At 43.1% G+C, this 71,940-nt stretch overlaps 2 protein-coding genes and 2 long non-coding RNA genes across 6 annotated transcripts; 3 read left to right on the plus strand and 1 right to left on the minus strand.

Moving 5' to 3' along the window:
- Window positions 1-2,396: 2,396 nt before the first annotated feature.
- On the minus strand, window positions 2,397-11,411 carry LOC115131632 (uncharacterized). Of its 2 annotated transcripts, none has more exons than XR_003863983.2 (6): window positions 10,440-11,411; window positions 3,993-4,099; window positions 3,809-3,862; window positions 3,531-3,672; window positions 3,338-3,381; window positions 2,397-2,515 (listed from the first exon to the last, which is right to left on the minus strand). It is a non-coding gene; the product is annotated as an uncharacterized LOC115131632 (long non-coding RNA). The 2 variants fall into 2 exon arrangements; XR_003863982.2 differs by having other exon boundaries at window positions 3,809-3,894.
- Window positions 10,061-11,941, plus strand: LOC115131631 (ladderlectin-like). The gene is made up of 6 exons (XM_065020494.1): window positions 10,061-10,300; window positions 10,398-10,445; window positions 10,667-10,779; window positions 11,009-11,143; window positions 11,318-11,415; window positions 11,635-11,941. The coding sequence occupies exons 1-5, from the start codon at window positions 10,240-10,242 to the stop codon at window positions 11,339-11,341; spliced, it is 381 nt and encodes a 126-aa protein (XP_064876566.1). The 5' UTR covers window positions 10,061-10,239; the 3' UTR covers window positions 11,342-11,415; window positions 11,635-11,941.
- Window positions 11,942-16,404: 4,463 nt separating this feature from the next.
- Window positions 16,405-35,607, plus strand: LOC115131633 (zinc finger protein 726-like). 2 transcript variants are annotated; one of them, XM_029663483.2, is made up of 7 exons: window positions 16,405-16,717; window positions 20,529-20,671; window positions 21,414-22,242; window positions 22,439-22,970; window positions 24,925-25,022; window positions 26,167-26,555; window positions 34,776-35,607. In XM_029663483.2, the coding sequence occupies exons 2-7, from the start codon at window positions 20,531-20,533 to the stop codon at window positions 35,274-35,276; spliced, it is 2,490 nt and encodes an 829-aa protein (XP_029519343.1). In that variant the 5' UTR covers window positions 16,405-16,717; window positions 20,529-20,530; the 3' UTR covers window positions 35,277-35,607. The 2 variants fall into 2 exon arrangements, with proteins under 2 accessions (XP_029519343.1, XP_029519344.1); XM_029663484.2 differs by lacking the exons at window positions 16,405-16,717; window positions 20,529-20,671 and adding an exon at window positions 20,678-20,786.
- Window positions 26,566-29,965, plus strand: LOC115131634 (uncharacterized). The gene is made up of 2 exons (XR_003863984.2): window positions 26,566-29,001; window positions 29,479-29,965. It is a non-coding gene; the product is annotated as an uncharacterized LOC115131634 (long non-coding RNA).
- Window positions 35,608-71,940: the final 36,333 nt, after the last annotated feature.

The raw sequence follows: 71,940 nt of genomic DNA on the forward strand, positions 1-71,940 counted from the left end.
TTATCACTGTTTCATTTGCTTCCGTTTAAGAAACATTTTTCAACAGAATCGGTGGAATGAATGCACCCCTGATCATAGCAGCCACGTTGTATTCATTCTAGCCTCTATGCACTCTCCTCCTCTCACCTTTTCCCTTCGTTTGTGGACTTCAATGAACAACACGTGACCAGGAGAAAAAACCTTTCCAAACCACATCATAACCGCCACACACAGCCTACATCGTTGTCACTATATTAGCTAAAGTAACGTCATAGTCAACATAGCTAATAGAAGTGTTAGTAAACACGCTACAATAATGCTGTAACGTTAAAGTGTATAGTCAGTAAGCAGTTACACCGGTGGCCATAAATGAATAAAACCAAAAGCTTACCTTGACTTGAAAGAGTTCCAGTGTTGTTGGTGTCACGCCCTGACCGTAGAGAGCCTTTTTATGTCTCTATTTGGTTTGGTCAGGGTGTGATTTGGGGTGGGCATTTTATGTTTAGTTTTCTATGATTTGGTGTTTCTATGTTTGGCCGGGTATGGTTCTCAATCAGGGACAGCTGTCTATCGTTGTCTCTGATTGGGAACCATACTTTTTCCCCTCTTTGTGGGAAGTTGACTTTGTTTAGGGCACATAGCCTTTGAGCTTCACGGTTTGTTTTTGTAGTGTTATTTGTTTTGTTCGGTGTCATTTTGATTAATAAACGAAAATGTACACTCACCACGCTGCACCTTGGTCCTTTCCTTTCAACAGCCGTGACAGTTGGAGAATCATAGCCAGCTAGCTAACATAGCATCCCTCTGTTGGAGTAGGCTAAACTAGCAAGATTCAATTGCTAGCTAAGTAAGTGGAACTGAAAAGAAATCACAATCTCTCTCTTGCTTCTCCTTCATTTTTTATATATTAATTTGTTGAAAACTATTGTCTTTCTCTCACTGAGTCAACTACTCACCACATTGCAGTGCTAGCTAGCTGTATATGCTTTAAGTACTAGATTCATTCTCTGATCCTTTGATTGGGTGGAAAACATGCCAGTTCATGCTGCAAGACCTCTGATAGGTTAGAGGATGTCCCCTGGAAGTTGTCATAATTACTGTGTAAGTCTATGGATGGGGGTGAGAACCATGAGCCTCCTAGGTGTTGTATTGAAGTCAATGTACCCAGAGGAGGACCGAAGCTAGCTGTCCTTCGGCTACACCATGGTGCTACCCTACAGAGTGTTGTTTAGGCTACTGTAGACCATTGCAAACAGTGTGTTTTAATCAATTATCTGGTGAGGTGAATATATTTAGTATCGTTTTTCAATGCTTTACAATTTTTATGAAATTCACTGAGGATGGTCCTCCCCTTCCTCCTTTGACGAGCCTCCACTGATAGGAATAACTTGGCAACAAATGCTACAGCAAGTGCTTTTAAATTATCCTTTCAATTAAATAGAGGGTGTCTTTTGTTAAAACTGACACTTGAATGTGCTACGAGATTTGATTACACAAAACCTTCAAAGGTAATAGGGTGTCATAATAGGGTGCCATAATACCTAGCTAGCTATTTACATGGGATTCTCTATCAACCGAATAAACCAATTTTAGATCCAATAAAGAAATAAGTACATATTTCAAGTGTGTAAATAGAGCTTATCAATTAAAATGGATTTCTCACCTAGTTTGCTGCGCTATTTTTGGAGAAGGGTCTATCTGCGGACAGCAGACTTTGGGTGTGTCGTGTAGTTTTTTTTTGTGTAATGACGATCGAGTGAGTATGTCATTGTCACGACTTCCACCGAAGTCGTTTCCTCTCCTTGTTCGGGCGGTGTTCGGCGGTCGGCGTCACCGGTCTTCTAGCCATCTTCGATCTACTTTTCATTTTCCATTTGTTTTGTCTTGTTTTCCTACACACCTGGTTTCCATTTCCCTCATTAAGTGTTGTGCATTTAACCCTCTGTTCCCCTTCTCCTTGTGTGGAATTGTTTGTTTGTAAGTGCTTGTGCACCATGTTACTGGTGAGCGCCGGGTTTTGTACCCATGTAGGTTTTTTATTTTTTATTGCCGTTGTTTTTTAAATTAAACTGCTCCAGCTATGACCTATTTCTGTTCTCCTGCGTCTGACTTCACTGCCACCAGTTCCGCAACCCTTACAGTCATGTAGTGACGTAATGCAACCGGTAAGTCCTCTCCTCAGTAAATAATCCATTTACTTTGCTGTTATTTTATTTTTTTTCACTGAATTCTGATTGTTTCTGCCATTATTTTCCCCTGACTGTCTATCTAGTATTTAGGACCCCATCATCCCCATGGCGATGTCAACCATTTCTCTTCTGCTCTCTGCTGCCTTTGGTCTGAGTGGTGCAGCAGGCAAGACACATAGCAAACCAAGAACATAGACTTGATGATTACTTTTTTGATGATGACATTTTTTGGATGTTTATTTTTGTTAGATCTTATCCTTTGCTGGAGAAAGCCACACCCCCTTGACTTGGTGTGTGCATTTACCAAGTCTGCACCTGTTTTGAATTTGGCCAATCCATAATTGTTGCTGGAAAAGACAATGTGAAAAGAAAATGTCAGAGCCAGTACAGCTCGGATCGGCAAATGGTATAGAACTAATGGAATTGTCCCATGAACATTGCAAAAGCAGCTTTCATTTATTGTGTTTTATTGTCTTTAACTGTACACTCCACAGTAGACTTTGAGCAGGCTTTGCATCTGGGGAAGTGTAACATATGATAAAATATTTGTCAGTAGATGAATCTGCAGTACGTCTGGGTAGACACCCCTCATAGGAAGAGGCTTCACTTATCGAAATAAGAAGTGTGTGTGGGGGCAGTTGATTGTGAACAATGTTGCTGCGACTGGTCCATTTGAATTCCTGTCTGCCTGTCCTTCCAGGAGCTAAGGGGGCAGAAAGCAGGAGCCAATGCCCCACAGGCTGGTTCCAATTTGGCTCGCGCTGCATCGTGTTTGTCGATAATACAAGGACATGGCTCCTAGCAGATGTATCATGCTTATCCTCTACTATGAATTAAAGGGGAAGTTCAATTGAAATCAACTTACTTGGTTTGACGTTACCTTATAAGTGGTTGGCCTTTTAACAGGCACTGCATGCCTCATGTAAAATATTAAACCTCCCCTTATTGTTTAATTTACATTTTCTATTAGCTTGGAATATTTATTTCATGTGTGGAGTCAGGCTTCCGGTATATTGGAACCCACAGGACATGGTTTAAGACAGAGATAAATGAATATCTCTAAGTGCATGTTTCAAATAGCAGTGACTGACTCACTGGTGGGGGTCACAAGCAAAACAAAACAACTATAGACATGTTTCACTGGCAAACATTAATATCCGCTAACGTACCAGAGGCAATGTCTGCTCAAAGTCCATCATCTCCTCAAGGCTTTCTACAGTGAAACACAAAGGGATGCATTCAATCATAGCTCTCAGTAGCAATATTTACACAGCATTTCTGTTTGATCGCTGCTCCTCTTTTAACACGAACACCTCTTACTGGAAGCATCTAGTGAAGGGATTGTTCCTGGTAAAGACTTACCAAGAGGTGGGTTCTGTTTAAAGGTGTTTCCCTCATCATCCATATCCTCACTGAAATGGAACCATATGGAGGGAAAGACATGGGAAGCTCATGTTGTCCATTCTGCCACTACTAGGTATTCCCTGATAAATAACACACTCACCTAGAGGAATATGTTCCATATTAGTCTCCAGAAAGGGTTCCGTAAAAGGATAGGTATGAATAAACATGCCAGTTATGTAAAAGATGACTTTCAATCATGTCTGCAGGGCAATCTTGACGTATGTACACACACTTACCAATAGGGGGGGTTTGCTCCATGTTTCCCTCCAATAAAGGTTCTGAAACAAGAACTGTCACAATAAAAGAGTGAAGGTAGGGCCTCCTGGATAACAGAAAACATCATCAATGGATCTGTCTGAAGTTAGAAAAGTGTCAATATTTTGTCAACTCTAGTGGTAAGCATGATACTGTGTGTCTTACTGTGTGTCTTACTGTGTCTTGCCTGCTGCGCTACTCAGAGCAACGGCCGCACAGAGCAGAAGAGATATGGTCAACATTGCCCTGCTGCCGCTGAGGACGATGGGCTTCTGAAAACAAGACATTAAAATACATTTCTGAGAAAGAACTCACTGAAAAGGAGATCAAAACAGCAACACAGAGTGTTGAAGGTGAGAAGAGGACTTAGCCACTAGAGTCAACCACAAGTTAGTTCTGCAGGTTCTGTTCAGATGGAGAAAGAAGAGCACTTTTGTGCTGTTAGCTCACATGGCCACAAGGAAACGGTCAGACTTTTCTTTTACTTGGTATTGTATATTTTTGGCATGTTTTTTCCCTGCACCATAGATTAAAATGAGAGCCCTTGATTTGTTATTTTGGAATTGTTCCTCGCTGTCTGCCAGATCAGGATGGAATATCAATAAAGATGAAAAAAAACAAGCACTTTATCTTTTAGTAATCTCTTTAATCTTTGTGAAATTAGGTTGAATTGCAATATCCAATCAAGAGCTGCCTAAATCATGTTACACAGTGTCGCGTTTGGGAGTTCTGAAACAAATGAATTAGCTTTAGGGATTAGAGGTGGGTTGAATGGGAATGCATACACCGATACATCATGTGCACAGTTTGTGTTGTTCGATTACAAGTCAGTTGAATGGAAATGTACACAGAGTCATGTGGATGTGTATGTGTGGGTGTTTTCAGGAATCCTGTCACCTGACTAAAGATACAGTGCTTGTTTTGATCTCTGTCAAGGGTTCACGTTTTAGCTACAATCTCAAGGTACACCAATAAACCCAACCTATGGTGCAAAAACAAAAACATGCCATACATACAGTGCATTCAGAATGTATTCAGACCCCTTGACTTTCTCCACACTTTGTTACGTTACAGCCTTACTCTAAAATTGATTAAATTGTTTGTTTTCCTCATCAATCTACACACAATACCTTTAAAAAGAAAATGTCAATGTATTTTTTGCAAATGTACAAAACAATTCAATATCACAATAACATAAGTATTCAGACCCTAAGGTAGAAAGGTACACGCTTATGTTTAAACACTGTTTATGCATCGAATAGCTTTGATTAGTACTCTCTCATCTGTGTCTGTGGGACTGAGTTGGACCTCTGCAGCTTAACGCTGGCAGTTGATTTATGATGGCTTTAGTGATAAAACCGACAGCCTGCATTCCATTGAATGATTCCTGTCTGAAATGCTGGCCTGTCTGCCAGGGCCAGGTGAACCTTCCCTCCAGTTTCTCTCCCACATGCAGATGAACACTGGACTTCAGAAATTGTGAGGAGGACCCAGTGTTCCATGTTGCGTTAGTATCTGTGTGTTAAGGGGGGCCATTGGGGGGCCAGAGCAGCGAACAGTTTTGACTGGGCTGAGCGGGAACTGTACTTCCTCAGTGGTACAGTTCCCGCTCAGCCCAGTCAAAACTGTTCGCTGCTCTGGCCCCCCAATGGTGGAACAAACTCCCTCACGACGCCAGGACAGCGGAGTCAATCACCACCTTCCGGAGACACCTGAAACCCCACCTCTTTAAGGAATACCTAGGATAGGATAAAGTAATCCCTCTCACCCCCCCCCCCCCCCCCCCCCCCTTAAAATATTTAGATGCACTACTGTTCCACTGGATGTCATAAGGTGAATGCACCAATTTGTAAGTCGCTCTGGATAAGAGCGTCTGCTAAATGACTTAAATGTAAATGTAAATGTAATAACCCTGTATCAACAAACAGTAAATGACCTACAGACAGAAACCTGGCGCAATGTAAATCTTGCTGTCTGCTGCTTGATAGCACAATGTACCTTTGTGTAATTCTACACATCTGTTGTTTGTCATGAACATTCAGAAGGATATACTTTGCTATAAAGAGCTGCGACCCAAATCTGCTCGTGGGTTCTCAGCAACCAGCTCCATTATTGCAATAATTAATAATGACGTTTGAAATCTAAAAGTCTCTATCCTTTGGTTAGAAATAGTCCACGACAACTCTTTAGTCAGTACTTTGTTGAAGCACTTTTGGCCGCGATATCAGCCTCGAGTCGTCTTGGGTATGACGCTACAATCTTAGCACACTTGTATTTGGGGAGTTTCTCCCATTCTTCTCTGCAGATCCTCAACCCTCCTCTCCTCCCTTTCTGCATCCCTTGATTCTCTATGTCCCCTATCCTCCAGGCCGGCTCGGTCCTCCCCTCCTGCTCCGTGGCTCGACGACTCATTGCGAGCTCACAGAACAGGGCTCCGGGCAGCCGAGCGGAAATGGAGGAAAACTCGCCTCCCTGCGGACCTGGCATCCTTTCACTCCCTCCTCTCTACATTTTCCTCTTCTGTCTCTGCTGCTAAAGCCACTTTCTACCACTCTAAATTCCAAGCATCTGCCTCTAACCCTAGGAAGCTCTTTGCCACCTTCTCCTCCCTCCTGAATCCTCCTCCCCCTCCACCCCCCTCCTCCCTCTCTGCAGATGACTTCGTCAACCATTTTGAAAAGAAGGTCGACGACATCCGATCCTCGTTTGCTAAGTCAAACGACACCGCTGGTTCTGCTCACACTGCCCTACCCTGTGCTCTGACCTCTTTCTCCCCTCTCTCTCCAGATGAAATCTCGCGTCTTGTGACGGCCGGCCGCCCAACAACCTGCCCGCTTGACCCTATTCCCTCCTCTCTTCTCCAGACCATTTCCGGAGACCTTCTCCCTTACCTCACCTCGCTCATCAACTCATCCCTGACCGCTGGCTACGTCCCTTCTGTCTTCAAGAGAGCGAGAGTTGCACCCCTTCTGAAAAAACCTACACTCGATCCCTCCGATGTCAACAACTACAGACCAGTATCCCTTCTTTCTTTTCTCTCCAAAACTCTTGAACGTGCCGTCCTTGGCCAGCTCTCCCGCTATCTCTCTCAGAATGACCTTCTTGATCCAAATCAGTCAGGTTTCAAGACTAGTCATTCAACTGAGACTGCTCTTCTCTGTATCACGGAGGCCCTCCGCACTGCTAAAGCTAACTCTCTCTCCTCTGCTCTCATCCTTCTAGACCTATCGGCTGCCTTCGATACTGTGAACCATCAGATCCTCCTCTCCACCCTCTCCGAGTTGGGCATCTCCGGCGCGGCCCACGCTTGGATTGCGTCCTACCTGACAGGTCGCTCCTACCAGGTGGCGTGGCGAGAATCTGTCTCCTCACCACGCGCTCTCACCACTGGCGTCCCCCAGGGCTCTGTTCTAGGCCCTCTCCTATTCTCGCTATACACCAAGTCACTTGGCTCTGTCATAACCTCACATGGTCTCTCCTATCATTGCTATGCAGACGACACACAATTAATCTTCTCCTTTCCCCCTTCTGATGACCAGGTGGCGAATCGCATCTCTGCATGTCTGGCAGACATATCAGTGTGGATGACGGATCACCACCTCAAGCTGAACCTCGGCAAGACGGAGCTGCTCTTCCTCCCGGGGAAGGACTGCCCATTCCATGATCTCGCCATCACGGTTGACAACTCCATTGTGTCCTCCTCCCAGAGCGCTAAGAACCTTGGCGTGATCCTGGACAACACCCTGTCGTTCTCAACTAACATCAAGGCGGTGGCCCGTTCTTGTAGGTTCATGCTCTACAACATCCGCAGAGTACGACCCTGCCTCACACAGGAAGCAGCGCAGGTCCTAATCCAGGCACTTGTCATCTCCCGTCTGGATTACTGCAACTCGCTGTTGGCTGGGCTCCCTGCCTGTGCCATTAAACCCCTACAACTCATCCAGAACGCCGCAGCCCGTCTGGTGTTCAACCTTCCCAAGTTCTCTCACGTCACCCCGCTCCTCCGCTCTCTCCACTGGCTTCCAGTTGAAGCTCGCATCCGCTACAAGACCATGGTGCTTGCCTACGGAGCTGTGAGGGGAACGGCACCTCAGTACCTCCAGGCTCTGATCAGGCCCTACACCCAAACAAGGGCACTGCGTTCATCCACCTCTGGCCTGCTCGCCTCCCTACCACTGAGGAAGTACAGTTCCTGCGCAGCCCAGTCAAAACTGTTCGCTGCTCTGGCCCCCCAATGGTGGAACAAACTCCCTCACGACGCCAGGACAGCGGAGTCAATCACCACCTTCCGGAGACACCTGAAACCCCACCTCTTTCAGGAATACCTAGGATAGGATAAAGTAATCCTTCTCACCCCCCTTAAAATATTTAGATGCACTATTGTAAAGTGGCTGTTCCACTGGATGTCTTAAGGTGAACGCACCAATTTGTAAGTCGCTCTGGATAAGAGCGTCTGCTAAATGACTTAAATGTAAATGTAGATCCTCTCAAGCTCTGTCAGGTCTCTGTACTTTGCTCTGTTAATCTTTCCCTCAATCCTGACTAGTCTCCCAGTCCCTTCCGCTGAAAACATCCCCACAGCATGATGCTGCCACTACCATGCATCACCGTAGGGATGTTGCCAGGTTTCCTCCAATATTGGTTTCATCAGACCCGAGAATCTTGTTTCTCATGGTCTGAGAGTCCATTAGGTGCCTTTTGGCAAACTCAAAGCGGGCTGTGATGTGCATTTGACTGAGGAGTGGCTTCCATCTGGCCACTGTACCATAAAGGCCTGATTGGTGGAGTTCTGCAGAGATGGTTGTCCTTCTGGAAGTTTCTCCCATCTCCACAGACGAATTATGGAGCTCTGTCAGAGTGGTCATCGGGTTATTGGTCACATTCTCCCCCCGATTGCTCAGTTTGGCCAGCTCTAGGAAGAGTCTTGGTTCTCCCATATAAGAATGATGGAGGCCACTGTGTTCTTGGGGACCTTCAATGCTGCAGACATTTTTTGGTACCCTTCCCCAGATCTGTGCCTCAACACAACCCTGTCTCAGAGTTCTACAGACAAGTCCTCTTACCTTTTTGCTCTGACATGCACTGCCAACTGTGGGACCTTATATGGACTGGTTTGTGCCTTTCCAAATCATGTCCAATCAATTGAATTTACCACAGGTGGACTACAATCAAGTTGTAGAAACATCTCAAGGATGATCAATGGAAACAGGATGCACCTCAGCTCAATTTTGAGTCTCATAGCAAAGGGTCTGAATAAGTATGTAAATAAGGTATTTCTGTTTTTTATTTTGAATAAATTAGCAAAGAAAAATCAAAAATGTTTTCACTTTGTCATTATGGAGTATTGTGTGTCGATTGATGAGGATTTTTATTTGATTTATTACCCATTTTAGAATAAGTCTGTAACGTAACAAAATGTGGAAAAAGTCCAGGGGTCTGAATACTTTCCGAAAGCACTGTATATTTATACTCCGTACACCGACATTGCTCATCCTAATATTGATATATTTCTTGATTCCATTCTTTTACTTTTAGATTTGTGTGTATTGTTGTGAATTGTTTGATACTACTGCACTGTTGGAGCTAGGAACACAAGCATTTCGCTACACCCGCAATACCAACTGCTAAATATGTCTATGCGGCCAATAAAATGTGATTTGATTTTGATTTGAAAAATAAATATTCATATTATTAAATACAACATGTAAAGTGATGGATCCCATGTTTCATGAGCTGAAATAAAAGATCCCAGAAATGTTCCATACAAAAACCTTATTTCTCTCAAATTTTGTGCACAAATTTGTTTACTTCCTTGTTAGTGAGCATTTCTCCTTTGCCAAGATAATCCATCCACCTGACAGGTATGGCATATCAAGAAGCTGGTTAAACAGCATGATCATTACACAGGTGCACCTTGTGCTGGGGACAATAAAAAGCCACTCTAAAATGTGCAGTTTTGTCACACAACACAATGCCACAGATGTCTGGGTTTTCTGCATGTTTTTTTTTTTTTGCCTGTGCGGGAGAGCAGGGCAACTTTTTAATCAGTCCGCTGTACTTGCTCAATAAATGCTGCATGTGTATTTTCTTCCTATTGTTGAATCTCTGCCCCAATATAGTAGGCAATCACATTTAACAACTCTCACAAACATGATACTTTGTACCGTGTTCAACTGATATGGAGTTACAGGAAATGTGTTTCCTTGTGGCCATATGAGCCAACAGTATAAAAGTGCTCCCTGTTGCTTGACTAAAGAGAAGCGACAGAGATAACCTGGTATTCACTTTGACACTTTCTGACAGGAAACATTAGTGTAACCGATTAGTCCACCTATTCTACTCCATTAAACTTTGAGGGAATCATCAGTTCATCACTAAGTGCTGTTTTTAACAACAAAGGGATCTCGTCACCATGGCAATGTTTACAATGTCCCTGCTTCTCTGTGCTGCATTTGCTCTGAGCGGTGCAACAGGTAAGACACACAGTAAACCAAGAAAATACACGTCATCCTCATACGGAAATGATAGAGCTCACATGATTTACTTGAAAATGGAATCTCTTTTCTTCAGAGGTTACAACTGTCACGGAAAACCACATGGAACAGAGCTCACCTGCTGGTAAGTGCTTGATGATGTTACGCCGTCTTCAATGAATGAGCAACTTGTAATAGCTTTTGAAAGTGTGGAACTACAACACTGATTGTTGAAACCTGGTGCAAGAAGAAATCCGATTTCCTTCCTCTACATAAGCCAGTTGATCAACACAGTGCTTTCAGTTTTGTAAGTTGGTAATGTTAGGCTTCAATGAGTTTGTTCTGATCATATCTTGTCTCATTCAGAGGTGGTGAAGGCAGAGAGGTGGAGCAGGGACTCTTGCCCACCTGGCTGGCTCAAGTACGGGGCACGGTGTTTCATGTTTGTGCGTTCCGGCAAGACGTGGATGAATGCTGAGGTGCATTTGAACCTGTTGCATCCTTTACATTTGTTGGCTTTAGACACATTAGACTGATAATATAGGTATACACCAGGTATCACCGATCACAGTGCTGCAGTTCCACACTGGATTATACATTGAAAAGCATCCATGTGGCAAGAACACAAGTATGTTAAAAAAAAACATCCATTATAGAATCTAAGTGATATTATATTCTGTCCTCCGTTCCTATCCTCTCTCTCTCTAGCGGTACTGTGTGCACTTCGGAGCAAACCTTGCCTCCATCCACAGCTCTGAAGAGTATCATTTCGTGCAAGAGTTGATCATACTACAGACAGAAGACTTTACCCCTGCCTGGATTGGAGGATTTGACGCTGTTCAGGTAGAGTGATCATCAACGATGTCAGATCTAAGTTTGGGAAATATTAAAAACAGTATTCTACTGTAGGCCTACATTAGAGCATGTTTACCTATGTATTATCTACTGGCAACAATTTGATTGTTTTGTATTCTATGGTTATGTTTATTTGACACTGAGCCCACTTCTTCCCCACAGAACCGAGTGTGGCTCCAGATTTGACTACAGGAACTGGCTCACAGGAGAACCCAATAATGTCGGTGGCAGAGAGCCATGCATGATGATGAACTATGGAGGTACAGTAATCAAACTCTTATCCCAATATCCTTAAATGACATTGAGCTTAATTTATAGAGTGTGTTTAGAAAAACATGTCTGACAAGGAAATGTAAATGTCTGTTTTGAGTCCGTTTCCGTGCAGCAGCAGTACAAACTTTAGGATGTTTTCTGCCAGTCTAGCTCATGCACTCGCAATCAAGTGGAGAGCTAATTGGCATTCCTTGTTTCCTCTTTAGGTGAAAAACGCTGGAATGATATTCAATGTGGATCTATATTTCCATCTGTGTGCTCCAAAAGGTTGTGTTAAATCTGCCATCATATCTTCAACTGAACCACTTTTTTGTAATTAAAACTGTACAGTATTATTGAAGAATGTAAATATATGGTAGGCCTATAGATTTTGTGAATCATAGTCGAGCATGAGATTTAACTGAAGGGGGATTTTCTATCATGTAAATAGGCTGTCGTCAAATTTTTTCAATGATGCCAATCATGTAAAATGCCATAGTGAAGTTTTGCTACTAATAAATAATATCCCTAATATTTTGTGTAGATGTTGTCAGTGCATTGCATCACCAATGATTTACCGTTCCTAGGCTTAGCTTGATGTGCAACAATAAACACAGCATTTACACACTTAAAGATAAATTATACAGAAACCACTCTGCCTTAATATCAGTTTGTGACAAAACAAGCAGGTACAGTGTAGTGCAGTGGTCACCAACCTTATCTGAGTCAAGATCCCTTTCGGAGTCAAAATGCAAGCTGAGATCTACCGCTCAGATGACTTAAAAAACATAAGCCTATGCAACATTAACATATTAAAAACAGTTCTGTAACAATGAGGTTTGTGCAGCAGGCTATAGGCCCAATACATTATCACTGCATATTGGCTATGCTTGAATTGCCCTGCCAATCTTGTTCTTCTCAGACCATTTTTAGACCACATTTTAGGTATATGATCACACTGGTAATAGATCATTCGTTGTATTCCTTGTGAGGCACAGCTAAGTGAGCAATTTTCTTTTTTTACTGTACTGATGGCCTGCATCTGATGATCAGTGAGGGCAGGGAGGGAGGCTACCTCTCACCCGACTCATCATCCCTCCTCTCTACACTAAGAAAAGGGGACAGTCTTCCAGCTGATGGAGAAACTTAAGTCGCTCTGCATTATTTCTGCCTCATGCACCAATTCATGTTACTCCTATGTAGGGCTGTTGCGGTGACTGTATTACCACCACACCCGCTGTCACAAGTCATGAAGGCAGTCAAATTCCATGTGACCGTTTAGTCAAGGTAATTAGGCTTCTTCAAGCTCTGATGCTGCTGCTGGTCATTAGTTGCCTACCAAACTTGCAAACTGCCTGGTACTCAGCACTATATTGTCCCTATAATCCCTCTGACATCAATGCAAATGTAATCGGAAAAAATCTAATCAAACACTTCATGAGAGCCCATGAGCTCAGGTTGCGCAATATTTCTATAGGCTATGCAATTGTGCGAGAAAACAGTGATGGGATCCTCCTCCTTTTAGTAGAGGCCATCAGCTTTCTATAGGCTAGGCCTACTATATTTATTTCTGAACTTTTTTAGTATTAAGCATATTGCTTACATTTACAACAGGAGTATAGCCTACCTTGCTGGCATGAAAATGAACCACTGGAAAAGCGTCCTCCATTCGCTATTTAAGTGCTTATATTACATGTATTTTCCCCCTTGCCCCTGTTTCGATACAGGTAAATGATAATGGTCCATTCTAAATGTAAAACAAATTTCACACATATATTATTTAGTATATGTAAAGACAAGATGAAATTAAGAATAGTCTGATGGATGACAATATTAGACTATCATTTGTGAATGATGCCCAGCATAAGAAACAATGCCTTTTTTTGCAACTTTTTCAAAATCATAGTCGCACACTTAATGTAGCCTAGCCCATACGTCTATATGTTTTGCTAAGGTTTGTATCACAACTAAAGTGGCCATGTTAAAATTGAGCACATTAATCTGCTTTACAACGGATGTAGAGCCTAACTGGCATACATAAGCAGCACATGAGTTTCAAGTTTGGGGAAGATCATTTTTACCATAAAAATGCACCTTTATAATAAAAGCATTACATGCATAATTGCATTTGCAGTCACTTTTGATAATGGTGTTTTCCCGCTAATGGAACATTTGCACTTATAGGTTACTGCCATGTGCGCATTGCTGCGCTTCTAATGTGAAGAAATAACCTAATAGTCAATCAACATTTTAAGCTAATCCTTTCGATCTGTTGCGTCAGCCACAATGCTTGAAAAAGTTTTTTTGATGCTAGTGGTTATATTAATTTGGGATCTATTGCATCCCACAACGGTCCCAGACTATGTTTGGAATATTTATTTCACGCACAGATTAGAATAGGTTGACGTTTGTACTATAGGGGATAGTAGATTGACATAGGCTAGTGCTTTTGCTGTTCGTTAGACCTTTTCATCTTGTTGGCGGACGAAAAGTAAATGTGGACAGTTCTCAAAAGCAGAGCTCATGCCTTTTAAGCAACTTTTTTTTCAAATCATCATTAGCGTCGCATCATGAGGCCTTACAATGTATTAAAGATTTACACGTATAGCCCAACGTTTGTAGAACAACTAAAGTTACATTAATAACTCTAAATTAAGCATATAGGAATACCTATTTATTTGTTAACCGCTCAACACAAATAGCCTCATGTGCGCGCTCCCTCAAATCGTTTGGAGAAAATATCCTTTCTATTTTATTCAGCTTTGTTCAATTGTATTCTTCATACTATAAAATAATGCCACGGAATTCTAAGCAAATCTTGCCTGCTAGCCAGATCAGGACCTAACATAAGGAAAACTCAGAGTATGCTATTCTGTTCTTCTGAAATAGACTACATTTCCTTCATATTATGCTTCTTTAGACCTGTCTAAAATAAATAATGAATTTATTGTGACGTTGTAGGCTATATTACATGGATTAATTAGCAAGGAAACTGTGCAGGTGCAAGGTAACTGTGCAGACACAGTTATCTGAGCTATCTGATTGGCCAGCGGTAGGCCTATAAGTGCACTTGATTTGCTCTCTGGGTGTTAATGTATACATTATATTATTCAATAGAATAAATGGTTCAGTAGTGAAATTACCATTATTCCCAGATCCCTGACTGTAGTCTAACCATCAACTCAAGATGGAACTTTGTATCCATTCACTGATTGTTATAATATACTGGAAAATTCACCTGAGCTGAGCTCCGTAGACTGGTCTTTCCTGGCTGTCTGACCCTGCTGGGACACCTGTCCCCATCTGATCCCGTTAAAACTTCTTTGGGATTGGTGTCCCATCCACGGGGCGGTTGCGCTAACGTAGGCTAATGCGATTAACATGAGGTTGTAAATAACAAGAACTTTTCCCAGTACATAGACATATCTGATTTTGGCAGAAAGCTTAAATTCTTGTTAATCTACTGCACTGTCAAATTTACAGTAGCTGTTACAGTGAAAGAATACCATGCTATTGTTTGAGGAGAGTGCACAGTTTTGAACATGAAAAGTTATTAATAAACAAATGAGGCACATTTGGGAAGTCTTGACAAAAATAAATGACAGAAATGCAATGGTTAATTGGATCAGTCTAAAACTTTGCACATCTAGTGCCAAAATCTAAATTGGCACCTGGGCTAGAATAATTTATTATGGCCTTTCTCTTGCATTTCAAAAATGATGGTACCATTTTTTTTTATACAAAAGAACATTTTTTTTCTTTCTTTGTATTGTCTTTTACCATTTCTTTGTATTATCTTTTACCATATCTATTGTGTTATATTCTCCTACATTCCTTTCATATTTCCACAAATTCAAAGTGTTTCATTTCAAATGGTACCAAGAATATGTATATCCTTGCTTGAGGGCCTGAGCTACAGGCAGTTAGATTTGGGTATGTCATTTTAGGCAAAAAAATGAAAAAAGGGGCGGATCCTTAAGTGGTTTTAAGACATGATGAGCATAGTGCTGTGTACTGACTGTGCACCATGACAGTGAAGCCTGTAGAGCTGTTTATACCGTGTCAATTAGTAGGGAATTAGATAGGGAAACTGGCAGACCAATAAAGTTATATCGCTATACTGACTGATTGTGGCCAAAATAACATTAATATTAGCCAACTTTTGGTAACTCCAATGGTACATCAACTGGCGAAAACAAGCCAAGTTAATTTACTTCTGTTGAAACTGGACAAAATGAAGGCTACAAAACATTTCCATACAGACAACAGATGTCAGATACTGCTACCTGACAGATAGCCGGAGGCTAGAGCTGAACTGGCTGTGGTAGTTAGCTAGTTCATTCACCTCAGACAGAACTTCATTCGAGAGGGGACGAAACATTAGCTAACGTTACATGTCAGTTGCACTACTAGCTCAGCACGGGAATAATATATATTTTTTAATAAGTCAAACAGCAGTTCCTTGCCAGCTACATCAGTCAAATAAAGAGTAGCCTGTTTCTGCTCTGCTTACTTTTACAACTCAGAGAAAAAGCATAACACACAGGAAATAGCTGTTTCTGTTCGCACACTCTGTGGTGTCCTTGCGGTCCTAAATCCAGCTGGCTTAAACCACCAAACAGCCTACCAGACCGCTCTGAGCCTTCTGCATTGTCCTAAACTAGTGTACAAAACTGAAAGTAAAAGATTCAAAAACTACATTTAAGAACGGGAAGCATAGAAATTACACACAGAGAACAGATATACCGCTTCTTAGACTTGCTTTCAACGAGAATAACATGTCTATGACACATTTCTATGTGCATTTGGTCGGGTCCCCAAAAAGTTACATATTGCAGCTTTAATATAAAACAGCACGAGTGTTACAATGTACTGTACCTACTCTTCAAATGCTACCACACTAGCCAGCCAGTGCCACTTGCTTGCTAATTTGAAGAGCAAGTAGAGAATTATCCAAAGGCGTTACCTGATTGGTGAATATTCCGCGCCAAAGTAACCAATCGAGTAGCGTTTTACTAGGAGGACGTCAACGAATGTTTTGGCAAACATTTTGGTAGCGTCGATTTGCAGTTAGTATCAATACATGTATGTAATATCATGAAAGGCCGTTTACTTTTGAGCTTATTCGAGAAGCAGACGATCATTTGTATTCAAGCAACCAAGCATTCGTGAGAGGATAATGTATTCTGAAAGAGGGAGTATTTAGACGATCGACCTACAGAGGTGCGGCCATTGTACCATAGAAAGCACGCGCAATAGTGTTTCTCAGCTCGATGGGATAGCAACCAACGCCACTTGTCTGGCTTGCAGGTACAGTTAGCCCACTTTGATACAAGAACGCAAACAATGCAGCTACTAACAACACCTGGAAATGTTTTAGGACCATTTAAATATTGTAAATATGTATGCATAAAGAATAATGCTTGACAAGACAAAAACAATATAAATGTATGTCACTTGCATCAATATCTCAAACAAGATCGGGCTAACCATCTGCTCAAAATAATATTTGAACATAAATATCTACCTACACTTAGGCCTGCAACTTTCTTTACACACTCATCTTTCCACAAGTTGTGAAGTTGTATATAGCTCGCCAGGGGGCGACATTGCATACGGTTTAAATCAGACTAAAAATATATATATATATGCACCAATACTTAACTGAAATCCCAATACTATATTGAACAGTACCACTTGTTAGGCTTGGATGGATTTCACAGTGAATTTATTTCTGAGAAGTTTATCAAAGGTTAGGCCACTGATTTTACAAGAGACTTTATGTACAATAGAATGCGGTGAAGTGTTTAGGCCTGTAATATATAATGGTTTATTGGTTCATTGCATCTAGTAGATGACTTATTTTATAGCTAGGGGCAGAATTGCCACATACAGTGCATTCGGAAAGTATTCAGACCCCCTGAGTTTTCCCACATTTTGTTACGTTACAGCCTTATTCTGAAATGGATTACATTGTTTTTCTGAATCTACACACAATACCCCATAATGACAAAGCAAAAATAGGTTTAGAAATGTTTGCAAATGTATAAAAAAAGCAACTAAAATATCACATTTACATAAGTATTCAGACTCTTTACTCAGTGCTTTGTTGAAGCACTATTTGCAGTGATTACAGCCTCGAGTCGTTGGTATGATGCTACAAGCTCGGCACACCTGTCTTTATGGAGTTTCTTCCATTCTTCTCTGCAGATCCTCTCACGTTCTGTCAGGTTGGATGGGGAGTGTCGCTGCACAGCTATTTTCAGGTCTCTCCAGAGATGTTAGATCGGTTTCAAGTCCAGGCTCTTGCTGGGACATTCAAGAACAGTCAGAGACCTGTCCCGAAGCAACTCCTGCATTGTCTTGGTTGTGTAGTTAGGGTTGTTATCCTGTTGGAAGGTGAACCTTCACCCCAGTCTGAGCTCCTGAGGGTTCTGGAGCAGGTTTGCATCAAAGATCTCTCTGTACTTTGCTCCGTTCATATTTCCCTCGATCCTGACTAGTTTCCCTGCCACTGAAAAACATCCCCACAGCATGAGGGTGGCACGTGACGCTGCCACCACCATGCTTCACTGTAGGGATGGTGCCAGGTTTCCTCCAGACGTGACGCTAGGCATTCAGGCAAAATAGTTCAATCGTGGTTTCATCAGACCAGAGTCTTGTTTCTCATGGTCATAGTCCTTTATGTGCCTTTTGGCAAACTCCAAGCGGGTTGTCATGTGCCTTTTACTGAGGAGTGGCTTCTGTCTGGCCAATCTACCATAAAGGCCTGATTGGTGGAGTGCTGAAGAGATGGTTGTCCTTCTGGAAGGTTCTCCCATCTCCACAGAGGAACTCTGGAGCTCTGTCAGACTGACCATTTGGGTTCTTGGTCACCTCCCTGACCAAGCCCCTTCTCCCCTGATTGCTCAGTTTGGCCGAGCGGCCAGCTCTAGGAAGAGTCTTGGTGGTTCCAAACTTCTTCCATTTAAGACTGATGGAGGCCACTGTGTTCTTGGGGACCTTCAATGCTGCAGAATTGTTTTGTTACCCTTCCACAGATCTGTGCCTCGACACAATCCTGTCTCCGAGCTCATTGAAAATATATAGGTAGGTGTGTGCCTTTCCAAATCATGTCCAATCAATTAAATTTACCACAGGTGAACTCCAAGTTGTGGAAACATCTCAAGGATGATCAATGGAAACAGAATGCACCTGAGCTCAATTTCTAGTCTCATAGCAAATTTCAAAAAACCTGTTTTCGACTTGTCATTATGGGGTATTGTGTGTAGATTGACGAGGACATGTTTAACTTTTTTCTTCTTTAAAAAAAAATCTATTTTAGGCTGTACCGTAGCAAAATGTATAAAAGGGGCAGGGGTCTGAATACTTTCCGAATGCACTTGTAGGCCTACAGACGAACAAAAGAAACCATTGGAGAATCGAGGCTTGAATACGCCTATAGGCCTAGGTCAGAACATGGTCTGTAATGTTCTAAAAGGTGTTTGCCTTTGTCATACACACAGTAACACCATTCAAGAAGCCCCTATAGGCTAGTTCTTTTTCAATGACTTTCAGATCCTTACAGTCCTGCAGGCCAGTTCAGTGTTTTTCCACTTGGTATGTAAAGATGTGTTGCCTGGTTATTACCTGTGCACGTGATTAACTGCCAATGTTTTCCTTTAACAACATATATATATATATATTTTTAAATATCTAACCTTAAGTACAGTGTTAGAGAGGCAAGCTCGAGTGCCAAAGCTTTTAAGGGATTTAAAATAAAATGGTTTCGTCTCCTTGGAAATTCCTCGCCGTTTGCACATTATGCGCTGTTAAGCTTGGGGGCTTCATTGCACAGTCCATCAGTATTTGCTTTTGCACTGAAGGCTGCTGTCAGCAATGGTGCCAACTGTTTGGCATTCTATAACTATCAGCCCAACAGTCTCCCATATTTCACAGTTTCTCTGTAGTTTTATATAACCTTCTACAAACACATTTTTTGCAAAGATGCAAAATAAAAGGGCTTATATTCACCAAAACCCACCGCCTCAGTTTACAAACAAGTGCAATGGGCAGCACTTTTGACTGGAAATTGAAGATTAATACGGTGAGTGATTTACTATTCATTGACTAAATAGATGAAACATTGTTGACAGACATGATTTACTCTCACACTGCCACACCATATTATAATTCACCCAACCAAGGTGATTGATTATTTCATTTAGTCTTTTAGATGTTTAGTAGAAGTCCACATCGTTAGAATGGCGCAACCCCCTGGGATCAACACAGGCTCCGAGGTTTTAAGGTGCCGTTGTCAGGATCGGCACAGTCAAAGAGTTTGGAATTGGGAAACACATCTAAGATCTCCCATATCTCCTTAGAGTTGTGTTGGATATTTCACTCTCCTGTTACATCATGCCAACTCAGTAAATTAACCCTGTTCCACGCGTTTAAAACATATTTAGCTTCAAGCGCCTATCGAGGTCAAAATCGAATTGCGATTGTTATTAAACGGCACCAGACGCGGATAGACACTCGGTTGCGTGTGACAATCCAAGGGAAACCAAATGGTGCAGCATGTGTCTGTGTAATCTGCTCTGATGCGAGGGTCATAGTTTGTGTATTGTGTGTGTGTGTGTGCGTGCGTGCGTGTGTGCGTGCGCAGTGTGTGGGCTTTCTGAGGCTGAGGCAGAAAGGGTCCCTAGCCAAACAGTTGAACAGCCATCTGTTTTACCCTCAGAAAGCCCACACACTGTCCAATGGAAGACAGTGATGAGGAGGAGAGAGAGAGACAATAGATAGAGAAATTCACACTGACTGTTTCACACCCATCGAACCCCCCCCCCCACCCCCCCAGGGAACAGCTAATGTGCAGCCAGCCTCCGTATGTCAGCCGACCAGCATTATCCATCACTAAGCATTCAATGTGATAGGGACGGCTGACAGCTGTATGTGAGCCATTGTGACTGTGTTTGTGTCTCTCTGTCCTGGTGTGTGTGCGTGTTTTAATTGGATTGCAGTCTTGTTGAGTATTTGTGTGTTTGCTTAAATCATGGGTTCATTGGGTTGCAATCGTGTGTGTGTGTGCCCTTTTACTGTATTACTTTGTGTATAATGTGTGCATTCCTCTCATCTGTAGGTATGGACTCCTCCCTCTACTTGTGCTCTACCTGCTACCAGATATTCAACTCTCTGGAGGTGGTGATCTCTCATCAGCTCACCTGCCAACCTGTCAACACAGAGGAGACAGTCCCTGCAGCGCCACCTCCAGCACAGACCGAGGTACTGCAGCCTCGGGCGAAGTCGCTAGATGGCCATGTTTGAAAGGACCGAAATGGCAAGACTTTCTGATCGAGATGATGAACATGAGCTATTTGTTCTTTATGTTGGATTAAGAGTAAGGATAAATTGGGGTTAAAGTCATGGAAACTAGTTAAAATAGTTTTTTGGGTTAGAAAGTCTGATAACTTTGTCCTTTTCTAGCCTGGGCAGATAGTGATGACTAAGAAATCTTTACAAGGAAGAATGTTTGGTATCAACCACTTATGAAGCTCCAGACAGTCCTTGTGGGCTGCAGGTTGTCTGCCTCTATTCATCATAGCCTTCTTTCATCAGATTAGAGACCTTAGATGTGTCCCAAATGGGAGACTATTCCCTTTATTGAGCACTATTTAGACCCTCTGGGCCCCAGGGTGCCATTTGAGACATGTCATATCGATCACATAAGTGTCAGGGAGGGAGAAATGTGAAAAGTAGACCCGGTGGCCCTTGAGGACCTTGGTGCGTGACACTCCCTGAGCTAATGCATTATGTTGCTATGAAAATGAGTCACTAGCTCCCTATTATCCTTAGCAACAAACTAATCAGCTTGCAACAGGTTTGCACTCATGACAAGCATTCAGAAAATGCATCGAAAAATGAATTAAGTGATCAGAAAAATAACAATGGTTTTTGTATAACTCTTAATTTTTTTCTGTGTTTCAAGTATTTCCTTCATTTCTCTATGTGTGTGGTGATGTCCTAGAGCTCCAGAGTGGTGCTTCAGTCTCAGAATGGACCATCCCAGCACCAAGAGAGAAACCAAAAGAGAACCTTCATGACGAACCCAAACCTGCACTCCCTCATAGAGAAGAGAGCTACTGGAAGTCCGACCGGTTCCAACATCCCTCAGAACCAGACCCAAACGCAAAACCTGACTAGCCCGGCCCTGCTCATCCACTATCAGTGTAGGGAATGTGAGGCGTTGTTTGAGTCCCTGGAGCTGTGGCAGAAGCACAGCAAGCTGGGTGACTGTTCTGCACCAACTGGGTCAGAACCAAGGGACCAGGAAATGGACACAGAGTGTCAGCCTGCGATAGGAGATGAAAAGGGGGTAGAGGGACATAGTGATGGAGGGATGGATGTGAATATAGAGGAGGATGGTGACAAAGAGAGGGAGGAAGAGGTAGACTATGGAGGAGGGATGGAACAAGAACATAGCATTGAGAATGAATTGGAATCAGAAACAAACTCCAACTCCCAGCATTCCTTCCCCAACACTCCCATGTTTACAAACCCTGCTGCCTGTAGTTCCAATCCAACGGCTTCCTCCTCGAGCCAGACCTCCTTCTGTGCGGCCTGTGGCTCGGGCTTCAACACTGAGTCGGCGCTAAAGCTGCACCGTGTGGCCATCCACGGCTTGCCGGGGGCGCTACATCACTGTGACGTGTGTGGAGAGAGCTTTATGAACACTACTAAGTACCTCTACCACCGCAGGCAGCATCGAGACAGAGGGGAAAAGGACTCGGAGGGCTGCACACCCCGGGTGGACCACATTTTACCTACGCCTCTGTTCCAGTGGAAAAGCAACAGTGGTAGGTACTAGGTAGGCTTACTAAAGGAACATGGAAGACTGGGCTGTGTTCAGTAGAGTACAATGTAGCAAAACATCTTGAAAAGGAGAATGCTCATCTTGTTTTTTCATTGAATAATATCCAGGGGCAGCTCTTACGTTTTCTCACATTTTGTGCCTACTTTAGTGTTCATTATTGACTTCTGTAATTCTTTCAGCTGTGGTGAGTGGCGGAGAAGAGACCCCGACCCATCCACCTCTCACTACCACCACCCTCCCCGACTCTTCCACCCCCCTACCGGCCCTGGAAACAACACCTGGGGACCACTTCGGACCGTGCCCCCACTGCGGGCGTTTCTTCAAGAGCTGCAGCCGCATGCGCACCCACATCCAGGCCCACTCAGGCCTCAAACCGTTTAAGTGTGACCTCTGCCCCATGACGTTTGCCTACAACAGATGCGTGACGCGCCACCGTATCACCCACAGCGCCCGCAAGCCTTACAACTGCCTGCGCTGCGGCAAGAACTACACGCTGTTGGGCACGCTCCAGACCCACCACCTACTACACGAACGCCAGGATGCCTTGAACAAAGATGGTGTTGTGGTGAAGGAGGGCACAGTCAAGGAGGAGGGTCGCGGTGTGGTCAATGATGTAGAGTCAAAGAACTCAAAGTACCCAACATTTTTTCGATACAAATGCCCTGATTATCCACGCTGCTTCCGAATGTCATCTCAGGTGCCAGTTCACAGGTATGTCTGGCCATCAATTCAGTTTGGCCTGAATTCAATTCAACTTTATCGCCTTAGGGGCAATTATGCCTCTCTCTATGCCTGCTTAGATGTGGCCTCTTAGTTGAGGTGTTTAAAAAACACTGGTAATTACATTGTGTAACAGCACAATACTAAGTTGATTACCGATTGCTCTTCATTCAGACCAGTACAATACTTTGGGGCAATTGAGAAGGCGTTATAATGGGAAGCACGAGCATAATTAAATACATTCTGCTCCGTGCTCATACAATACAATTGAACATATGAAGGCAAGGCCTGCGTTCGTACATACAGAACCATCAGACTGTACATTTGACATTCTGTATTAATTAATGTGCACAGAGATACAAAGTAGTTTATACCAATAAAAACAAATCAAATGTTCATTGTTACATGCACGGAATACATCAGGTGTGGACTTTACCGCGAAATGCTTACTTACGAGCCCTTTCCCAACTTAAAAAGGAAGAAAAAATTAGCTAATTTAAAAAATAAAAAAAATTAATAGTAACAATAAAATAATGAGGCTACATACAAGGAGTAGTTGAGGTAATATGTAGGTAGAGGTTAAAGTGACTAGGCAATAAACCAGAGTAGCAGCAGCATGTGTGAAGATTGTGTGGCATCAATATGTGTGTGTGTGTGTTGGAGTCTTATGTCTTGGGGGTGGAAGCTGTTCAGAAGCCTTTTGGTCTCCGACTTGGCGCTCCGGGTACCGCTTGCCGTGCGGGAGCAGAGAGAAAAGTCTATGATTTGGGTGACTGGACTATTTGACCATTTGAAGCGGGAAAGTGTTCAGTCAATGATGGAATTATAATAGTGATATTTGTATTGTTAATAGACGGATGCTTCAATCGTTAATCAACAATAGTTCCCGACCATCATGGACATAACACATTCCAGTATAATAACACAAGTATAAGGAATCGATTTATAAGTCGCTTGTGGTCAATCTTATTTCGTTAGTGATGGGTATACTCCATTGCAATTTTTTTTTAAATTCTTGCCCGAGGATATGTATTGACAGTGTAATCACATTGAGAGATCTGTCTGGTGGGACCCACCATTATGTGGCTACACAAGACTCCCCCCCCCCACACACACACACACACACACGGACGTGCCATTATGTGACTAGCCCATTAGCAACATGGCTGAAGGCCGGAGTTCTCTTTTTGCTCTTCACCACCCATCATAGACACCAGTATTCATTATGGCACATCGTAGCAAAATGTTTTTTTTTTTGCTAAAAAATTCTATGTTCTTATTAGACTACTCCATGTAGTCCCTCCCTGTTTCAGCCTGTTTTCTTCCATTTGGTGCCTAATGAACACAATCCAGCACAGTGCCAACCAACCTGCTCTCACTCACAATTTACTGTTTGTGGTGGGGGTGGGGGGTGGAAGTAATGACACTGCGCCACGACTCATTAGCTTTCATTCAGATGATTTCTGATTGCATCATCCACTAGGACAGTTTACCACACACACAACACAGCTTTTATTATATGTGAGAGGGAATGTGATAAACACAGGGCCAGAAGTGTTATACGTGTCATGTCTATTGCAGAAGGATTGTGTTGATCAACAGTCATGACTTGTGGCGCAAAGCTTTAAACAGTCTACAATATATTAGCACCACTCTGTTTGAATACACATGTAAAAGGCTGTCCTATGTTGAATTTGTATGAGGTGGTGTAGATGTTGTCTTATTGTGAATTGCATATAGGACCATGATTAGGGCCAGAAGTCTTTCCTGGACTGGTCACGCGGTAAGGAAATGGTCTGGTCACATGGTAAGGAAGGAATCCTGGCCTTATGGTGAATGTTGGAAATAAGGGCTTTTCGCTTCAAATGTTATCTCTATATTTTCAGAAAAACACATCTAATTGTCTCTTTTTTCCCCCTCTCTTTTCCCTTGAAATGGCCGTCAGATACTCTCGCACAGGGAAGTATCCTTTCACCTGCTCCATCTGTGGTGAACACTTCTTCCACAAGAGCAGGCTGAAGCTTCATGCTCTCACACACGACGGTCAGAGTAATACTAATAGTGTGTGCATGCGTTCGTGTGTGGATTTCTTTACCCGTCTGTGCCCTCAAATCTTTCATCTTTTACCCGCATGGTTTAGATGGCCCTGCGTGATGTTATTCTGTGGGTTTCTCGGTGTGTGTTTGACTGTGTGGGTGGCTCTTCGAGCACCTGCTTGCCTGTATTACTACACTTGGCCGTCTGCCTGTTGCTTTGCATATACACGCTTATCTACACCAGTCTCTGTGCCATATGCTCTTCCCTACATCAAGTCTGCCCTCGGCTAAGCGATGGATCGCGCCCGTACTCTGCGGGTGAGTGCGCCGGCGTAATATCATTTAAATGACATTTAATAAAGTCAGCGGGCTTTCATATCCATATGAACTACTAACCGCTAACTAAACGTATAAGAGAAAGGACTTGGCGGAGAGGGAAATCCCCCCGCTTTCCCACAATGCCGTACAACTGCCAGCCCTGCCGCCCCTGTCAGAACACATGATCTATTTTAATACGCTGCGTTGTGCGTTTCACAGGCCATTACCTGCTGATTTATGTTGTTGCTTTTGTTCTTTGTTATCATTATTAAATCACGCTGGCTCGGGCCCAGTTACCGAGGTCGTCAAGGGCAGTGTTGCAACACAACTTACAAGGCCTCGCGCAGTCATCTCCGCCTTGTGAATACTCCCCCTTTCACTTTGACTAATGAATTTCCCCCGCCACTTCATTTACCCCTTAATAATTTTAGCGTATCTGTTAGAAGTTGTTGCCTACAAAGATGGAAGATGTTCTACACTACCATTCATAAGATTTGGGTCACTTAAGATATGTCCTTGTTTTTGAAAGAAAGCACATTTGTTGTCCATCAATTTGATGTTATTTTAATGGTCAACAAAATGTTCTTTCAAGAACAAGGACATTTCTAAGTGACCCCAGACTTTTGAACGGTAGTGTATTTCAACTGAAGTATTTTTGTTTGGTTAAATTAGGACTTTGGTCATTTTCCTTGTTATTGTATGGTTCTTTTGATATATTCACTGATATTATCAACCATGTAAATTTCTATGTTTCTAACCCTCTGCTTTTATGCATATGCTCACTTAACATGGCTGCTTCTGTGCCATGTAATCAGACTTTCTTCTCTGTACAGGAGTGGTGGACATAGGCCTGGTTAAGGGAACAGGACAGGGTAGAGGCCGTGGCCAAGGCGGAAGGCGGGACAAGACCACAGGGCTTCTGGACTGTGAGTTCTGCCGCCATCGCTGTGTCACCAAGGAAGGCCTGGACCTCCACAGATTGTCCCACGCCGGCCAGACCCCCTTGCGCTGCCCGATGACCCCCTGCAGACGGCGCTATGCAACGGCCGCCTCCCTGGAAGAGCACCTCCTTACCCACTGCCCGGCGCCCGGGGACACGGTGGCTGCCGCCGACCTCCCCAAGCCCCGTCCCTTCCACTGCCATCATTGTGGGAAGGACTTCACCACCGGCTCATCACTCAGCGTCCACCTTCGAGTCCACACGGGGGAGAAGCCCTTTCAGGTCAGAGGTGATAGACGTCAATGCAGGTCTAGGGTTGCAAAATTTCAAAACTTTCCCCAAATTCCCTGCTTTTTCAGATTTCTAAGGTAGAGGGTTCCCTCTCAGCTCATTCCCTGCTTATTCCAGAAATACTCTTTGAAAAACAAGGGAATTTTGTGACACAGTTTCATGATTTTTGCAGCCCTACATAGACCAAAGGTTGTATTAGGGCAACCCTGTGTTAATTGTTACTCCAACTTGTCAACCGAAATACCAGTTCTAGATAGTCCCCTTCAACAGGTTGTTGTATAGAGGGTTTTCAGTTGCGTCACAAATCACCTAGCAACCACACCGGGCACCATGTTGGAAGACCAGAGTCAGTCTGGTGGAAACCAGACCATCACAGTAACAGTAGGAATGAACCATATACAGTGTATTTGAAAAGTATTCAGACCCCTTGACCTTTTCTGCTTTGTTATGTTACAGCCTTATTCTAAAATGGATTAAATACACTTTTTTTCTCATCAATCTACACACAATACCCCAGAATGACAAAGCAAAAACAGGTTTTTAGAAATTTTTAGCAACTTTTTCAAACAACGGATACCTTATTTACATAAGTATTCAGACCCTTTCCTTGATGTTTCTACAACTTGATTGGTGTCCACCTGTGGTATATTCAATTGATTGGACATGGTTTAGAAGGGCACACACCTGTCTATATTAGGTCCCACAGTTGACAGTGCATGTCAGAGCAAAAACCTAGTCATGAGGTCGAAGGAATTGTCCGTAGAGCTCCGAGAACAAGATTGTGTCGAGGCACAGATCTGGGGAAGGGTACCAAAAAATTGCTGTTGCATTGAAGGTCCCTAAGAACACAGTGGCCTCCATCAGTCTTAAATGAAAGCCGTTTGGAACTACGAAGGCTCTTCCTAGAGCTAGCCACCCAGCCAATCTGAGCAATCGGGGGAGAAGGGCTTTGGTCAAGGAGGTGACCAAGAACCCGATGGTCCCTCTGACAGAGCTCCAGAGTTACTCTGTGGAGATGGGAGAACCTTCCAGAAGGACAACCATCTCTGCAGCACTCAACCAATCAGGCCTTTATGGTAGAGTGGCCAAACGGAAGCCACTCTCCCCTAAAAGGCACATGCAACCCGCTTGAGGTTTGCCAAAAGGCAATGAAAGGACTCTCAGACCATGAGAAACCAAGATTGAACTCTTTGGCCTGAGTGCCAAGTGTCACCTCTAGAGGAAATGTGGCACCATCCCTACGGTGAAGCATGGTAGTGGCAGCATCATGCTGTGGGGGATGTTTTTCAGCAGCAGGAACTAGGAGACTAGTCAGGATTGAGGGAAAGATGTACAGAGAGATCCTAGATGAAAACCTGCTCCAGAGCACTCAGGACCTCAGACTAGGGCGAAAGTTCACCTTCCAACAGGACAACACTCCTAAGCACACAGCCAAGTCGCTGAATGTCCTTGAGTGGCCCAGCCAGACCTCGGACTTGAACATTATCGAACATCTCTGGAGAGACCTGAAAATGGCTGTGCAGCGACGCTCCCCATCCAACCCGACAGAGCTTGAGAGGGTCTGCAGAGAAGAATGGGAGAAACTCCCCAAATACAGGTGTGCCAAGCTTGTAACGTCATACCCAAGAAGACTCGAGGCTGTAATCACTGCCAACGGTGCTTCAACAAAATACTGAGTAAAAGGGTTTGAACACTTATGTAAATGTGATATTTATGTTTTTTTTAACATTTTATTTAAATGTGCAAAAAGCCTGTTTTTGCTTTGTCATTATGGGGTATTGTGTGTAGATTGATGGGGGGGGGGGACTATTTCATCCATTTTAGAATAATGCCGTAACAAAATGTGGGAGTTGGAATACTTTCCGAATTCACTGTACAATGTATCTCCACCCTAACAATGGGAGTTGTTGCCCATCTATCCTTTCTTTTTGGATTGGTGGATACATCAAATTATTGTAATCCTTTTCTGAGTATTTGATGCGCCTGTATTCAATGGAGAGCGATGCTATGTTACTAGCCTCATACCATGAATATGCATAGCCATCTCAAGATCTAAAGTGTTTTTGCTCAAAGTTGCCAGGATGTCACGTCTCCTACTTAGATCAGTACACTCGTAACAACTTAAGCATTACAAAAACTTTTATTAGGTTAAATAAACCTTACGTAGCAAATAAGCCATTTTTTTGTTGACCAAAATCGACACTCATTGACCTCCATACAAAAACTCCTTGCTTGGTAGTCAAAACATCGAAAAATAGCCAACTGCTGGAGGGAGACAGATTTTCTGCCAAGTTTGGCCTCTCTCTACCTCTTCCTCCCTGGACGTCCTCTAATCGTCCACATGGTTGGCTGCGTATTGCTACCATCGGGAAGATTGCCCATGATTTAGTTTTCTGTAAGGACCCAGAAAACTGATTCAGTGGGAGAACCTATTTAAGTAAGTGAAAAATGTTCTTTGACTATGTAATATTAGCTAGCTAGCTTACTACAGGAACTAATGTGCAGGCTAACTCAAATGAGCTGCTAACGTAATGTTAGCTAGCTAACTTTACACACTGTATAGCTAGCTAAATGAATAAATTGTTACCAGCTAGCTAACTTCATATTAGATAGTTAGCTACCATGATGTATTTATCATTGTAAATTAAAAAACACAAACTCCATGCATTCATAGCTAGGTAGCTAGCAAACAGTCATGGAAGAGGGTGAAAGGATTCATGTTAGCAGCTCCAACTGTCAGAGAAGGGAGAGTAGGCTACTTTGGATAGGGCAGGTATCTTTTGTGGGAGGACATTGTGAAAATATTCTCCAGTTCTAGTACCTAGCGAGAGAAACTGAGGACAGAGATATTGCATAATATTCCGTGCTGTCTAATTTGAGTATAATGAAGCCTGTTTATGTCTTCGGTCCTCAGATACAGAGAGCTGTGGAACCCTGTCTGCAGATAAGGTCTCAGTGAATGTCCCAGAGAATAAGGGTATACACCCTTGTATACCATGGGTTATATGTGTACCTAATGTTAGCAAATGTAAACAAAAAATAATAATTAAGTCACGCACAATGTATAATCCTATTACAACTCGAGCAGGTCAACCCTGCTGGGTATGCAGGCTTCTGTTCCAGCCCAGCACTAACACACCTGATTCGCCTTATCAAACCTAATTAGTTGATAACTAAAGTGTGCTATTGCTGGGCTGGAATAGAAGTCTGCTCAGCAAGTAGAACAGTGATCAGTGGAGCAACGTTGACAGTCACTGCTATCGCTTTTTTTTTAACTGAAATGATGCTTTAGTAATAATAGCCTACATGTTACTAAAATGTCTAACCTTTACGGTTATATCTTATGAGTTAGCCCACTTGTACACTGAAATTGTATGAAATAAAGTGTTGGTTCTTTTGAAGTGAAGTGTTTTAATTAACTTTTATAGTAGAGGTAAGTCAAATCTTGACGTCAGTGATCTTCAGGTAGAAAAGTTGGCGCTCTAGAAAAATGCCTGAGTTTCCGATTTGGCATTCCGAGTTGGATGACCGTTCAAAACATTGTCTGAGATTTTGTACAATTTGTGTCTCCCCTTTTCGCCGGCCTAGATGAGATGGTTGCATTCAATACAAGGTTGTTTTTATTGTTCCGTTTGTCAGTCTCAGCAAGGAAGGCCTAGGCTACCCTGTGATTTGTCGTATTAAAAAAAGATTGCTTATGTCTCCAGTCATATAAAGTGTAGTAGAGTTGCATGAAATGTGTTTATCGAAAGCCAAATATTTCCTGTGCAAAGAAAAAAAAAGTATCTGATATGGCCTTAAAGGCTTATTCCACTATGCGCTCAGCTATGCACAGTGAGGGGGAGAAAGTGTACATTTGCCCACTGACAAAGAAATGTTCCGTCTATAACTTTAATGGTAGGTTTATTTGAACAGTAAGAGACAGAATAACGTCCCAAAAAATCCAGAAAAACGCATGTCAAAAATGTTATCAATTGGTTTGCATTTTATTGTGGGAAATAAGTATTTGACCTCTCTGCAAAACATGACTTAGTACTTGGTGGCAAATCCCTTGTTGGCAATCACAGAGGTCAGACGTTTCTTGTAGTTGGCCACCAGGTTTGCACACATCTCAGGATGGATTTTGTCTCACTTCTCTTTGCAGATCTTCTCCGGGTCATTAAGGTTTCGAGGCTGACGTTTGGCAAATCGAACCTTCAGCTCCGTCCACAGATTTTCTATGGGATTAAGGTCTGGAGACTGGCTCGGCCACTCCAGGACCTTAATGTGCTTCTTCTTGAGCCACTCCTTTGTTGTCTTGGCCGTGTGTTTTGGGTCATTGTCATGCTGGAATACCCATCCATGACCCATTTTCAATGCCCAGGCTGAGGGAAGGCTGTTCTCACCCAAGATTTGACTGTACATGGCCCCGTCCATCGTCCCTTTTATGCGGTGAAGTTGTCCTGTCCCCTTAGCAGAAAAACACCCCCAAAGCATAATGTTTCCACCTCCATGTTTGATGGTGGGGATGGCGTTCTTGGGGTCATAGGCAGCATTCCTCCTCCAAACACGGCGAGTTGAGTTGATGCCAAAGAGCTCCATTTTGGTCTCATCTGACCATAACACTGTCACCCAGTTGTCCTCTGAATCATTCAGATGTTCATTGGCAAACTTCAGACGGGCATGTATATGTGCTTTCTTGAGCAGGGGGACCTTGCAGGCACTGCAGGATTTCAGTCCTTCACGGTGTAGTGTGTTACCAATTGTTTTCTTGGTGACTGGTCCCAGCTGCCTTGAGATCATTGACAAGATCCTCCCATGTAGTTCTGGGCTGATTCCTCACCGTTCTCATATCATTGCAACTCCACGAGGTGAGATCTTGCATGGAGCCCCAGGCAGAGGGAGATTGACATTTATTTTGTGTTTCTTCCATTTGCGAATAATCGCACCAACTGTTGTCACCTTCTCACCAAGCTGCTTGGCGATGGTCTTGTAGCCCTTGTCTACAATCTTGTCCCTGACATCCTTGGAGAGCTCTTTGGTCTTGGCCATGGTGGAGAGTTTGGAGTCTGATTGATTGATTGCTTCTGTGGACAGGTGTCATTTATACAGGTAACAAACTGAGATTAGGAGCACTCCCTTTAAGAGTGTGCTCCTAATCTCAGCTCGTTACCTGTATAAAAGACACCTGGGAGCCAGAAATCTTTCTGATTGAGAGGGGGTCAAATACTTATTTCCCTCATTAAAATGCAAATCAATTTATAACATTTTTGCCGTGTTTTTCTGGATTTTTGTGTTGTTAATCTGTCTCTCACTGTTCAAATAAACCTACCATTAAAATGATAGACTGATCATTTCTTTGTCAGTGGGCAAATGTACAAAATCAGCAGGGGATGAAATACTTTTTTCCCTCACTGTAGATTTGATAGTCAATTTATTAGGCTATTAATATAACTCAATCTACTCACCACATTAGGAATAGGTTTTCATTAGTCTGCAAATGTGATGATCGATGCATGCAATGTTTTATTATGATTTTATTATAAAGGTGCATTTTTGTAGTGAAAAATAGCTTCCTCAAAAACGTGAAACTCACGCACTGCCTATAAGAGATGCATGCTAACAGCTAGATTACAAGCTAATTAGCTAGCTAGCTAATATTGGCTAACATAGAATTGTCAGCGCCTAGTTAGCGTAACAGCTAAACTAAACTTGAAATTCATCAGACTTATCAGTGATGAAATGATCGGAGCAGACCCTGTACTGACAGCTGTCTGGGTTCAGGTCTTGATGGGCAAAAAGGTTTCTTCGCTTTTCTGACAGTTCTTGAGGCAAATTAAACTTTATTTGTCACATGCGCCGAATACAACAAGTGTAGACCTTACCGTGAAATGCTTACTTACCTTTACCAACAGGGCAGTTCAAGAATAGTTAAGAAAATATTTACCAAAAAACTCAAGTACATTCTTTAAATAACAAGTAACACAATAAGATAACAATAACAAGGCTACATACAGGTTAGAGGTCATTTGTACATGTAGGTAGGGGTGACGTGACTATGCATAGATAATAAACAAACTGAGTAGCAGCATTGTACAAAAAGATGGGGGGGGGTGTCAATGTAATAGTCAGTTGGCCATTTTGAGCAATTGTTCGGCGGTCTTATGGCTTGGAGGTAGAAGCTGTTAAGGAGCATTTTGGTCCCAGACTTGGTGCTCCGGTACTGCTTGCCATGCGGTAGCAGAGTGAACAGTCTGACTTGGGTGACTGAAGTGTCTGACAATTTTATGGGCTTTGCTCTGACACCGCCTATTATATAGGTCCTGGATTGCAGGAAGCTTGGCCCCAGTGATGTACTGGGCTGTACGCACTACCGTCTGTAGAGCCTTAGTCAGCCATATCTCCTTTTAGTGTTTCATGATTGCGAGTAATCTGGAAAAACATGATTTCCTGCCTTAGAGCAGCCAATTACTGCACAGAAATTGACTGTGGTGATGAATCAACTAGTTTTTAGGCATTGTTATCATGAACTTTGGGGTAGCCACTCAGCTGTTGTCTTCGGAAGAATTGATATGGTGGTCTTCCAACATGGCTGATAGGAGGCGTTGTACAGTGGCTTGCGGAAGTATTCACCCCATTGGTATTTTTTTCTATTTTGTTGCCTTGGAATTCAAATGTATTTTTGGGGGGGGTGTATCATTTGATTTACACAACATGCCTACCATTTTGAAGATGCAAAATATGTTTTATTGTAAAACAAACAAGAAATAAGACAAAATAACAGAACTTTAGCGTACATAACTATTCATCCCCTTATCTATAAGCTTGGCATATCTAGCCACTGGGATTTTTGCCCATTCTTCAAGTTGGATGGGTTCTGCTGGTGTACAGCAATCTTTAAATCATACCAATTGGATTGAGGTCTGGGTTTTAACTAGGCCATTCCAAGAAATGTTAAATGTTTCCCCTTAAACCACTTGACTATTGCTTTAGCAGTATGCTTACGGTCATTGTCCTGCTGGAAGGGGAACCTCTGTCCCAGTCTCAAATCTCTGGAAGACTGAAACAGGTTTCACTCAATAATTTCCCTGTATTTAGCACCATCCATCATTCCTTCAATTCTGACCAGTTTCCCAGTCCCTGTCAATGAAAAACATACCCACAGTATGATGCTGCCACCATGCTTCACTGTGGGGATGGTATTCTCGGGGTGATGAGAGGTTTTGGGTTTGCGCCAGACATTTTCCTTGATGGCCAAAAAGCTACATTTTAGTCTCATCTGACCAGAGTACCTTCTTCCATATGTTTGGGGAGTCTCCCACATGCCTTTTGGCAAACACCAAACGTGTTAGCCTATTCTTTTCTTTAAGTAATGGCTTTTTTTCTGGCCACTCTTCCGTAAAGCCCAGCTCTGGAGTGTACGGCTTAAAGTAGTCCTATGGACAGATACTCCAATCTCCGCTGTGGAGCTTTGCAGCTCCTTCAGGGTTATCTTTGGTCTCTTTGCTGCCTCTCTGATTAATGCCCTCCTCCCTGGTCCATGAGTTTTGGTGGGCGGCCCTCTCTTGGCAGATTTGTTGTGAGGCCATATTCTTTCCATTTTTTTAAAACAGATTTAATCGTGTTCATTGGGATGTTCAAAGTTTCTGATTATTTTTTTAACCCAACTCTGATCTGTACTTCTCCACAACTTTGTCCCTGACCTGTTTGGGGAACTCCTTGAAGAGGGTGAATACATATGCACGCACCACTTTTACGTTTTGTATTTTTTCTTTACATTTTTGGAACAAGTTATTTTTGTCATTTCACTAAACCAATTGGGACAATTTTGTGCATGTCCATTACATGAAACCCCCCCCCAAATCTATTTAAATGACATGTTGTAATGCACCAAAATAGGAAAAACGCCAAGGGAATGAATACTTTTGCAAGGCACTGTACGTCACCTAGCAACCGTCTATTGGGTAACACTCCAGGCTCAGGGTGTTGAGTATAAAGCTCTTAGCAGCTCATTAGACCCCTATTAATCTTTGAACACTCTGGGCCAGTATCTAAAGGCCATCGTAAGGTAGCCTTTTCAAAGTATTTTCACTTAAACGCTGTTTCCCTCTACCTGATAATGTTTTTGAGTGCTCACATTAGCAATAACTGTCTTTCTGTATCTTTCCCTCCCTCCTACTCCAACCTTGCCTCCCTCTTCCTGCCCTACCCTCCTCCTTTTCCTCTCCGCAGTGCTCCCAATGTTGGAAGAGCTTCCGACAGATCCCTCACCTGCGCGACCACGAGCGTCTGCACACCGGCGAGCGTCCCTTCGTCTGCGGTGTCTGTGGCAAGAGCTTCGTCCTGGCCGCCCGCCTCACCGAGCACGCCCGCACTCACAGCGGCGAGAAACCATTCTCCTGCCCCGTGTGCCACCGGGCCTTCCGCTCCCTCTCCAACCTGGGAAAGCACCGCAAGACCCACCGCTGCTGCCCCCCCACACAGCCACAAGAGGGCATCAGCGAGCAGACCGCTGTCCTAGGACTCAAAATACAGGGGAATATGGACAATATGGAGGGTCAGGCGGCTGTGCGTACAATCTTACTTGTTCAGCCCCAAGTGGTCTCTCAGGGAGGGTCTTCTTCCGTATCTGCTCCCCTTGTCCTCCTGCACCCCTCAGTTGCTGTGGGCAACGGGCAGGCCGGGACTGTGGTCATCGAGGTCATCGTGGAGCAGCCTGGTGAGCAGCGGTGAAAAGTTGATGCAACTTCAGACATTTCACAAGAGGCTGCCAAGGACACCTGGATGAAAATCATTTCTGAGAAGAACTGTCACAATCTAAAAGGAGGATAAGAAGTGGGTGGAGAGCAGGGAGTGAGGTGGGACTTGAATAAATAAAATGTGAAGGGTTGGTGCGGTGTTAGGATTACGAGGATCAGTTCTCAATTTAAGTACAGATGTATAGAATGGCTTTGAAGAAAGTTATTTCTAGTAGAATGTTTGAGCCTGTGTTCAATCTCAATTTGACACAGAGTGCCTTCACAATCTGTTCTATTTCTTTGAATAAAATGCTCTTTCCATTTAATTTGCATCCTTTTGCAGGGAGACAGCATGGGGGTTCTCTCAAACGATTCAATGGGTTTTATTGGAAAGACAATAAATGTAAGCCCTTCACTAAAGTGCTTGCTTGACAAAATGTTTCTGCTTCTAAATAGTTTTACTCACTGTTACTAGTCAACAATGACCTGTTCTCCCTTGCTCAGAGTGAGAATTAAGAACGAGGTGAACTGAAGGATCTGTGAATCACAAAACCCACTCACGAAAAGGGTCCCCAAAGCTAGGTAAACTAGGCTTTGATTCAGATAGAGATTGTTTGGCATGGGAAAGCTATTTAGTGGTATATTTGTGGTAACAAATCCCTTGACAGCAGTTGATGCGGTGGGGAGGGAGGTCTAAAGATGCCGACTGTTGGCAGCTGTCTGGGTTAGAGGCATCCAAGTGCTAATGGTGTCAGTCCCAGCCAGGCTTGTTTAGAATGCCAGCAAATTTTGACACCAGGTCAGACTGGAACTGAAATTGATCTGTTTTTCCAGGAGCATGTCTGCAATGCGGGCAGATGGGCATGTAGGCAGTTAAGTCAATGAGACACTTGTGCTGTCAAATGAAGCATCAAGCTTGAAGTGCCCTCACTTCCTATGGTGTGTATGCATCGCAGGGGGTGTCGTTAAAACGGAATGGCTGCACGTTGATCTGATATAAACCTTGAAATGAAGGATAAGTGTCGGTCATTTGCTTTGTCGTATTATTCCGATTTAGTCAGATCAAGAATGAACGAGGCTAATGTCTTCACGTTTTTACCTGTTTCAGACTAAAGTGCTTATCCGAACCAAATTGCTGGCTTGGATATTCTCTTTTCACGTTCTCCTTTTAAGCACAGTTCAAGCAATTACGGCAGATGCGTAACCAGGCCAGCTCAGTACAGCTTGGTTTGGGTCAGTACAGATGCGTAACCAGGCCAGCTCAGTACAGCTTGGTTTGGGTCAGTAGTGTGCAAAGCCCTAAAGAGCATTACATTTTTTATTTTGCTGTGTGTGCATGCATGCTCTGAAATCCAGCTAATGTCTAGAAGATCCAACAAATGTCAGCAATTCTTGGACACAAGCATCGGTGCCTTGAGACGGACCATGGTGCACTTGCCTCGTGTGTCTACTACATTAAGCAGTAAAGCCTCTAACAACTCTTGCCACTGATGTGATTCCTGTGACAGACATCGGAGAGGCTGGAGCCCAACAAGTTCGAGCTTGGTTTGTTTTTCGACACTCCTGAGGTAAGAATCCAGAGGGTAGTGAGACGGAGCGTTTAACCTTCCAACAGTTTTGTGTAAAGTCTTGTCACACGTCACATAAGCACTTTGTCCATGTCAACTTCAATGGTGTAACTCCCTTTTGACATTTCGGAGCTTCATTGGAGCAAAATTCAGAGTCTATTTCTGCTCAATCGTGATTTCAGAATGGCTATTCATCATTGTTACTTCATTTTGTCTTCTTCGCACTTCAAATTTGGACGAGGCGCTAGAGTAGCCACGCAAACCAGATAGATCATCTTATCTAGGCATTACGCTAGTGAAATCTCAGCAATTCATTTTCTCTGCCAGATCATATTTCTCAATTTGCGTCATGCAAAATAAGCCAAATCATGACGCTTATGTCAGGTGTTGCCTGTCTGGAATGGGAAAACGGGGGAGGCTTTAACATGTGACACTGATTAGGCCCCCTACTACCTAGCAACCACAGCTGAGACCTAAAATGGCCCCTGTTTGATGGGTGACTAGCCCATCCACATAAACAACGACGGAAATGTGTCCACTGCTGGAAAAGGGCAAGTGTGGAAACAGCTAGTCCCTTTAATCAGTAAATGTGTCCCTTTAGTGTTGTGTGTGGAACCTGGTATAAGAGGATATGTCCTTCCTATTTTGAGAGGATGTATTCTTCCTAGTTTGAGGGGACATTCTCTTCCTGTTTATCTTTAGTCCAGAATCATATCCTCACATTTACAGTCATACAGTGTTATTTTCTGCACATAATTCAAGTCCTGTGCACCATCTTGTTGACCTATGATTATCCTTGCCACGCCGCCTCCCCACAGCATCACTCATACACGTGGCATCTGGCGTTGCTGAGAACGGGTGCTACCTGCAGTGATTTGCTGTGTGTGTGCATGTGTGTGAGTCCGGGCCAGATTAAGAAATCATAGGCCCCAGGGCTCTTTTTTTTTTACTAGCCCCCCCCCGCTCAATCCCCCTTTCACTCCACCCTCTCTCTTATTCACCTTGTTTCTCCCCCAATGCATTGCTTTCCTTCTCCTGCTCTCCCCTCCTCTACTCTCTCTTGCTCATTCACTCATTGATAGTGACTGGCATGCTGAGAGCCTAATCATTATTCCACAGGCGAGGTATGGCGCCGGGGCTGAATGTCAGTTCTCTGCTTCTTCTTTTTTTCCCCCCGCTCTCCCTCACCCTCTAACGCTCTCTGGCTTTCCCCTTCGTAATCTTCCTAGCACACCTCTCTGACACTCTCTCACTCTCTCTGGCTTTCCCCTCCATAGTGTTCTCAGGCTGTGGTGAACAGTGGGACCACGCAGACGGGCCCTGAAAGGAGAGGACCGGAAGGGTGAACGAGGACGATAAAACACCACAATTTATACATGCAGATAAAGAGACGTGGGGACCACACTGCCCTTAAGCAGGGGACACTAATGTCAAGGTGTGCTTGTGTGTGAATGCATTAGCGTGTGCTGGTGTGTGTGTGTGTCTGTGTAGATGTGCGTTCATTTTTAGTATGTGTGACTTGCAGGCCAAAGAATGTAGCTTGACATTTGCATGTGGCTCATGTACTTGTTTTCCAATACATCTAGGCTGGTTCTGATTCGTTTTATAGTTTCTATTCTGATGTACTAGACATTCCCGGTCATGTTTCATCCTTCTGAATATCTAGGCAGTATTGATTTCGTGATCGGTCGTGACTCAATTTGCGTCACTTCACATTCAATTTTCCGCCATTTTATTTCCTCAGTCTTTCAGTTTTTCTTGCTTTTATCTCTCCCTGTCATTTGTCCTAATCTCATATAAAGATCTGAAGCCATGTTCTCTATGTCAATAACGTCCCAGTGAGTGCTTCTCATTTCCTGCTGTGTCTTAAGCACCCAGTGGCAGCCACACGCCGTGACTAGTTCCAGACCAAATAAAAATGGATATCGAGATGTGTGTACCATTGATTTAGGGAGCTCTCCGTATCGAATGCTTTATTGTGATTCCTATAGCCTATGTGACTGTGTTTGTGTAGTGTAGGCTGTGTGTGTGTGTGTGTGTAAGAGGATGACAAAGAGGGGAGGAGAGTACCTATACACCATGACCCAGGGGGCTCTGCATTGAGAGAGGACAAAAAAAGGAAAAGTCTCATTAATTATGAGGGACGACGGTACGTAACACTTCAGTGGGGCAGGTTTATGAGCCCTGTCTCCCCCTGTGATCAGGCATTCCTTTTCACTCTATTCTACCCTCACTGGATGCTACTGCTGAACACAGACACACACACACACACGTGTCCTCAGCGATGAATTCTCTCCTGTAGCCATTCATCTGCCTTATGTTGTTTAACCACATAGCTTGTGTGTTTTGTGTATTCATGTGTGTACAGTATGTGTGTTTTGTTCCTGTGACTCATAAACCGAATATGGTGAGCTTTGTAGTGTGTGGATAGACATTGATATGCCGGTGTGTTTGTTTGTGCATGGAATTTCAGTGTAGTTCTACAGATGTAGGATCGTAATTTGAGCCAGTTTTCTACAGCAGGAAAATAATCCTGCAGCAACAGGAAATGTGAATTATTATGTGGATTATAATGAATGTACATTTTTGTAGGGGTTGATACACTTTTCGTAAGGGAAAATCAAGTCAGAAATTTCAAAGTTTCAAAGAAATTTGAAACCTTTTTTAAACCTCATACACGACAAGTTTTAAATTTCCTGCGTTGTAGAAACGTTCTCCTGCAACAGGATGATCAAATTAAGATCCTACATCTGTATGTCAGTGTGTTACTGTGTGAGTATGTTACAATATGCCTGCCTGTGTGTGACACAAACAAATGTGGTTAAACAACATCAGGAAGATGAATGGCCATGTGAGAGAATCCATCACAGGCACGTGTGTGTGAGAGCGAGCGAGAGAGACTGGCTGATGTTTATTTTATGTATCCTTGATTGACAGAAGGGGATGAAAGGGTGGCAGCCAGTTGATATTTGACAGAGAGAGAGAGAGCTGGTTGAATTGGAGAGAGCTGAAGAGGTATTGAGATGCAGAGAGGGAGCGAGCAAGAGCTTGCTGCTGGTGATTGCAGTCAGTTCCTTCGCTAGCCACACACTGTGGAAATACAGCGTGCTCAATGCGGAGGAACAACGGGAAGAGAGGTGTTAGATAGAAAAGAGAGGAGTCAAAAAGAAAACGGGGAACAGAGGAGCAATTACGAGGCTTTCACTCATCTCTAAATGGGCTGGTCTGTATGAACAAGAGGAGCGGCACAGAGAGGAAGAGGGCAATTTCTCTCTTCTTGTGAGAGCCTGGGGAGCCGTTTCGGGGTGTCATTGTGACAGCGTTTGCCCTGCGTGTATTTGAGAGGGAGTGTGTGTATCTGTCTGCCTGTCAGACTCTGGAGTTGTGGTTGCCTCTTGGAAAGAAAGTGATCTATCATTCTTTTTGGAAAAGGGGATTTGGACGGGACGGATTTTGGGAATTCAAGAAAGGCTTAAGGGACACAGTCCTGATGGGGTCGTAGTGTTTCTCCTCTGCTCTTCTCTCTGTTTTCTCTCTCTCTCTTTTCCCCCTTCCTCCTCCCCTCCTCCCCTTCTATCTCCACTTTTTCCCGGCGCTGGTGCACATGCTCATTATAGCTGTCCATTTGGCTGAGACTCCCTCACTCGCTCTCCGTGGCAACCGCTAATCTCGCAGGGGCAACCGTTCGTTCGCCCATGGAGAGGGGACTGAGATGGGTGAGTGTGGTTTTTCCCTCCTCTTTTCTCCCCCTTTTCTTCTCCTCCTGTTCTCTCATTCCCTTTTTTTCTGTCACGTCTTTATCTCGACCGTCGGTATTTGTCCATTTGTTTCTCATCAATCACCCCTCATCCAAATCGACTACTGTCATCCATCAGCCATTTTATCACCTTACTCTGTTTCGCTCCCCTCTTTTCCTCTCCTCTTTCTCGTTCCCTTGTGTCTCACATCACTCATTCCCACCGTCACCCACCGAGCCGTCCATCGAGGGCGCATACATATGAACGAAACTGGACGTCAACTGACATGCAACCTAAACCATGGAGTTTTGGGTCAAAAAACGTTGCTCACAGCAAAAAGAAACGTTGCTCACTACCCCGCCATCCCCATTTGTCCAGACACCCCCCCTCTTCCCCCAGTTCTCTCACCCCTACTCCATCTCTATGACATCCCCATACCATTCACCACTACCATCACCACAGTTCCACTGACCCCAATATATTTTTGTCAGTGTCTGAAAAGCCATAAGGAATGTATGGCTGTATGCTGATGCTAGCCGTCACTCTGGGTGATTGAGGGTGATAACAGCACAAGCTGTGTTCTGCTACTGATATCACCATCACTCTGTGTGATGGAGTGATGGTAGGTTTGGTTGTTGCAGTGGTGTAAACACCTGAAGCAGGGTAGTGTTGTGCCATATATATATAGCAGGGGGCGTTCGGGGATAGAACACAGCAATGACAAACCGGTGTTTGTTCAATAACACTATAGCTACACCTCAGGGGATGTTGTGAGTTCTCGTGCACATACAAACACAGCCTGACTCTCACACACACACTCATTCTTAAACAACCAGGAAAACACAGATGCACAAAGGGGTACAGACACAAGCACACAAACACACTGCTTTGCCATCTGGCCGTTCCACAGGTTTCTCCATTCTGAGACATACACTGCATGGTGATTTAGCGTAGAAAGATGCAAAGATGGCCTGCCACTAAAACAACCTGAAGCCTAGCCTAGCGAATATTGGGGAAAATAAGGAGAGAACTGTGATTTATAAACAATGACTCATGGGATTGGAAACAGAAGTTATAAATTACATTGAAATAGAGTTGAGATGATATCAGAGCAAACCAGCACTTCTTTTGTCTGGGCCTCAATTTCTAACCCAGATGATGTAAACAGAGATAAATCAGACAATGCTTAGGGGACATTAATCATGTTTAAAAGGCTCAAACTGTGTGTATTCCACTGGAAGGCCATTCATACTCGTATTGCAGTTGCCCGTAAGCACAGATCCAGGGCCAGTTTGTTTTTCATCTCAGGATGGTTTACGGTAAGAGCAGGGGTGAGGAAGAGCTGATCTGAGATCTGTGATAAGGGGCATCCTTTGCCTGTAGCTTTTCTCTGCATCCAGCTAATTTGCCTGCCATCATCGTTCACCATCACATGAATTCCCAACTCCCAACACCTACTCAGCACGCACACTTTCAGTTCTCACACACTCAGACATCTGTCGATCTGTCTCACAAGAATTGAAAGCATCCACATCCACAGATAGAACTCGTTCCCCAATCGGTACATTGGAGCTTGTTGTACTCTGCAGATGCACTTTCGGCTGGAGTGTTGTGATGCCGGGTAGATCTAAGTGCTAAAGCGGAGTGTAAGCCGCTCGTCGGTAGCAACATGGGGATCATAGAGGCCACTTGACCACCATCCCCCGCAATGGCAGGCAAGCTGCGGCTGTTCGGCTCCAGCTGCCACTGATGGCGTTAGGTAAAGGGAACTAACGTTAAGAAATGGTTACTAAAACGTTGGTGGAATATTACGGAACGTGCCGCTACGGATCATCTCCTATGTCCACCGCTGTGGCTGCACAAACACGTGTTACATGATTTATTTTTTTGACCCCCTGACCAGCCTCTGCGTTTTCTGAAACGAACGCCCTTGGTGGTAATGTTTCTGATATGACCGTGCTGGGAATGTAATAACAACAGTAAGGGAACATTTAGAGAGTGTTCGTTTGCAGCAGATGCATGTGTAAATGTCGACGTTACACTTACTTAGAAGAGCAGACATGTATGTACTGCATTGTAAAGAGACATTAGTGAGAGATACTAAACTCTGTAAAAAAAAATATATAAAGAAAATGCCTCCCACAACTTAAAACGTTTATGTAACCAGTTCCACAGCTAGTAACCTTTTATAGTTTTAAGTTGGCGGGAGAGTTATACTATCGTTCATTCCTGATTTGAGCAAGTGGTGTTTACATTCAAGTCCGCTGAACTATGCATTATTTTAATTGGATGGAAGGTCATAGTATGCGCAACTGCAAAGGTCATTTTTATGTTGACAGGTGACTGTGCCTGCTATGAAGCTCTACGGAAATTGATGTTGTAGTTGAGCGTGGTCCCTTGATAATTAAATGGAATAAGATTAGATCAAATTAGATTTTTATTTTTTTTACATTTAATTTTCTAGGAGACATACTGTAAATAATGGCTGCGGATATATGACGTTGAAATGCAAGACGTCAGTGTAATTACACTCTTTTGCTCTCTATTCTACAGATTCCAAATCACCCCTGGAGACTATTCCACATGGTGTCCATTTCCTGCCCTGCCAAGGGCCACACTTCCCTCCACGGGGCCACTCTTCTGTGTGATAACCTCTAGAGTACCCAGCGTCCTTCACACCTAAAGACTTTGCATCAAGCTGGATTTCTTTTGGGGGGTGCTATGGCAACCCATTCCATTTCCTGCCACGTTGAATGAAGAGCGGACTTGGTGTCATTTTCTTTCTGTATGATACAGCTTCACACAAGTGGATGTGAGAACTAAAAGACAGGAAAGCCTATCGGTTCCCAAGAATTTCCTGCCAAGGATTCTGTGGCATGATGTCTCACACGAGGTGAATTATCGTTCCAGGTAATCTTGGTTCAACGTAAATACTTTTTTGTATCATGCTGTGATCTACAAAGCAATGGATTAACTCTCAGTACCCAGAACTGAGAGAGAATTTGAAATTGCAACTAGGTTATTATCTGCCCATCTCTTCTTTCATATTGCCATCGTTTCAGTTTTTGCTTTTGAGTAATTATCATTGGCTTAATCAAAGAGGCAGCATGCAATTCTTCTGGCCCTACCGGTGCAAAAGACATCTTGAAACAAAGATTTTTTTTTTTAACTAATGTTTTAAGTCTGGTTAAAGAAAGAGTGTAACAAAGAAAGGGAGTCAAGTGGGGAACAGGTGTAGAGAATCTAAAAAGATCAAAGTGAGAGAGAGAGTGAGGCTCAGAGTCAGGCTGATATTTGCAGAAGCCCGGTTATAGAGGAGACAGGAGAGCAGAGAGACGGGAGAGAATCCGTAGGGAAGGTTGGGCAGGCGCATGGATAGAGTGGGGGGTTCTGGGTAAAGATAAGGGGGCCGTTTCAGTCAGATAGTGGGGTAACGGTAGGATCCCAACCTTTTTAGACTGACACCCACCAGTGTCATTGGCATTCTCTGCACTGCCTTCCTCGTTGTTCCTCAGGCGAGAGTGCAAGAGGGGGGAGGGGAAGGGGGGGGAAAGAGAGAGAAACTAGTGACTGAAAGATTGGACTGTCGCCACAATCGGGGCCAATTAAGATAATTTATAATTTATATGCCTTAATCTTGCCAGTCAGGTGGGAACGAGATCCTTTTTGAGGGCTGTTCTGGTTGAGGCAAGGAAGGCCTTTGCCCGTTTGCCGAAAGGGAAGGCAGGAGAGAGAAACAGTTGTTTTCTTCCAATTGAAACAGAATGGTCTTTCTCCTCCCCAGCCAGCTCTTATATATGTTAGCAGCACACACTCTTTCATCCTGCCATCTCTTCATTGCTCCGTCAGGGCAGAAAGTGAGAGACTTCTCTTTCCGTTTGTCTGCATCCCCTTTCCCACTACTGTTGGATATGTTTCTCTCCCCTACAAAAATCCTCATTTTCCACCCGAAGGGAATCTTTTCCTAGTAAAGGACATCCCTAAGGGTTGGACATTACTCCTATATAGGTTTCCCCCATACTATATCTTATCACCATATCAAGAAGAAAACACTGCTTGGTGAAAGGAAATAGAAAATCCTTCCAAACCTCTACTTCAAACCCAGAGACCCCCCCCCCCCCTGACCCCCCTTCTCTTCACCCCTCCTCTCGGATCTTACTCCTCTTTCTCCATTCCTGTTATCCGTGGGGTATCCTACTTCCTGCCAGGACTAAGCCGGCTTGCATCCCCGGGAATCTTTTGATATCGGCTCCTGGTGTCGTCTGATTCATTCTGTGAGTATTCCTCTCTCTCTCTCTCCCCTCTCGTTTGGTGTGTGAGTACGTCATTGTGTGTCTACAGGCACCTTGCCTCCTATTAAAGGAACATTGAAGGCAGTCAATTTAGGAAGTAAACGGGAAGTACAATTCAATAATCGAAGAAAGGTTGTATATTTTGAATGAACTCAATCAAATGAAAAGTAGAAGCTATTCATTTTAAAAGTGAACATTCTCTTAAAATGCAGCATCATATTGGGATGATTTCTGTGTTTTGAAAGTTGTATATCTTGAAAACTTGTGCTGACAAGCTAAACATTTTGGGACGATGTCAACAATGGACTAATAACAAAAGATAGTTATGGGGTGGAATTTTCCTTTTAAGTCTTCTCTCCCTTATTTTTGATTATAGTGGCGAGCTTGTGTTAATGCTCTCGATTTAAAGGGTAGACGATTTAGTCGGTATGTCTGTCTCTGTGTGTGTGAGAAAGACGTATCTACATGTGAGTGAGGCAGTAGTGTTGATGAATGATGCTCCTGAGATACTTAGTGGATGATTGTAGAGAATTATACTGGTATGTTTGTGTCCTCAATGCAATGTGCTTATGTAATTATACTGAACCAAAATATAAACGCAATCCCAGAAATGTTCCATACGCACAAAAAAAGCTTATTTCTCACAAATGATGTGCACAAATTTGTTTACACCCCTATTAGTGAGCATTTCCCCTTTGCCAATATTAACCATCCACCTGACAGCTGTGGCATATCAAGAAGATGATTAAACAGCATGATCATTACACAGGTGCACCTTGTGCTAGGGTCAGTAAAAGGCCACTTAAAATGTGCAGTTTGGTCACAAAACACAATGCAAAAGATGTCTTGTGTTTTCAGGGCGTGTTCAAGTGGCATGCTGACTGCAGGAATGTCCACCATTCCCTGTGCCAGAGAATTTCATGCTCATTTCTTTACCATAAGCTGCCTACAGGGCCTCCCAGGTGGCGTAGCAGTCTGAGGCACTGCATCGCAGGGCTAGAGGCGTCACTACAGATCCGTGTTTGATCCCGGGCTGTGCCGCACCCTGCCAGAACCGGGGGACCCCATGGCTCGCATGGCTCTTGGCCTCTACCGAGTCCGTATGGGACTTGCAGCGATGGGACAAGACTGCAATTACCAATTGGAAATCACGAAATTTGAGAGAAAAAGGGGTAAACATTTTTTAAAATAATAATATAAAAACCTGTCTCCAATGTTGTTTTAGAGAATTTGGCAGTACATCCAACCGGCCTCACTACACACCAGCCTAGGACATCCACAACCAGCGTCTTAACCTGCGGGTTTTTCTGTCCGTAATAAAGCCTTTTTGTGGCGATAAACCCATTCTTATTGGCTGGGCCTGGATCCCCAGTGGGTGGGCTGCCAAGTGGGTGGGCCTATGCCCTCCCAGGCCCACCCATGGCTACACCATTGCCTAGTTATTTGAAATCCATAGATTAGGGTCTTATAAATATATTTCAATTCTGATTTCCTTATATAAACTGTAACTCAGTCAAATCTTTTCAATTGTTGGATGTTGCGTTTATATTTTTGTTGAGTATATGAGTGTTCCTTTTTTTTAGTAATGTGTTTGATGGAGTGTGTTGATGTACAAGCTCTCAAGCTGTGTGAGTGTGTATCAGGGCTAGGCTCAATTCGAAATTGAAGGCAGTCAATTCAGGAAGTGATTTGAATAACAAAAATTCAGAAAATGTATAACCTTTTGAAATGAATAGCTTCTACTTTTCAGTTGATTCAGTTTATCAAGTCAAGCAAAATAAACAACCTTTTTTCCATGATTGAACTGTAATTTGAGTAGATCCTGTGTGGCTCAGTTGGTAGAGCATGGTGATTTTAATGCCAGGGTTGTGGGTCTAATTGCCACGAAGGGACGAGTATGAAAAATGTATCAACTCACTACTTGTAAGTCGCACTGGATGAGTGTCTGTTAAATGTTTGAAATGTAGATCCCCCAACCCTGGTGTGTATGTGCCTTTTTGTGTACTGTGTGTGCCAAAGCAAGGCCTACACTTTACATTGATGGTCTACACTTTACATACATGTGTATTGAGTGCTTGCCACTTCACTAGGCTACCATAGGAAAACACAGCAGCATGTTTTCATACAGAGTAACATCCAACTGTAAAAAGAAAATGCTAAATAGTCCACATTGCAGCAGGACTATACAATTTACAGGTACAGTATACTATTAACCCTGGGATAGTAATTGATGGTCCCACAGAATTAAATTCCCCAAGGTCTATCAATAGATGGTCAATCTACACCGACTGAATTTCAAGGAAGCACCAAGAAGGCTATTTCCTCCAATAAGTAACCGTGGTGTATGATACGATTAAGATCATTTGTCTTTGTGCCCTTTCATCCAAACTCCACTGGACACCCTCCTAGTTCTGCAGAGCTCTCTATATTGTAGTGCTGAGACCTCTATCACTTTCCAGGGAACACACACAGGGCCATGGGTCGTTAATTGGAAAGCCATATTAATATTCTGCTTGAGCTAGACGGAGGAAAATCACCCCTATTTACAGTAAATCACTTGGTGGGACATTACTTGTGTTTTTTTTCTCCCTCTGGACATAAGTCTTGCCCGGGAAAAGTTGCCCGGGAGGTTTGTACAATAGTTTAAGACTTGAATATGGATTGTCAATCTATTGCCCTTTTTTATTCTGGTCGCAGAGTTGACGTTTCGGATGTTGACGCTACGGAATATATGTTTTTGAGGTCAGCGTCGGATCTGGATATCATCAGTAATCGAATGTCTTTATGTTGATTTCATGACAGTTCTACGAGCTTGGACAATGCAATCATTCAGTGACGGTGAGTCACGTTAGCGATCAGATTCTGTTTTGTTTATCGCTGAGGATTTTTTTTGTCCGTCACACGGAACACCACTCTGTTGATCCATTCATAGTGATACATGTCAGTGAGATTTATGCTGATTCATCCACCCATACGTCAGTGCCAATCTGGGATGAACTACAATGCAACCTGCATTTACATTATTATACAACAGCTCTGTGTTTGAAATGGATACGAGGTGGATATAAGCCAAGTGTGTGCATGAATGTTTTAAAAATTCCAGATTGTGTGCTGCTAGGAACTCATTTGGATGAGCATCAATTGTTTTCCTCAACAACAACAAACCATTTCTCTGAACTCATCTATTCTTCTCAACCTTGGCAACACGTTCTAAGTACCGTCTCACGCTAAATAAAGAGGTCCAAAATCACAGCCAGAAAGAAATGATACATCACTGAAACTTCTGCCAGGGCGCCGATAGCTAATATCAGTCATGGTAAGTGATTAGTAGGTTAAGATTAGGTTGGAGTGATTATATGCGTGGTGGCCTTAACTCAACTGATGAGCACCTTAGCTGGAGTGTGTGTGCAGCGTTCAACCCTGAAGTCAAAGCTGCTCACTGGAGCAGGATGCTGCTTCTACTGCGGCACGTCGCTGGCTCTCCAGGCTCTGCAGCACACACAGGGGTCAGCACATGTTGCAGACACACTGCCACTAAACAAACACGCAGACAGAGAGGGTGTACGAGCACACACACACACACCAAGAAGCACTATCGGCTGGGTGGAAGGCGGAGGACAGTGGAGCAGGACAGGCGTTTGGGTCCAAGCATGTCCTCGTGGGACAGCCTCAGCTGGGGATTTGTCACCCTGCTATTGGTGGATCGGATCGCCCCATTTTGTTTAGCAATTTGTCACATCCTCGATGACGGCAGTAAAGGATGTCCCAGTCGGCCAGTGGCAGAGGTTACAAATATAGAGTTCTAGAGCCTTCCTAGGTGCTGGAATGTCAGCATTGCAGTCAAATCGAGAGAGTGGGGACAAAAAACGCAGCTGCTAGCATTCCCACGGTGTCCTCTTCTATTGCAGTTCGTCTTTGACACCTTTTTTGGAATGTTGAAATCTTCTTGAGCTCTGTTAGATAGTGAGGTGAAACTACCTTTTTCATGTACAGTTGAAGTCGGAAGTGTACATACACCTTAGCCAAATACATTTAAACTCAGTTTTTCACAATTCCTGACATTTAATCCTAGTAAAAATTAGGTCAGTTAGGATCACCACTTTATTTTAAGAATGTGAAATGTCAGAATAATAGTAGAGAGAATGATTTATTTCAGCTTTTATTTCTTTCATCACATTCCCAGTGGGTCAGAAGTTTACATACACTCAATTAGTATTTGGTAGCATTGCCTTTACATTTTTTAACTTAGGGTCAAACGTTTTGGGTAGCCTTCCACAAGCTTCCCACAATAAGTTGGGTTCATTTTGGCCCATTCCTCCTGACAGAGCTGGTGTAACTGAGTCAGGTTTATAGGCCTCCTTGCTCACACACGCTTTTTCAGTTCTGCCCACAAATTTTCTATAGGATTGAGGTTAGGGCTTTGTGATGGCCACTCCAATACCTTGACTTTGTTGTCCTTAAGCCATTTTGCCAACAACTTTGGAAGTATGCTTGGGGTCATTGTCCATTTGGAAGACCCATTTGTGACCAAGCTTTAACTTCCTGACTGATGTCTTGAGATGTTGCTTCAATATATCCACATCATTTTCCTCCCTCATGATGCCATCTAGTTTGTGAAGTGCACCAGTCCCTCCTGCAGCAAAGCACCCCCACACCATGATGCTGCCACCCCCGTGCTTCACGGTTGGGATGGTGTTCTTCGGCTTGCAAGCCTCCCCCTTTTTCCTCCAAACATAATGATGGACATTATGGCCAAACAGTTCTATTTTTGTTTCATCAGAGCAGAGGACATTTCTCCAAAATGTACTATCTTTGTCCCCATGTGCAGTTGCAAACCTAGTCTGGCTTTTATTTATGGCGGTTTTGGAGCAGTGACTTCTTCCTTGCTGAGCGGCCTTTCAGGTTATGTCGATATAGGACTCGTTTAACTGTAGATATAAATACTTTTGTACCTGTTTCCTCCAGCATCTTCACAAGGTCCGTTGCTGTTGTTCTGGGATTGATTTGCACTTTTTGCACCAAAGTACGTTCATCTTTAGGAGACAGAATGTGTCTCCTTCCTACAGACAGTGAGTCACGTGGTCATGACTTGCTATATAAAGCAGGCAGACAGGCATTGAGGCATTCAGTTACTGTTCAATTGAACGTTAGAATGGGCAAAACGAGTGACCTAAGCAACTTTGAGCGGGGTGTGATTGTCGGTGCCAGGCGCACCAGTTCCAGTATCTCAGAAACAGCCGCCCTCCAGGGCTTCTCACGCACAACACTGTCTAGGGTTTACCGAGAACGGTGCACAAACAATAAACATCCAGTCAGCGACAGTCCTGTGGACGAAAACAGCTCGTTGATGAGAGAGGTCAAAGGACAATGGCAAGAATCGTGCAAGCTAACAGACGGGCCACAAACAGACATATAATGGCGCAGTACAACAGTGGTGTGCAGAACTGCATCTCGGAACACACAGTAGACGACCACACCGGGTTTCACTCCTTTCAGCTAAAAACAAGAAGAAGCAGTTCTTCCACATTTTGTTGTTACAGCCTGAATTTAAAATGGATAAAATTTACATGTTTTTGTTTTCCTATGCCTCGCAAAGAAGGACACATATATAGATAGATGGGTTTAAATTAAAAAGCAGACATTGAAATATCCCTTTGAGCATGGTGAAGTTATTAATTACACTTTGGATGGTGTATCAATACACCCAGTTACTACAAAGATACAGGTTTCCTTCCTAACTCAGTTGCCGGAAAGGATGGAAACCGCTCAGGGATTTCACTATGGTGAACATGGTGACTTTAAAACAGTTACAGAGTTTAGTGGCTGTGATAGGAGAAATCTAAGGATGGATCAACCACATTGGACTCACTCCACAATACTAACCTAATTGACAGAGTGAAAAGAAGGAAGCCTGTACAGGATAAAATATTCCAAAACATGCATCCTTTTTGCAACAAGGCACTAAAGTAATACTGCAAACAATGTGGCAAAGCAATTCACTTTTTGTCCTGCATTCAAAGCGTTATGTCACTCTCCACCCCCTCCCATTATGTCACTCTCCACCCCCTCCATTATGTCACTCTCCACCCCCCCATTATGTCCCATTATGTCACTCTCCACCCCTCCATTATGTCACTCTCCACCCCCTCCCATTATGTCACTCTCCACCCCCTCCCATTATGTCACTCTCCACCCCCTCCCATTATGTCACTCTCCACCCCCTCCCATTATGTCACTCTCCACCCCCTCCATTATGTCACTCTCCACCCCCTCCCATTATGTCACTCTCCACCCCCCCCATTATGTCACTCTCCACCCCCTCCCATTATGTCACTCTCCACCCCCTCCCATTATGTCACTCTCCACACCCTCCCATTATGTCACTCTCCACCCCCTCCCATTATGTCACTCTCCACCCCTCCCATTATGTCACTCTCCACCCCTCCCATTATGTCACTCTCCACCCCCTCCCATTATGTCACTCTCCACCCCCTCCCATTATGTCACTCTCCACCCCCTCCAGGTGTCTCTTGTTATCCCTGGTGTATATAACACTGTGTTTCCTTTCTCTCTGTGCCAGTTCGTCTTGTATGTTCCAAGTCAACCACCGTGTTTTTCCCGTGCGCTTGCCTTTTCTATTTTATTTTACTAGTCCTCCCGGTTTTGACCCTTGCCTGTTTTCTGGACTCTGTACCTGCCTGCCTGACCTTGAGCCTGCCTGCACTGACCTTGAGCCTGCCTGCCACACTGTACCTCCTGGACACTGAACTGGTTATGACCTTTTGCCTGTCCACGACCATTCTCTTGCCTACTCCTTTTGGATACAATAAATATCAAAGACTCAAACCATCTGCCTCCCGTGTCTGCATCTGGGTCTCGCCTTGTGCCCTTATACATTATGCTTGGAGCAAATCCAATAAAACACATTACTGAGTACCTCTCAACATATTTTCAAGCATAGTGGTGGCTGCATCATGTTATGGGTATGTTTGTAATTTTTCAGGGCAAAAAATACACTGAATGAAACTAAGCACAGGTAAAATCGTGGAGAAAAACCTAGTTCAGTCTGCTTTCCACCAGACACTGGGAGATGAATTCACCTTTCAGCAGGACAATAACCTAAAACATAAATCTACACTTGAGTTGCTTACCAAGAAGACAGTGAATATTTGGCTGAGTTACAGTGTTAACTTAAGTCTGCTTATAAAACCATGACAAGACCTAAAAATGGTTGTCTAGCAATGATCAACAACCAATTTGTCAGATCTTGAAGAATTTTGAGAAGAATAATGGGTAAATGTTGCACAATCCAGGTGCAGAATGCTCTTAGTCTTACCCAGAAATTACTCACAGCTGTTATCGCTGCCAAAGGTGATTCTATCATGTATTGACTTAGGGGTTTAAATAGTGAGCTAATCAAGATATATTAGTGTTTTGTTTTTCATAAATGTTTTACTAATGTTAGAATTGTTCTTCCACTTTGACATTACAGTGTATTTAGTGTAGATCATTGACAAAAAAAAATTACAAATCCATTTTAATGTGGAAAAAATGGGTGTGAATACTTTCTGAAGGCACTATATAAAACACAGGGAAATCAGATTTTTGACTGCACTGGGCCTTTAAGAGATGGATTTTAAAAGACTGTGAGTCAGTACGGGGTGTAATTGTGTATACAAATGAGTCATTCCTCACATTTTAAATGGTTTTGCCTATAGCAGATGACAATCAACCAGCATATTCGTATTTTGAGCTTTGTCAAGGACACCTGCAGTGAAGCAAAATACTCAGTGAATGGATCCCCTTTCAGGATGTTATCTCGAGTTCTCTGCCAAAACCAATTGAATCCAGCACAGGGCTGTTGGATTCTTTCACATTTCTGTAAACATTCCTCTCAAAGGCTCTTGTTAGTTCAAGCATCATAAAGCTAGTGTCAAGGGTCTTGGTCAGTGATCGCCCTTGAGCATTAAAGCCCAAGCCTAAGGGTGATTGACCTTGTTATTCAGGCAGATGTTGTTTGTTCACTATTACAAAGGATCAATGCTATAGGATCCCAATCACTGTCAAGTGCAAAGGTCTTCTTGAAGTCTCTGTTTGGGATGGTTGCTGTTCAGTCAGTGCCTTGTTACGTGGTTGGTTACAGTTTCAAAAGGTTGCTGATCTGCAACTGTCAGATCTTTGTGGAAAATATTTGCTTAGTTTCCTTGTGTGTTGGTTGCAGTAGAGTGAAATAAACCAACCACACTGAGTGGTAGAGTAAAGAAACCACATTTAGATTTGAACTGTTGTCATAGTTACCTTTTGTGGGTATAGAAAAATGATAAGCTTTATTAGGGAATCATACGAAAAAACAGCTGTTCGCTGACCTCTGATTGCATTAATACTCAGTAACAACAAAAGCCTAATTGTGAATGTGCGAAAGTGGTGCAGTTATCAGGGTCTTTCCATCAACATTCGCCAAGCATCAATGTCTCAGCTTGGTAGCACAGCCATTACTCAGTAAATGTCTCTGTCCAACTAACATTCACCAACAATGGCACAGTTCACACATGGTAGCTAATCGCTAACAAGGTTGTTATTGAGGTCAGTGTTCACCAAACACTGAATTGTTCACCAAATTGTGATGTTCGTTCGTCCTCTACCTCTGTTCCCCAACAGTATCCACTGGTCAGTATCCACTGGCAAGGTATTTACTAACTAACAAGGAGGGACCAGAAATGACATAACGAGGCAGCTCTTCGCCTTGGTTACGTCAGGTGGAGGGGCCTTGGACTCTTTAATTACGGCCTGATTTCCCAAGGCTCTACCGGGCCGTCCCACGCTCACCGTTACTGGCCTTGGGAAGGCATTCATCTCTATAGGCCGAAGGTACTGGGGGGAAATCAATGGCCATTTCCCAATACATTTAATGACTACTTTTTACTTGTCTACTTCAGGACCAATGATTGGTGAAGGTAATGGACCGGCTTCATCCACCATATTGCTCTCATGCACTTTGAGACCTAAGTTCATGAAGGAAGATGATGAGGAAAGAGAGCCGTTTTAAATCATTGGAGCACAGCCAATGCCTTCTGGCAAATGTATGTCTGTCCGGGCAAACTTGTCCAGCCAATCCCCCTGCCGTATGAAAGAGAGAGATGAGCTATAAATCAAATAAAGGGATCATCCATAAGGATACATGTGTATTTGTTATTTAAAAACGTATTTTATGTGTATTTGAATATTTTCAAATAACGTGGCCTGAATCTACTACTTCTGTTGGAAGTATTTGAAAGTATTTTCAAATAATTTCCTGTACATTGCATTCGGAAAGTATTCAGACCCCTTGACTTTTCCCACATTTTGTTATGTTACTGCCTTATTCGAAAGCCCTATTTTCTCAATCTACACACAATAACCCATAATGAAAGCAAAAAAAGGTTTTTAGAAATGTTTGCAAATTATATATATATTTTAAATGAATGAAATATCACATTTACATACGTTTTCAGACCCTTTACTTAGTACTTTGTTGAAGTACCTTTGGCAGCAATTACAGCCTTGAGTCTTCTTGGGTATGACACTGCAAGCTTCGCACACCTGTATTTGGGGAGTTTCTTCCATTCTTCTCTGCAGATCCTCTCAAGCTCTGTCAGGTTGGATGGGGAGCATCGCTGCACACCTATTTTCAGGTCTCTCCAGAGATGCTTGATTGGGTTCAAGTCTGGGCTGGGCCACTCAAGGACATTCCGAGACTTGTCCCGAAACCACTCCTGCGGTGTCTTGGTTGTGTGCTTAGGGTCCTGTTGGAAGGTGAACCGTCACCCAGTCAGGTCCTGAGCGCTCTGGAGCAGGTTTTCATCAAGAATCTTTCTGTACATTGCTCCGTTCATCTTTCCCTCGATTCTGACAAGTCTCCCAGTCACTGCCGCTGAAAAACATCCCCACAGCATGATGCTTCCACCACCATGCTTCACCATAGGGATAGTGCCTGGTTTCCTCCAGATGTGACGTTTGGCATTCAGTTCAAAGAGTTCAGTCTTGGTTTTATCAGACCAGAGAATCTTGTTTCTCATGGTCTGAGAGTCCTTTAGGTGCATTTGGGCAAACTCCAAGTGGGCTGTCATGTGCCTTTTACTGAGGAGTGGCTTCCGTCTGGCCACTCTGCCACAAAGGCCTGATTGGTAAAGTGTTGCAGAGATGGTTGTCCTTCTGGAAGGTTCTCCCATCTCCACAGAGGAACTCTTGAGCTCTTTCAGAGTGACCATCGGGTTCGCAGTCACCTTCCTGACCAACGCCCTTCTCCCCCTATTGCTCAGTTTGACCGGGTGGCCAGCTCTATGAAGAGTCTTGGTGGTTCCAAACTTCTTCCATTTAAGAATGATGGAGGCCACTGTGTTCTTGGGGACCTTCAATGCTGCATACATTTTTTGGTACCCTTCCCCAGATCTGTGCCTCGACACAATCCTGTCTAAGAGCTCTACAGACAATTCCTTCGACCTCATGGCTTGGTTTTTGCTCTGACATGCACTGTCAACTGTGGGACCTTATATAGACAGATGTGTGCCTTTCCAAATCATTACCAATCAATTGAATTTACCACTGGTGGACTCCAATCAAGGATGATCAATGGAAACAGGATGCAATTTCAAGTTGCATAGCGAAGGGTCTTTACTTATGTAAATAAAGTATTTCAGCTTTTTATTTGTTATAAATGTGAAACATTTCCTAAAAACTTGTTTTTGCTTTTTTATTTTTTTTATTTCACCTTTTATTTAACCAGGTAGGCTAGTTGAGAACAAGTTCTCATTTGCAACTGCGACTTGGCCAAGATAAAGTATAGCAGTGTGAACAGACAACACAGAGTTACACATGGAGTAAACAATTAACAAGTCAATAACACAGTAGAAAAAAAAGAGTCTATATACATTGTGTGCAAAAGGCATGAGGAGGTAGGCGGATAATTACAATTTTACAGATTAACACTGGAGTGATAAATGATCAGATGGTCATGTACAGGTAGAGATATTGGTGTACAAAAGAGCAGAAAAGTAAATAAATATAAACAGTATGGGGATGAGGTAGGTAAAATTGGGTGGGCTAGTTACCGATAGACTATGTACAGCTGCAGCGATCGGTTAGCTGCTCAGATAGCAGATGTTTGAAGTTGGTGAGGGAGATAAATTGTCTCCAACTTAAGCGATTTTTGCAATTCGCTCCAGTCACAGGCAGCAGAGAACTGGAACGAAAGGCGGTCAAATGAGGTGTTGGCTTTAGGGATGATCAGTGAGATACACCTGCTGGAGCGCGTGCTACGGGTGGGTGTTGCCATCGTGACCAGTGAACTGAGATAAGGCGGAACTTTACCTAGCATGGACGTGTAGATGACCTGGAGCCAGTGGGTCTGGCGACGAATATGTAGCGAGGGCCAGCCGACTAGAGCATACAGGTCGCAGTGGTGGGTGGTATAAGGTGCTTTAGTAACAAAACGGATGGCACAGTGATAAACTGCATCCAGTTTGCTGAGTAGAGTATTGGAAGCTATTTTGTAGATGACATCGCCGAAGTCGAGGATCGGTAGGATAGTCAGTTTTACTAGGGTAAGTTTGGCGGCGTGAGTGAAGGAGGCTTTGTTGCGGAATAGAAAGCTGATTCTAGATTTTATATTAGATTGGAGATGTTTGATATGAGTCTGGAAGGAGAGTTTACAGTCTAGCCAGACACCTAGGTACTTATAGATGTCCACATATTCTATGTCGTTATGGGGTATTGTGTGTAGATTGATGAGGGAAAAAACTATTTAATACATTTTAGAATAAGGCTGTAACTTAACACAATGTGGAAAAAGTCAAGGTTACTATTTGAAAGTATTTTCAACTACTTATTTCAAATACTATTTTAAAACACCTGGGTTAAATGCATGGGAGTGTATTTGAGTTAGAAAGTATTTGAAAGTACTAGTGTATTTCAAGTGTATTTCAAAATACATTTCAATATTCAACTACTTGTCTTCTCAGGAAAGAAATATTGTAATACTTTCAAATGTCTTTGAAAGTAAGGAAATACACATTTGAACCTAGGTCTGATATGGAAAAACATGCTTCTTTGCAAACCCCTTTTCTCATCTCTAAAGGTTGTTTTGGGCAAATGAAAAACATAACACGGAAAAGAGCCAATTATCTATCACCACGCTCCATTGGTAAAGGAACATGGATGTATAATCTGCTTGTCCAATCAAAACACTCTCTGTAGAATATAACAAGGAAAGTGTTGCCCCATTTTTTTTGTAGCAGTAAACAGGTTTGCATCCAACATTTTTTACGTGAGTAAAGTACATGTCACGACAGGCCTGATGGAAACAGCAAATTTGTCGGTAAACTTTCAAATGTTGACAAAACAAAATGTGCTGAACAAGGTGGAAACTTTTTGTGTCTGTAAAATTAATAATGCGCGAAATCACAAATACTAGTATAATAGTCATCATATCAAAGTAAACTTGGGATCGCGTAATGATGGTAATAGTGTAATAGTGGTCCTCCCACTACCACCCAGGAAACCAGGCAGTTTATTAAGGCAACAGATGAAATAAGTGATGAACTTCACAGGGTGGTGAAAGCGCACGGTGATGATCTTGATGCTCCTTTCCAATAAATATCGAGGGTCTTATACTGGTGACATGATGATTGATGCTTGGCTACTTTAACAAATAGAAATCATCTTGCTCTTTTGTCCATAATAATCTCATCATGTAAAGTAGCCCGCCCGCATTGTATCTGCAAACTTTTGGCTAGTTCACACGTGCCAAGACCAGAGTGGGTACATCGCTATACACTGTAACCCAATTTGTGACAAAACCATCAGTTGAGTTGAAAATGCGATGGACAACCATTTTTTCTTTTTTCTTTTATTCGGTACATGGGAATTGAACTACAAAAGTATTTTTTAATGTGCACTACATCATCACCCACAGCCTTTTATCACAAAAAGGCAGTTTGATAGAAACACATCTTTGGTGGGAAAATGCGCATATTGTTTTTATGCAGATTTTTGAATATTTGCATGAAAATGTGTCGCCAATTGGATGGAAACCTAGCTTATGTTGTTGACACCTCTATCTCTACACCACATGTACCTACTCCGGCACTTTGATATGTGGGAAAGCATGTAACAAGGCCTACATATTCGAACATGATCTCACACCTTTAGCACACAATATTCGACACCTATAAAAAAAATGTTTGAGTCACCTCTACAAAGTCATTGTGGGGATCAGACTCCCGTAATGGACATAAAGAGGGATTTTAATGGAGAGGAGCGTAAATCAGTAGTGGGTTGAAAGGTGGATATTTGACTGCAACCTGTTTCCTGTGTCAAGGGAACCCTTTTATGCCTGGTCTGTGACGACCACTCTGGCAGCTGCGATAGGGACCAATCAAAAGCCATTGATTAGCTGTCAGAGAAATATGTGTTACGGTCCAATATGATTTTTTTTTGGGGGGGGGGGGGGGGCGAAATATGACCTTCCAAGAAGAGTGGGACAATCATTTACATTTCGAGAGTATTTTAAGAGTAACCTATTATTATTATTTTTCATTGAGGTGCTGCCCATAAAAAGCATACAAAACATCTAGAAATTAATCGTCGAACTTGCATGAACATTGCATGACTCATCTCCTAAGTCATGCGCTATTATAAGCGGAGAGAAACGTCGAACCACATTGATAATGTTATCACTGCGCGTCACTGTTTATGTGCTCAGAGATGGTACTAAGAAAGCATAAGGACTCCACTCCAGGCCCTTTCAAATATTGCAACAGAGGCCCTTGCAAGGAGGATCTGATTCCCAGAGAAAGGGCTATTACGAGGATATTCAGTCATCTATGCGAGAGATGTATTAAAACGTGTTCACCGCCCCTGCATCCCATTCCTCTCCCCATTAGCAATGTGACAAGGGTGAGGATATAGTTGTTGCTTGACACCGAAATGCACATATCTGGTCATTATAGAGGAATAGAAACATGCAGTCCTCTCGTGAAATGGCTGCATCGTTCCACACTGCGGTGTACCTTACAGGCATTAATATGCTAATAAAGAAATATATCATAACAGTAGCCATGGATCAGAAGAAAAACACTATTTGGCATGCACTGAACCACGATAATCATTTAAAGAATCACACTATTTGGCAAGCACTGAAATGATTAGATCACATCATTTCACCCATTCATTTATCATTTTGAAGGTCCTGAATAGTTGATGAAATACGTATACATCCTTCATAAATCCTTTATTAACTTCCATCTCATTTACTTCCAGTTAATCATTTACTAGCTACTTGATATCCAGAGTACTAGCTACTTATAAACCGCTTATGAGCTGTTATCTACTTACAAATCTGCTTGTTAACTAAACACAACCCCTTACCAGTAGCTAGCTACGGTACTTAGAAACCCTTTTATAGCTATTTGTGGTACCTTCATGTATAGTGCAACCTACAGAAATATATGTATGTTTTTGTGGTGGTGGTGTTTCCCTCAGAGTGTGGCAGACTCTTTACGAGCTATTGTGAAACCAGCTTATTAAAACTACTTAGAAACCCTTCACACATTCATTAATGTAAAGTGCTACCAACCAAAGGACATCGTTGTGGGTTTGGTGGTTGTACTCTCTCTGGTGCAGTGGCAGACCCTGTCTGATTGGTTTGAATGGTGCATCGGTTCTCCAGAATTATGGGTCTAATTTACAGACGCTGTGAGAACACCTCTGAGATTTTTCAGGCCGGACAATTCTTTGAAGTGCTCCTTATTGGCATATCATAAATAAACATGAGCTATGTTTGCTTTGGAGTAGGGGAGGCTAAGCCTGGGAACACACGGAATGAGGAATAGTCATTTGCTCCGGGATGTTTTAGCCAATGTTTTTGCACGTTTTGTGTGTGCGTGTGTGTGTGTGTGTGTATTGGCGTGGACGTGCGAGTGGCATATATGTTTGTTTGTGTGTGAACAAGTGTCTGTCTTTGGTAACTGTGTGTGTATGCGTGTCTAAGAGTGTGAATGGAGGTTATGGATATTTGGATCTCGTTTTGATGTTTAATCTTCATCTAAAACTATGACATCGAGCTGTAACAGAACATAGAGTTCGTGGAGCCAATCTTTTTCCTTTGATGTAGTTTAATTCATTAAAAAAAAAAGACAAAATGAATTTGATGTTGTAAGGGGTTACAAAATACTCAGAACGTTTCATTGAAAAAGTAATTGCACACAGTTTCCACATAATGGAATGATCAGGTAAAATGAAGAGGTAATCAAGCATGGAGTCAACTAGATATTTTGCAGAATATGAAAAGGTTTAAAGATGAATTGATAAGAGGACAACAGGAGACTATCTAATATCTGTCACCTTCAAACTGATCAGTTCTGCAAGTAGAATCAATATAATCTGTGCAAACGTACTGTAATATGCACCTCTCATTTTATACTATGACATTTTGTATGTCCTCTTTAATCATCCACGTGATTCCCAAATATTCTGACTGGCACATGCCTTTATTTCACGGCACCTATTCAGTGTATGTGACAATTAAACATCTTACTTTATTTCCACCAGGAATAAAGATAGGAAAGTCATTGAAAATATACAATACCTGTAAAATGATGTATAATCTCCTCATGGGATGTCAGTAGCCTATGAAAACCCCATGGCTAAGGTTAGTTGATGGTATGCTATACAGTATGTATATAATAATCTAGACTGAGATCGCCAAAGGTCTGTGGTTAGCTGCATCAAGGTCATTCAGGGCACCATATCATATCTAGAGAAGTATATGGCGTAACTCCAAGTGCTTTCTAGGAGCAGCAATAGAAGCCATTTACCTCTCTTAATTTCTTGGAATTTCCTGGAATCTAAAAAGTCACAGGAGTCTAGTCGTGTAATACTTGCATACGCCGATCAATTCTTTACAAGATGTGGACGTGCTAAATTCATACGCCACACGTGAGATCAGATCATTCGTGCGACGTGAAGATCAGTGGGTCTGTATAGGTGCTGCACAGAATTGATCTTGTAAATGGGGAAATCTTTGCTTTGGTTTGCTGTAATGATCTCGACTGAGGTCACCGTTCTGGGTCGCGGCACATCTGGGCGCAAAATTAGGTCATTTACGCTAAGCGATGTTAAGAGAACCCCCCCACATTACATCCGTCAACAAAATGAGGCGGACATAATAGACACATTAATCTGGCCTGGGCGACATTTATCTTTATTCAGCCACGACTCTATTACGTAGCCTTGTAATGGCTAGAATGAAAAGGTCACAACAGCATGAGTTATACCATGGTGTTTTATATTACAGCCCAGTTTAAGCTAGTACTTACCTGGTATGGATTAACTAGGAAACTATGGTAAAAGAGATAATTTCTGATACTTACCTGAAAACATTCACCACAATTGGTAACTAACTACCTGGTACCAAACGGTAGTGATCCTTGAGTCAGTTAATCCGAAATTACCTGACACCTTACTATGGAATTAAGTGATTACTGTTATACCATAGAAAGTAATTGAATATATAAATAATAGCAATTTCGAAGTATCTACCTGGTAAACCTGTTAGGTAAGCAGTGGTCTATGAAGAAAAGCGATACCAGGTATACTTTCATTCGTCCTTTAGATGAGATGAAGCTGTTTAAGTGAGGCAAAGCCGCTTCCCGTCTGCCCATATGATTGCAGTTGTTACATGACAAAAGGTGATGCTGCTGTTTTGTTTTTTTTTTGCCAGAGAGAGAGAGAGCTCAAAGTTGAAGCACTTCCGTGATGGAAATGTCTCAGCGGCTCTACAGCTTTGTAAATAAAGTAACCCGCTCCCATTCACTGAGATGATCCTTGACAACAGGGGTATATTGTATGTGAATTTGGTTTCAGTGTTTTTCTTGGCGCCTCTAAAAATCAATGGTGTCATCCTCTCTCCGAGTATTTCGGTGCGTAGGTGCACGCGTTATGTGAGTGAGAGAGTGTGTATGTGCCCATAAGTTGAGAGTTCAGGCCTATTAGTTTAGAGTAGGCTATACATGTGTGTGGTTACAGCACATGCAATATTTATGTCTCCGCCTCCGGATGTTGGTGCTTAAGAGACCGGGAGAGTCTGTATTATGTGCCTACATGTTGAGAATACATGTGCAGATACCTATGAGTTAAGAGTATGCTGCATGTGTATATGCTTAATGCAATATGAATGTGTGTGTATCCGTGTTTTGACTTTTGTGTGCTTCAGAGAGAGAAATGTGTGAGTGGATGTGGGTATGTTTGTTTCAGTGTGTGTTGATGTCTTATCATCACAATACTGTATGTGTAATGTCCTCCTGGGCTGCACAATTCTTTCCCCCAGTCTCCTAAAATGACTTTGCTGCAGATTGGACAGTGAGAGAAGAGAGATAATGACAAACCCTATTTGAATCCACTCGCCCCAAAGCTCTCCAGGTTAACACGCACTGAGAAATGACCACAATTTCCACACAATCTAAAAGCCAACAGCACAGAGCTATGTGTTCAAGGGAACTTCGCTACACACACAATCCACTGTGCAGTGTTTTATGTAGCTCTGCCATTGTTTCTGAAGACACATGTGCCAGGGTTTACATTTAGTACACTAGAAGTGAATGAAAATTAGAGAAGAATTCTTGTCATGTACTTTAATGTAATTCCTGTCTGATTGCACTGTAAGTGCAGCATATGAAAAGCCTGATAGAGAATTGGATCATTTGTGATAATGGATGACAAATGTTTTAGTGAATAGCTAGAAGGAGAGCGAGGTAAAGCAGGAAGCCTATTATGATTGACAATGGTTGACTTGCTGTAGCATGCTTGTTTTATTGTCAGTATGATTGATTGACAGGCTTGGTTGTCAGATACTCATGCTTTATAGATGTGTGTGCGTGTGTGTGTGTGTGTGTGTGGGGGGGGTGTATGTAGGTATGCATGTGTGCGAACATTTGTATTCTATTCACAATATGAGGGTCTGCCAGGTTTCAACTGAGATTTGGCATGGCACTCGCTGCCTCTGGAGCTATCCATTGTGAGCGAGAAAACCATAAAAGCTGTGATCTTAATTACCTACGGTGAAACACGGAGAGACAGGGGGACAAAGAGGAATGCCTAGCTTTGTTCCAATAATCGAAATCTCTCATCCATTATCCATTCCGTTCCCCCTCTTCATCACCCCTGAGAACACCTCAAAGCCATGAGGAATATCCCAAAATCGAACCAGTCCATAAATACGTACAGTTCCAGACGTTGTTTTATCTACGTTTACATTTCAGTCTTTTAGCAGACGCTCTTATCCAGAGCGACTTACAGTTAGCGCATTCGTCTTTAAGATAGCTAGGTGGCACCACCACTTACAGTGCATTCGAGAAGTATTCAGACCCCTTGATGTTTTCCACATTTTGTTACGTTACAGCCTTATTCTAAAATGGATTAAATCACCCCCCCCCCCCCCCCCCCCCTCATCAATCTACACACAATACCCCATCATGACAATGCAAAAACAGGTTAGTAGACATTTTCTAAATGTATTAAAAATACAAATGTAAAAGATTTTCATAGGTATTCAGACCGTTTCCTCAGTACTTTGTTGAAGCACCTTTGGCAGCGATTACAGCCTTCTTGGATATGACACTACAACTTTGGCACACCTGTATTTGGGGAGTTTCTCCCATTCTTCCCTGCAGATCCTCTCAAGCTCTGTCAGGTTGGATGGGGAGTGTCGCTGCACAGCTATTTTCAGGTCTCTCCAGAGATGTTTGATCTGGTTCAAGTCCAAACACTGGCTGGACCACTCAAGGACATTCAAAGTCTTTTCCCGAAGCCACTCCTGCATTGTCTTGGCTGTGTGCTTAGGGTCGTTATCCTGTTGGAAGGTGATGCTTCGCCCCAGTCTGAGGTCCTGAGCGTCCTGGAGAAGGTTTTCATCAAGGATCTCTCTCTACTTTGCTTCGTTCATCTTTCCCTCGATCCTGACTAGTCTCCCAGTCCCTGATGCTGAAAAACATCCCCACAGCATGATGCTGCCACTACCATGCTTCACCGTAGGGATGGTGCCAGGTTTCCTCCACATGTGACACTTGGCATTCAGGTCAAATTGTTCAATCTTGGTTTCATCAGACCAGAGAATCTTGTTTCTCATGGTCTGAGAGTCCTTTAGGTTGTCATGTGCCTTTTACTGAGGAGTGGCTTATGTCTGACAACTCTACGATTAAGGCCTGATTGGTGGAGTGCTGAAGAGATGGTTGTCCTTCTGGAAGGTTCTCCTGTGTCCACAGAGGAACTCTATTGGATTCTTGGTCACCTCCCTGACCTAGGACTTCTCCCCCGATTGCTCAGTTTGGCTGGCTGGCCTTCCACAGTGCTGTCTCGGAGCTTTACGGACAATTCCTTCGACCTCATGGCTTGGTTTTTGCTCTGACATGCACTGTCAACTGTGGGACTATATATAAGATTTAGATGCACTATTGTAAAGTGGCTGTTCCACTGGATGTCTTAAGGTGAACGCACCAATTTGTAAGTCGCTCTGGATAAGAGCGTCTGCTAAATGACTTAAATGTAATGTAATGTAATATATAGAGAGGTGTGTGCCTTTCCAAAACAGGATGTACCTGAGCTCAATTCTGAGTCTCATAGCAAAGTGTCTTATGTACTTATGTAAATAAGGTATTTCTGTTTTTTATTTGTAATAAATTAGCAAACATTTCTAAAAACCTGTTTCCGCTTTGTCATTATGGGGTATTGTGTGTCGATTGATGAGGGAAACAAATAATTTAATCCATTTTAGAACAAAATGTGGAAAAAGTCAAGGGGCCTGAATACTTTCTGAATGCATTGTATCTCTGTGGTCCTAGCTATCATCTGTCAGTCGGTTTGAGTGAAAACGTAGACAGAGGTATAAAGGTAGAAATGTGAAGTGCAGTGGCAGACTGAGTAAAGAGAAAGACAGGAGGGTGAAGTCAAGAAAAAAAGAGAATACACAGAGTCTGAAACCTCAAAGGCCCATTGTAGTCAGCTAAAAACCGAAGCGAGTGCAACAGAGGACGCATAAAAGGGAAAGCAACACATGCGTAGGTAACCGAGAATCAAACATGCACAGGGGGAGGTAGGTGGGCAGGGGATAGGAGACAGAGGCGGGTGTTTCAGACGATTTGGTTTGCTTTTAAGGTGGAAAGCGTATCTGACAGTAATAACAATAGGAGCATGAATCAGCGTCATTATTGAAGGTGAGTATTGGAACGGTGTGCTCTATGCATTTCACATTAGTCCAATGTGGTGCAGTCAATGTCAGCCTTTTGTGCGCCAGGATTCTCCGTTAATAGCTGTTGTTTACCTAAGCCATCGCTCTTGCCCGGGCATGATGTCACACATTGGCCAGAGAGAAGAGAGAGAGGAGACTCTCTAGAGCGAGGTTATGGAGAGAGGTAACACCCACAGAAACATATAGCTAGAAACTGACACACACACACACACACACACACACAAAAACAAGCAATATACAGGATGGACACCTATCAAGTATACTAGAAACATGTTTGCGTGGACACATAGCTATATACAAACAGATCAATACAGTAATGGATATCCCCCCTCGAAAGTTGCTGTAAGTCTTCTAACAGTCATCCAGGTAACGCCCAAATCGCTAGAAACACTCAAGTACTGCAGGTTCCTTTTCTGGTATCTAGGCTGGACAACTGACTGTCTCCTTTGTGTGAGATCCTTACAGTGAAGATTTCTGCTCTCTGAATTGGTGTTTTCAGCTAGTAAATATTGAGCGAGGATCGTCCGACCCTGGGACCACCGAGAAAAAACTGCCTGCAGTGTAGGTCCAACGTTTGACAAGGGTGTGACCATGCTTCACAACAACACACCATTGATCCACAACAGAGACACTCTTTTTGTGGCGCAGAAACTTCCAACATACCACCACAAATGTATTAAAAGTTTCCCATTAGTGTGTTGTTTTGAGTTACTCGCCCAAACTAACTAGTAGCCTTGTACAGTTAGTTACCTTTCCTAGGGGTTTATGACTCACTCACTCAACCGCTCAATCACTTACTAACTCGGCTGTCTGTCTGTCATTCCGATAGTCACTCATCCACTCACTAACAAGCTCACCATCTCTATCTCTTGCTAAAGCTTTATTACAGATTCTCTAACACATGCAGAGTCGCGCACTCACATCCACACAGGCGCACAATCACACGTACACACAACCACACGCAGGCTGACTATCAAAATGACCAAGATGGCATTTTATGTCTCACTCTCCTCCCTCTCTTTCTCCTGTCCCTCCCTCGCTCCCTCTTTTTCACACTGCTGCCGTGGCAACAGAGGACCAGGAGGGAGATGGAGAGGAAGGGAGGGGAGGTGGTGGGAAAAGGAGAGAAATAAGGAGAGAGGATTGGTAAACATTTTACTGGTGTCATGGTCCAGCAATGGTGTGAAGCAGAAACGGGGGGGGTCTCAGTTTGCACAGTGTCCGTTGCGTAATTCCCCCCACCCGTCGACCAGAGCTAAAAATTGCCTGGCAAGCGATCACTCTGTTTGAAAAACACTGAACAAAAAAGCACCCATACACAAGTGGCTGCAGTGAAGGACAGCGGGTGGAGGCATTATACAACGAAGGCTTACAAAAGCGATTTGCGTGTGTGTGTGTGTGTCTGTCTGTATGTCTATCTGTATGTCTGTCTGTGTGTCTGTCTGTGTGTCTGTCTGTATGTCTGTCTGTGTGTCTGTGTGTGTGTGTGTGCGCATTTGTGCATGTGTGATGATGCAGGTCCTTGTGTGTGTATGCCTGAGCAAGCAGGTAATTACCAGTGTGCAAATATGAGCGAGAGCATGCATTTAATTTAGTTTATGTGTGTGTTAGGAGCTTGAGGGTATCTGTGTGAGTCTGTGAGTCTTCTTTGTGTGTGTGTGTGTGTGTGTGTACGTACTGTATCAGTGCAGGTCTTTTCGTGCGAGACGAGAGACTACAGGTCTCTCTGTCTTTGTAATTAAATGTGAAATTTACTCAGTGCGGCAGGGCTACATAATGTTCCCTCGTCGTGTTCATTACACAAAAAGAAGTCCACCAATCGGGCTGTGAATCGGCAGCTGTGTACAAATACGAGTCTGTATCCCCGAATACAAAAGGTCTTCTGGAGGCCAACAGAGACTACAACCTCATTAACAGGAAGCAAAATCTCACTCCGGTGCCAGAATCCATGAATAAAGTCCATATTTACCTCCCTTATATAACAGGATATCAATTTGCTTCAGAGTATTAGCTCTAAATAGATCTTTATGCACTAGTACTTTGCCAGGAAGTCATGGCGGCTTCTTAGCAGGTAAACCTAAGTTTGCCTAATTATCTGGTTATATACAGTACGTAGGTGTGTTTACATTACATTTAAATGTGTGTTTAAGTGAGTATCTGCTTGGATTTGTGACCTGTTCCAAACGCAAGTTCATACACTAGCGAAGCAGAAATAGTACACTGAATGACTGACTGGTTGAGTATTATGCAGGGACAGTGTGTATTGACGAAGCATACTTGCCCTTACACTGCACTGCATGTTCTCCCCAGGGGGTAATTATTAGGCAGGTCCCTCTCTACACTGCTCTCCATTCAGTGAGCCGAGTAGTGTTGCTGAAGAAAGGGCCCGTTTCAGGATCAGCATATTGATTTGCTTTGCAAATCCACCACCGCAGGCTAGTCCCATGTGTGTCTTTCTGACTGCTCTGTAGTTATACGCCTGAGTCGGTGTGTATGTATCGTAGACAATGCCCTACTTTACGCCTGGTTTGACAATAGCTGGTGGATGGAGGGGGACAGTGCAGAATCTCAATGAACAATCGCATGTTGCCCGTGTCTATGATTCAGCATTTCAGCTCCCTCCCCATCCTTCTCATCCCCCTGTCCTGCCTCCCAACAGGCAGGTTCCCTGGGGACATGATCCGAGAACCCCCCACCCCCCCCTTCACCCTGTTTGATCAGAGGTGGCTAGCGCTCTCTGCCTGTCAGACCGGTGGTTTAGCATTACGCTACACAGGGCCATATGCTCACATGAAAGAGGGAGACAGGAAGAGAGGGGGCAGAGAAAGAATAGGAGGGGAGGAGAAGGTAGCCTTAGGGAGGATGGGGAGTGAATGAAAGAACTGGAAAAAGACTGCAAAAAGAGGGAGATAAGAGATAAGCAAGTGTCCACTTGTTCAGAAGGATTGCTCTGAAATTGCTACCTGTTGTGGCCAGTTGATACCTGTTGTAGCCAGTTATTGTGACCCATATATCACCCGTGGGTTGTTTTGTCTACGGCCTCTTTTTGAAAGGCCATGTTTTTCAAATGAGCTAATGACATTTGAAAGACAGGTGTGAAGGATATTGGAAGTTCGAGAGAGGTTGAAAATGGGAATTCTTTGGAATCAAATCAAAATGCGACCTCAAAACGACTTGAGAAAAGACTTCAAAGAAAGCTTTCAGTTAACGCTATAGTTCTTTTCACAATGATGTGTAGTTTCTCATTACTCCGAACAATGAAATGGAATGATGGTTGGTGATTTTTTACCTCACTCCTGGTTTCTATGGCAACGTCGGTGGCTCCTGCTGCATAAAAAAAAAAACACGACGGAAGTCAAAAACTGCATTATCCCGTTTCCGTAGTTTAATGAAAAAGGCAGATTTAATCAAATGTATGTTTAAAACCTAACTGTATGTCTTTGTACAGCCTGTTTACATTTGTAAGGCGTAACCTAAAGAAGTAGAGCGGTTTCATGGCCTTTGACCTCTTAGTTAATGGCCGTCGAAGATAAGTCAGAAGAAAGTCAAGGAACAACCGCGGTGGTGTTCGACATATTTCACCGAATAACATTCTCTAATTTTTCAGATAAGCAACACAATATACTCGCATGCAATGCCATGAAACCCAAAATATCTGTATTAATAATACAGTACTTTGATATAGACGCTAAAATCACACTGCACAGCACGCTTCGCATCATTCTACTGCACACGCTCAGTGTGATCCTAGCGCATAGGTGTGACTTCATCATGTGCACCTGCTCAGTATGATTGGTCTGATGACGGGTAACTACCGGTAACGCAGGGACGGCGGAACAATATTTGAACAGATAGTGCTGGACCTCCTATGTGCCTGAACACATTTCTTTATGGGCATAAAGGTAAAGACACTACTACAGTACTGTAAAAACGTATGACCTTTTAATGTGGCATGAAGACAACCAGGCATGATGTTTTCATCTGATTGTCAAACAAATCACTTCAAAAAGTAGGCTGCCTGCACATGTTTCGATCCACTCTACAATGATTCCAGCATCTAAAACAATGTACTGTACACCTGCAATTTGATGCATGGAAAGTGTAATGACATTCAGTGATTGTCATTAGAGACACTTGTAGCCTGAAGTCATTGACGTGTCCTACGCTTTCTGCACGTGTCACTGGTAAGCTATTTTTTAGCCAACTTAGTCTGTAATTCGATAGGCCTGCAGCTTCTCTTCTGTCATTACTTGTTGCCCAAGAAGAAGAAAAAAATCCAGAACATTGGAATAAATTGAATCAATAATAAGCTGAATCTAGTTGACAAAGTTTTCTCTGTAACGCTTTATTTGGATTGTCCATCTGTAGATGCTCTACTGACTATCTGCAGTAACATTTCAACGAATGATCTACTAACCCTAAACCTAGCCCTAACCTTAACCCTTATCCTAACCTTAAACTTAACCCATTTTTTTTATTTAAAAAAAAAATGTATTTAACCTTTATTTAACCAGGTGGACCGGTTGAGAACAAGTTCTCATTTACAACTGAGACCTGGCCAAGATAAAGCAAAAGCAGTGGGACACAAACAACAACACAGAGTTACACATAAACAAACGTAAGTCAATAACACAATAGATAAATCTATATACAGTGTGTGCAAATGTAGTAAGATTAGGGAGGTAAGGCAATAAATAGGCCATAGTGGCGAAATAATTACAATTTAGCATTAACACCCATACCCTAACCCAAACCGTAACCTTTACCCTAAAACAGCATAAAACAGTGGAATGTCCAAATTATATCAGTTTGACCGTTTTCAAAGAAATGAAAATCTGTGAAAACGATCCCAAATGAATCTGATAAGATTTCATTTCATCTTGGATGGATATTTTCTGTGGTTGAAATAGCCTACTGTCAGCTTTTATGTCGCAGACAAAGACGGCACGTTTGCACGGTCACTATAACTGCATTCGCATTCTCTCAAGATGCTGAAATAAATAAATCATGTTTTTCCACTCCTATTCCAAAGACAAAATCAACATTTGTTGTAAAATTTTACTGCAAGCAATACTATGATATTAGGCTACATGTGAGAGCTATAGGCCTACAGCCAGTGTCCACATTTCAGTTACTACGTTAGGCTAAAACTTCAGTGTCCAAATATGTATTTTTTTTGTTCAGAGGAGAGGCTTCCGTACCCCCTGTCTCTGGGGGGACCCTTTAATGTGACGAGTCATTATGGATTATCTATAACAAAGGCCACCCAGGAGACACCGTGGCAGACGGTCGCCATGTCAGGGGAATCACTAAATATAGAGTTTAGTTTTGCTTCAATTTGATATCGCTATGGCTGACGCCACAGTAATTACACCTTTGCATGAATCAACTAGTTATAAATAAATGTATGTATATTCTTGTACATGTATGTACAGGTAACTGCCAAAATAAAGGAAACACGAGCATAGCGTCTTAATAGGGCGTTGGGGCCGCCACGAGTCAGCCGCCAGAACAGTTTCAATGCGCTTTAGCATTGATTCTACAAGCGTCTGGAACTCTATTGGTGGGATGTCAAATCACATTTTATTTGTCACATGTGCCGAATACGACCGTATGGTGAAATGCTGATGTGGCACCATGTTTACACGAGAAATTCCATCTTTTGGTGTTTTGTTGATGGTGGTGGAAAACGCTGTCTCAGGTGCCGCTCCAGAATCTCCCATAAGTGTTCAACTGGGTTGAGATCTAGTGACACGTGCGCACGCACACACACACACACACATGGCCCACAGCATGATGGTATGTTAACTGCTTAATTAACTCAGGAACCACACCTGCGTGGAAGCACCTGCTTTCAATACACTTTGTAACCCTCATTTACACAAGCGTTTCCATTCAAGACTCCTATGAGTCACTGGTTGTAATTTCCATTCTGCCTGCGCTCATTTTATAAACCATCTTGTCGGTTAGACTGGCATGTGTAAACATTCAGTGGAGATTTGGCTAACCACTGAGGATTACGTTGGATATAAGGCGTCTTTTGTTCTTCAGCACAGGTGGTAGTTAGACCAATTACATGAACAAGAGGAGCCGGGGAGGAGGTCATTGCCAAAAAGTGTGTTAAAATATAGATCATAGAGCTACCTCTGCCTTAATGTCAACAGGTTATATCTGCCTTCCAGCTAATGTCTTCTACTTCAAACAAAACAACAAAAAAGATCCTAAACCGATACGTTTCTTCTCTTGACCTCTAGTTGAGGGAAGGCTGCGAAAGACATCCCTTCTTAGAGCGCCAAACATTACTCATCCCACCTCTCTGTCGACTCGAAACATCTCGATGTTACTCATCGTTGTGTTCCGTTCGATTTAAATGTGGATAACTGTCAGTTTGGGGAAAAAATGGGATGCTTGGCCAATCAGCCTTTTGTTTTGCAGCCTGTGGCTCAAGGCGTCCCGAAGAGCAGTTGTGGTGCGATTGAATGCACAGTTGGCTATAGACAGCATCTGGAGATGGCTGGGTTGAGGGCTAAATGCGAGCGACGGGCTGGTGTTGGGATGGTCTCCAATGGCCCGTGTCGCTCCAGCTGTCACTCAGTACCCCCAGGACTCTCCGCTCACACCTTGTCATCTCCTCCGTTACTTAGGGACTGTCGAGAGAGAGAGAGAGAGAGAGAGAGAGAGAGAGAGAGAGAGAGAGAGAGAGAGAGAGAGAGAGAGAGAGAGAGAGAGAGAGGTGGCAATAGACAGGTGGAAAGGCTGATGAAGGGAGAGGGAGCCCATAGGC

This window comes from Oncorhynchus nerka, linkage group LG7 (genome assembly GCF_034236695.1).
Source record: "Oncorhynchus nerka isolate Pitt River linkage group LG7, Oner_Uvic_2.0, whole genome shotgun sequence".
Taxonomy (NCBI): Eukaryota; Metazoa; Chordata; class Actinopteri; order Salmoniformes; family Salmonidae; genus Oncorhynchus; species Oncorhynchus nerka.

Bases quoted from the DNA above. Each gene is read 5' to 3' on its own strand.
- LOC115131631 (XM_065020494.1), top strand. From the start codon at position 10,240: ATGGCAATGTTTACAATGTCCCTGCTTCTCTGTGCTGCATTTGCTCTG. The intron at 10,446-10,666 runs GTAAGTGCTTGA...TGTCTCATTCAG, and splicing joins GGAACAGAGCTCACCTGCTG to AGGTGGTGAAGGCAGAGAGG. The intron at 11,144-11,317 runs GTAGAGTGATCA...TCTTCCCCACAG, and splicing joins GAGGATTTGACGCTGTTCAG to AACCGAGTGTGGCTCCAGAT.
- LOC115131633 (XM_029663483.2), top strand. From the start codon at position 20,531: ATGGACTCCTCCCTCTACTTGTGCTCTACCTGCTACCAGATATTCAAC. The intron at 22,971-24,924 runs GTATGTCTGGCC...AATGGCCGTCAG, and splicing joins TCTCAGGTGCCAGTTCACAG to ATACTCTCGCACAGGGAAGT. The intron at 26,556-34,775 runs GTCAGAGGTGAT...TCCTCTCCGCAG, and splicing joins CGGGGGAGAAGCCCTTTCAG to TGCTCCCAATGTTGGAAGAG.